General features: G+C 46.2%; 3 protein-coding genes across 7 annotated transcripts in view; 2 read left to right on the top strand and 1 right to left on the bottom strand.

Moving 5' to 3' along the window:
* zgc:112083 (uncharacterized protein LOC550461 homolog) overlaps nucleotides 1-4814 on the top strand; it is a 5722-nt gene extending 908 nt beyond the window's left edge. Inside the window, exons 3-10 of the mRNA XM_056283852.1 lie at nucleotides 170-390; nucleotides 558-669; nucleotides 1879-2031; nucleotides 2174-2248; nucleotides 2368-2488; nucleotides 2919-3057; nucleotides 3489-3613; nucleotides 3921-4814. Coding sequence (XP_056139827.1) covers nucleotides 170-390; nucleotides 558-669; nucleotides 1879-2031; nucleotides 2174-2248; nucleotides 2368-2488; nucleotides 2919-3057; nucleotides 3489-3613; nucleotides 3921-4353 — 1379 coding nt within the window. The 3' untranslated portion in view covers nucleotides 4354-4814. The remainder of the gene's footprint in view (nucleotides 1-169; nucleotides 391-557; nucleotides 670-1878; nucleotides 2032-2173; nucleotides 2249-2367; nucleotides 2489-2918; nucleotides 3058-3488; nucleotides 3614-3920) is intronic.
* Nucleotides 4815-30261: 25447 nt separating this feature from the next.
* LOC130115434 (mediator of RNA polymerase II transcription subunit 13-like) lies at nucleotides 30262-54431 on the bottom strand. 2 transcript variants are annotated; one of them, XM_056283089.1, is made up of 30 exons: nucleotides 53186-54431; nucleotides 52197-52431; nucleotides 50763-50931; nucleotides 47850-47995; nucleotides 46749-46946; nucleotides 44370-44564; nucleotides 43983-44142; nucleotides 43763-43870; nucleotides 42934-43644; nucleotides 42635-42851; nucleotides 41860-41890; nucleotides 41623-41741; nucleotides 41387-41477; nucleotides 41070-41278; nucleotides 39759-39958; nucleotides 38709-39601; nucleotides 38439-38606; nucleotides 38048-38271; nucleotides 37709-37904; nucleotides 37200-37575; nucleotides 36894-37110; nucleotides 34875-35066; nucleotides 34506-34729; nucleotides 34249-34391; nucleotides 33172-33330; nucleotides 32842-33024; nucleotides 32109-32254; nucleotides 31761-31925; nucleotides 31416-31516; nucleotides 30262-31278 (listed from the first exon to the last, which is right to left on the bottom strand). In XM_056283089.1, the coding sequence occupies exons 1-30, from the start codon at nucleotides 53249-53251 to the stop codon at nucleotides 31146-31148; spliced, it is 6375 nt and encodes a 2124-aa protein (XP_056139064.1). In that variant the 5' UTR covers nucleotides 53252-54431; the 3' UTR covers nucleotides 30262-31145. The 2 variants fall into 2 exon arrangements, with proteins under 2 accessions (XP_056139064.1, XP_056139065.1); XM_056283090.1 differs by having other exon boundaries at nucleotides 38439-38603.
* A 143-nt stretch (nucleotides 54432-54574) lies between these two features.
* On the top strand, nucleotides 54575-62796 carry c18h3orf33 (c18h3orf33 homolog (H. sapiens)). Of its 4 annotated transcripts, none has more exons than XM_056284004.1 (5): nucleotides 54578-54727; nucleotides 54984-55043; nucleotides 57415-57568; nucleotides 59948-60108; nucleotides 62183-62795. In XM_056284004.1, exons 1-5 carry the CDS (start codon nucleotides 54614-54616, stop codon nucleotides 62450-62452), a joined length of 759 nt encoding a protein of 252 aa, XP_056139979.1. In that variant the 5' UTR covers nucleotides 54578-54613; the 3' UTR covers nucleotides 62453-62795. The 4 variants fall into 4 exon arrangements, with proteins under 4 accessions (XP_056139980.1, XP_056139979.1, XP_056139976.1 ...); XM_056284001.1 differs by having other exon boundaries at nucleotides 54585-54736; nucleotides 62183-62792; XM_056284003.1 differs by having other exon boundaries at nucleotides 54585-54736; nucleotides 62186-62790.
* Nucleotides 62797-71071: the final 8275 nt, after the last annotated feature.

Below are 71071 nucleotides of genomic sequence, written 5' to 3'. Positions count from 1 at the left end.
TTGGAGCATGTCTAAATGTCAGTAGACCCAAGCTTTTAGTCTGGGATGTCAACTGTTATTAGCTAAACACAGCAATAACTCCTCTTTTTTTTTTTCCTTCACCCACTACATCATCTGATAACCTTCTTGTCTTCATTACAGTACATGTTCATTATTCCTCCTTGTTTAGATGATTATGCTTGTATCTGGAACGGCTGCGAGTTCTTGGCCATGGGTAACCGTCAGAAACTTGAAGTCCACGCTTACTTTCACACCTACCATGCAAAGCTGAAGTTCATTGGAACACAGCTGCTAACAGCCCATGCGAACCTCCCCAGCTGCAACCAGGACCCACACAACAACAACTTAGTTTCTGAAGGCCCACTTGCCTGCCACTGGGAGTACTGTGATGTGTGTATACATACACTGTCAAAATGAGTTTAAGTAGAGCACATTGGTAGCTACACAATCAATGATACAGACTTTTTAAATGAAATACACTCATGTAGATCTCAAAATAATTGTTGTTAGCACTCTGCTACCCATGTGAAATCGAAGATTTTTTTTTCTTTCAACAGAGTACATTTAACAATCCTGAGTGGTTCTACCGCCATGTAGACAACCATGTTCAGTGTACTGAACAGCAGCCTCTCTCACAACAGCAACAGGCTTTCTTTTGCCATTGGACAGGTATGACTGGACAAGGGGAGGTTAAATGAATAGTGTTTTACTAGCCATGTCTTGATGCATGCTCAATAATAATAATACTCATTACGTCTATATAGCACTTTTCTAGACACCCAGAGCGCTTCACATTGAAGGGGGTAACTCACTTCAACCACCACAAATGTGTAGCACCCACCTGGGTGATGCACGGCAGCCATTTTGCGCCAGAATGCTCACCACATATCAGCTTGAGGTGGAGAGGGAGGAATCATTGAGCCAATTACATGAGGAGAAGATTAGGTGGAGAGATAGAGAGAGTCAGATTGGGAATTTTTCCAAGACACTGGGGAACCCTTTACTCTTTGCGATAAGTGCTGTGGGATCTTTAATGACCACAGTGAGTCAGGACCTCGGTTTAACGTCTCATCCGAAGGACGGCATCGCCTACAGCACAATGTCCCCGTCACTGCACTGGGGCATTGGGATTTTGATATTTGTTGTTTTTATTAGGACCAGAGGGACGACTGCCCCCTACTGACCCACCAACACCACTTACGGCAGGAACTCATTTTTCCCGGGCGGTCTCCCATCAAAGTACTAGCCAAGCCCATATACCTGCCTAGCTTCTGTCATTTGGCAGAGCCAGGGCACATGTTGGTGTGGCTGTTGGCGAAACTGAAACTGATTGTTGGTTTCGGTCGTTACACAACTATGTTGTTTATAAGGGTGGGGATACCTGCAGTCAGTTTAGACTGAAGAGAATACTTAGATGAGTGATGAAACATATCTGTCAATAAACGTATCCAGGTGAACTGATTCAGCTTTCTTTGATATCCCAAGTATTGTAAAAATGTTGCTTATGTTTGCTTGAGGGCGATAAGTGATTTTTTTTTAATAATAGTTACATTCTTCAGTTAAATGTAGGATACAGCATTTTCATAAGGCTCTAATGGGAAGTAATTCTTGTCCACCATTCTTCATTTTTCTTTTCTTTTTTTTGATGTTGTAGCACTGAGCACATGGAGATTGTTTGATTGCTTAAAACAAGCTAATCAACATGCAACCAATTCACATATGAATTCTTTTCAATTTTCAGAACAGTTTTTTTTAAAATTGCTTGGCATTCAGATGGAAACGTTGATTATATTACCTACCACTTCATTGACATTGACATACACTGATGGTCTAAACTCAACTTTTTGCTCTGTTGCTGTCATCGTGTTTCCATCACAGGCTGTGATGCTTTCTTCAAGATCAAGTACCGTCTAAGAGAACATTTACGCAGCCACACCCAGGAGAGAGTTGTGGCCTGCCCCACGTGCGGCTGTATGTTCTCCAGCAACACAAAGTTTTTTGACCACCTCCACAGGCAGGCTACGCCAGAAGGTGAGAAACGGCTGGTTGAGTTGCAGCAGCTTGCTTAAGACTTTGCTGTGTGAAATGTTTTAATTAAAACCAGCATCTATTGTTATTTATATTTTTATTTACATTTTACTGTTTTTACTTTTTTTTAATTTCATTTCAACAGGATCCTTGAAATGTGAACATTGCGGTAAAGCTTTTGCCAACGAGAGGCTCTTGAGGGACCATGTGCGTCAGCATGGTAATATTTTTTTTATCAGCTATGTCTTTCAATATTTGATGCTTTTCTGTATGTTACAGTTTGTGTACAATTCATTATACCCTATATGTAACATACATAATCATCGTTGTCATTTCCAGTGAATCATATCAAGTGTCCCTTGTGTGACATGACTTGCACTACTTTGGCAACCCTGAAGATCCACGTGAAGTTCCGCCATTGTGATGAGCGACCTTTCCCGTGCGACTTCTGTGAGAGCAGGTAGGCCTCCGAGACAAGTGGTTTGCTGTAGTCAGCAGCTGTACCTTGGAGGAGTAGTTCAGAGTGTGGTGAAAGTAAGCCTAGGTAATAGCAGAGGTGGCTATTTGGTAGCGGAGGTGGTGGTGCTGCTGTTCAGTATCACTAGAGTAAGCAGGAAAAAAATTGGGGATTTTGATATTCAGTTACTTGAATTACCTTGCTTTTAAAACATTGTTTTCTTTTATTTTTTTGGCTTCATGTGTATGAAAGACCCAAAATTGTCTTTTTAAGTGGACTGTTTGATCACAATAATTCCATTGGTTTATGATTCCAATCTGGATTGGTTTTTGGGTTCCTTTGCTTTAAATTCTTCCTTTTTAATGCAATAATATAATTTGAGCATCTGGAAATAATGTAGCACGTTGCTGTCTCTATCTATGAACTATCACAGCTTCAAGAACCGGCATGACCTGCGGAAGCACATGGAGACTCACAACGAAGGGGCTGCCTACCACTGCACAGTAGAGGGATGTGATTATTCCTCTCGTATGGCGCACAGTATGAGCCAGCATTACAAGAGAGTACATGAGGTCTGACATGAACGCTGATTTTACCTATTTGGAGTTTTATTCCTGCTTTTTGCATTCTGTGTCATTCGCTTATTCCTCACTTCCTTGCCAATGGGATATCCAGAGATATTTCAGGAATCTAAGTTATGTAGATGGATATTGTCAGATGGAGGGCAAGTAGATGGATATTTATGTCCTTGTATCTTGATCTTGATGAGCATTCCACCATGACAAATTTCTAGTATGTGCAAATTTACTTTGTTGTCCGTTAAAGTTGAATTTGAAGTGTTGCCAGACAGTACTGAGGAGAGTCACTCTTGAGTTTACTCACAGCTTATTTCTTTCATAATTTACAGGCTCCAGTCATCTTGATTGTTTCTGGCTTGATGGTGATTGCTCTGTTTGTTTGTTTTTTGTTGTTTATAACATTATTATTTGATTATTACTGACAGGGTGGCATGGTCTCCAAATACAAATGCCATATTTGTGATAGGACGTTCTCCTGGTGTTACACACTCACCCTACACCTACGGAAGAAACACCAGCTGAAATGGCCATCTGGGCACTCACGCTTTAGGTAAGAATTCAGTGAATGCACCACTAATATGACCTTCAAATATGATATAATAGTGAATATACCACTAATATAGCCTTTTCTTCAGAAGACCTCATGAAGAATATACCAGCAGTCTGACTTTTTCTTTAGATATGGCTTCACAGAGGATTTACCAATAATATATTTTCTTCAGACATGACTTCACAGTGAATATGCTACCAGTATGCCCTTTTTTCTAGGATGCCCTTTTCCTTTCATGCATTCGCAAACAATGTTGTATAAGTATAATAAAAAAGGGACTTGTTTGTTTAATACGTTTATTGGACAGATACAAAGAGGATGAAGACGGCTATCTGAAATTGAACATGGTGCGGTATGAGACAGTGGAGGTGACCCAGGAGATCATGAAGAACATGGCCAAGAGGCGCCAGGTTTCCCGGAAGGGCCCCAGCACCAGTGGTCAGACCAAGAGAGCCACTGCCTCGGCAAAGAGTGGCCATGGTTCTCCTGCGGGCTCCTCTTCCCCCTCCTCTTGTTCCACGTCCAGCTCTTCTTCAGAGATATCTGGGGGAGAGGACATGTCGTCTCAACCCAGCCCACGTGGCAGTGATTCTCCTGTCTACTGCATCATGAATAGCATTCCTCACATTGAGGATGAGCCCAGTGGATTACCCCTGGAGGACTGTGACTCCAGTGGAACATTAGGAGCAGTCCAGGCCCTAACTGAGGTTGCTCGAGGCCTGGGCATGGATGTGGTGTGAATCCCTCAAATGACAATGATCCTCATGGCTTAAACCTTAGTTATACTTTGCATCCTCTGTACTCATTTTGTTGAAGTACAAGAGGTTATTTGGTTCGTCTCAGGTGTATTTTGCATCGTAGCTGAGGAGAGACAACAGTGGAATTGAAGCCAGCTATTGCTGCCACCAATGTTGCATAGATCAAAGAAGATTAAATCAGTTCATCTGGATACATTTATGACATACATTTAGAGTTTGTAATATATGTTCAGGTGGCAACATCCCTCCTGTTCATCCAGCCCATTTAACGAACAACTTCTTCTCTTTACAGCTGTGTTCATACTGCCGCTCTGTTGAATCTGGTGTATGGAGGTTGGTGTGTAATATAGGGCGTAGTGTCTGCGAGATACTTGAAAATTCTAACCACAAATGTTTTGAATGAAATATCATAATACAGCACTTTTATGAACTGTTGTCTCTTACAGTTACTAGTTTGTGTGTTTTCTTTTTTTTTTTTTTTTTAGGTTTAAAGCTACAGTATTGCAACCTTAGAAAATGTCTCCTTATACTGAACAAATTGATTTTCAGTGCAAAAAGTTCAGTTCTTAATATGTACCGTGTAAGTTCTGTGTGTTATTTTTGCATTGCGAACCTATTGGTTCTAACTCGTCACTTGTTAAAAGTTTTTATTTTGTAGATAGAATTGCTAACTGTGATTATATTTTGAAGCACTTTTTTGCATTTTCACATACATTGTTACCAGTTGACCAACCAGTTTGTGTTAAATTCTGTGCATAGTTGTGACAGTAAATTCTCCTTTTAATTTTTGTAAGATAATTCACCAATATTTAAGGCAGCCAAATTGAGCAGGGGAATAGTTACACTGCTGCTATTACTATTACTATTACTACTACTACTACTACTTTCGGCTGCTCCCGTTAGGGGGCGCCACAGGGGATCATCTGTTTCCATCTCTTCCTGTCCTCTGCATCTTCCTCTGTCGCACCAGCCACCTGCATGTCCTCCCTCACCACATCCATAAACCTCCTCTGTGACCTTCGTCTTTTCCTCTTCCCTGGCAGCTCCACATTCAGCAGGAATAGTTACACTGTTAAGTTTATTATATACTGCATAGGGAGGGAAAGTGAAAACCTACCCCCTCTAATGGTTGTGTTGCCATCGGAGCTGTAGCTTCATTCATTTCCCCATTGACAAATTTTCAAAAAAAAAAAAAAATTACAAATATATACCAACATATTTATTTGAATCACAAGCTTTGGGAATATATATGTTGACCAATATTTGAAAAAATAAAAATAAAAAATTACAAATATATACCAACATATTTATTTGAATCACAGGCTTTGGGAATATATGTATATGTTGACCAATTTTTGAAAAAAAAATAAAATAAAGCAAAAACAATTACAAATATTTATCAACATATTTATTTGAATCGCAGGCTTTGGGACTAGATATGTTGACCAATTTTCGAAAAAAGAAATTACAAATATATACCAACATATTTATTTGAACCGCAGGCTTTGGGAATATATGTATATGTTGATCAATTTTTGAGAAAAAAAAATTTTTTTTTCAAATATTTATCAACATATTTTTTTGAATCGCAGGCTTTGGGACTATATCTGTTGACCAATTAAAAAAAATTTTTTTTTTTTTTGAAAAATGTGCTAACCCATTCATTTGAATTGCAGGCTTTGGGACATGAACAATAAGATATGAAAAAAATGTCAAAATTGTAAAGTATATTTTGCATGTAAATGCACAAATATCAGAATCGATTAAGGTTTAGTCATGTCTAAGTGGTTTGCTGCCCTAATATTGTAGTGTAGCTTGATATTTTGTTATATAATCAGAATCAAAATACTTTATTTATCCCTGAGGGGAAATTGAGTTCTGTTACAGACACTCACGCTCTAATAACTAAAAACCAACAAGATCGAGATAAGAAAACAGAAACAGAAATAAAATATAGATAAGAAATAGAAACAAAATATATCAACAAGCATGGTGCACATAACACCCTATCTATACTGCACCCCCGCAGCGCACATAACACCCCTTGTTGAGAAGTCGAGACGTTTCACGTGACTCGACTCTCCTTCCCTGCTGTTGAAAATACACTGATGAATGCTGTTCAAGTCCAAAGGCCAGTTAATTTGGGGGGTATTTGACAGGTAAAGATTTTGGAAGTGTTCACTGCGGTATGAGGCGATGATGTCAAGTTCTTTTGAGCAAAGAACAAAGGAGTGATACATTTTCAGGTATGGTTTGTCCACATCCGGCAAATACTCTTGCTGAAGTTAATTAGTTCAATTTATACCATGGCGGCGGAGAATACTGGTTTATGTTTGGCTGGAGGGTGTGCATGAAACTTTATACCATGGTCACCGAGAATACTGGTTTCTAATTGGCTGGAGGGTGTGCAATGAAACTGTTTATACCATGGTCACCGAGAATACTGGTTTCTAATTGGCTGGAGGGTGTGCACTGAAACTATACCATGGTCACCGAGAATACTGGTTTCTAATTGGCTGGAGGGTGTGCATTGAACCTTTATACAATGGTCACCAAGAATGCTGGTTTCTGATTGGCTGGAGGGTGTGCATTGAAACTGTTTATACCATGGTCACCGAGAATACTGGTTTCTAATTGGCTGGAGGATGTGCATTGAAACTTTATACCATGGTCACCGAGTACTGGTTTCTAATTGGCTGGAGGGTGTGCATTGAAACTTTGTACCATGGTCACTGAGAATACTGGTTTCTAATTGGCTGGAGGGTGTGCATTGAAACTGTTTATACCATGGTCACCGAGAAGACTGGTTTCTAATTGGCTGGAGGGTGTGAACTGAAACTATACCATGGTCACCGAGAATACTGGTTTCTAATTGGCTGGAGGGTGTGAACTGAAACTATACCATGGTCACCGAGAATACTGGTTTCTAATTGGCTGGAGGGTGTGAACTGAAACTATACCATGGTCACCGAGAATACTGGTTTCTAATTGGCTGGAGGGTGTGCACTGAAACTGTTTATACCATGGTCACCCAGAATACTGGTTTCTAATTGGCTGGAGGGTGTGCACTGAAACTTTATACCATGGTCACTGAGAATACTGGTTTCTAATTGGCTGGAGGGTGTGCATTGAAACTTTTTATACCATGGTCACCGAGAATACTGGTTTCTAATTGGCTGGAGGGTGTGCACTGAAACTGTTTATACCATGGTCACCGAGAATACTGGTTTCTAATTGGCTGGAGGATGTGCATTGAAACTTTATACCATGGTCACCGAGTACTGGTTTCTAATTGGCTGGAGGGTGTGCATTGAAACTTTGTACCATGGTCACTGAGAATACTGGTTTCTAATTGGCTGGAGGGTGTGCATTGAAACTGTTTATACCATGGTCACCGAGAAGACTGGTTTCTAATTGGCTGGAGGGTGTGAACTGAAACTATACCATGGTCACCGAGAATACTGGTTTCTAATTGGCTGGAGGGTGTGAACTGAAACTATACCATGGTCACCGAGAATACTGGTTTCTAATTGGCTGGAGGGTGTGAACTGAAACTATACCATGGTCACCGAGAATACTGGTTTCTAATTGGCTGGAGGGTGTGCACTGAAACTGTTTATACCATGGTCACCCAGAATACTGGTTTCTAATTGGCTGGAGGGTGTGCACTGAAACTTTATACCATGGTCACTGAGAATACTGGTTTCTAATTGGCTGGAGGGTGTGCACTGAAACTGTTTATACCATGGTCACCGAGAATACTGGTTTCTAATTGGCTGGAGGATGTGCATTGAAACTTTATACCATGGTCACCGAGTACTGGTTTCTAATTGGCTGGAGGGTGTGCATTGAAACTTTGTACCATGGTCACTGAGAATACTGGTTTCTAATTGGCTGGAGGGTGTGCATTGAAACTGTTTATACCATGGTCACCGAGAAGACTGGTTTCTAATTGGCTGGAGGGTGTGAACTGAAACTATACCATGGTCACCGAGAATACTGGTTTCTAATTGGCTGGAGGGTGTGAACTGAAACTATACCATGGTCACCGAGAATACTGGTTTCTAATTGGCTGGAGGGTGTGAACTGAAACTATACCATGGTCACCGAGAATACTGGTTTCTAATTGGCTGGAGGGTGTGCACTGAAACTGTTTATACCATGGTCACCCAGAATACTGGTTTCTAATTGGCTGGAGGGTGTGCACTGAAACTTTATACCATGGTCACTGAGAATACTGGTTTCTAATTGGCTGGAGGGTGTGCATTGAAACTGTTTATACCATGGTCACCGAGAATACTGGTTTCTAATTGGCTGGAGGGTGTGCACTGAAACTGTTTATACCATGGTCACCGAGAATACTGGTTTCTAATTGGCTGGAGGGTGTGCACTGAAACTTTATACCATGGTCACTGAGAATACTGGTTTCTAATTGGCTGGAGGGTGTGCATTGAACCTGTTTATACCATGGTCACCGAGAATACTGGTTTCTAATTGGCTGGAGGGTGTGCACTGAAACTTTATACCATGGTTACCGAGAATACTGGTTTCTAATTGGTTGGACGGTGTGCGTTAAAACCGTTTATATACTGTACTCTGCTGCCGGTTTAGGCGTCTAGGTAGTGAATTTACGAATCCTACTATGCCAAGACCCCGAATCCTACTATGGCCAGGCGAAGGCCCGATGCCTCTGATTGGCTAGTGCTCGTTGCCTCCGTTGGTTAGGTTGGTTAAGGTTAGGGGTTAGGGCGGGGTTAGGGATGGGGTTAGCCAATCACAGACAGAGTAGGGCGGGTCTTGGCGTGGCCATAGTGGGATTCGTAAATTCGCGTCCGGGTAGCGTAGCGGTCTAGTCCGTTGCCTACCAACGCAGGATCGCCGGGTCGAATCCCCGTGTTACCTCCGGCCTGGTCGGGCGTCCCTACGGACACAATTGGCCGTGTCTGCGAGTGGGAAGTCGGATGTGGGTATTTATCCTGGTCGCTGCACTAGCGCCTCCTCTGGTCGGGTCGCCCCCCGGATCGGCAGAGAGGGGGGCGCGGGACGGCGCAAAAAAAGAAAACGGGAAAAAAACTAGTAGCGCCGGACGAAGGGGGCGACGACTACATTACCCATAATGCACTAACTCGGTGTAGCGGAAGTGGTTACGCTAACGGGCCCATGCGGTCTACCGCAAGAGTGTGTAGCTAGCAAGACGAAGTTAAACCAGCAGAAGACTCAAACTCCCAGACAACTGAGTGTACCTGGCGTTATTCTTTATTAGACAGGCAGCCACAGCACGGTGTCAGACTACGTAGTTAAACTACGGACCCACTTGAAAAAAACAAACCAACAAAAAACCGAAGAAGACGGAAGCTTCCGGTGTCCCTACCACGCGGATGTACTGGGAAGTCACGTTTACGGGGCCGCTCAAAATGAAAACGGAGGAGGACGTGCTGAGGGTCGCTGAGGGTCGGGGACCGAGGATGGGACATCATAAGTAATACACGGACATTAACGGAGGACGAGGCTGGAGTGTTAAAGACGTACTACGACGGGTTTTCAGCGTGCCTCTCGCCGGAAGCTCACCCCGTCTTCGCCAGGTGGATTCCAGGAGAGGACGCAGGGGAAGCGGTGAGTCATGCGAGCGCTTTGTAGCAGAGCTCAAACTGCTTGTTAAGGACTGCCACTATGATGGGGAAGAGATGGCGAGGAGATGGGAAGAGATGGTGAGGAGATGGTGCAGAGATGGTGAGGAGATGGTGAAGAGATGGGAAGGAGATGGTGAAGAGATAGTGAAGAGATGGTGAGGAGATGGTGAAGAGATGGTGAGGAGATGGGAAGAGATGGTGAGGAGATGGTGAAGAGATGGTGAAGAGATGGGAAGGAGATGGTGAAGAGATAGTGAAGAGATGGTGAAGAGATAGTGAAGAGATGGTGAAGAGATGGGAAGAGATGGTGAGATGGGAAGAGATGGTGAGGAGATGGGAAGAGATGGTGAGGAGATGGTGAAGAGATGGTGAGGAGATGGTGAAGAGATAGGGAAGAGATGGTGAAGAGGTGGTGAAGAGATAGTGAAGAGATGGTGCAGAGATGGTGAGGAGATGGTGAAGGTCTTGAGGTCAACCTTGGAGAATTACCATTTCTGAGTTTAATAGAATATTTAGAGTTACTTTAATAATGTTTTGGGCACAGTGGTTAGCGCAGATGCCTCACAGCAAGAAGGTCGTGGGTTCAAGCCCCTGGGTAGTCCAACCTTGGGGGTCGACCTGTGTGGAGTTTGTATGTTCTCCCCGTGTCTGTGTGGGTTTCCTCCGGTTGCTCCGGTTTCCTCCCACAGGCCAAAGACATGTAGGTCAGGTGAATCAGCCGTACTAAATTGTCCCTAGGTGTGTGTGTGTGTGTGTGTGTGTGTGTGTGTGTGTGTGTGTGTGTGTGTGTGTGTGTGTGTGTCTCGGCCCTGTGGTGGCCTGGCGGCCTGTCCAGGGCGTCTCCCCCGCCTGCCGCCCAGTGACTGCTGGGATAGGCAACAGCATCAAACTTTAAATAGAGATGGTATTACAGTCAGTATTTTAACAGCACCATTAACAGATCACAGAGCTGTAACCATTAGTATTAATTTTTTCTCTGGTGAGTATGGGTTAAAAAAATGGCTCCTACTGGAAAATGAACAGTTCCCTATTAATTCACAGCAGTGTGTAAAACAAAAGCTGGGAAATCTTATTACTCTCTACTGCAACAAAGCTGAAAGAGTAGGATTTTTTGGAACTAATTTGGAGCTCCTTAAATTTGACATTTGTAAATACTTGAGGAATTGTGGCAGCCTGCTAGCTAAATCTAGGCAAATGTCAGAAGAGGTTATTTCAGAAATCATATCCCTGTCTAATGCCCCACCAGAAAGTGTATCTGAAGAGGACAGATTAAAATTAGCTGGGTTACAAAGCAAATCAGATGACATGTATAAAATGAAAGCAGAGGGAGCTTTTGTAAGATATGGGCAGAAATGGCTAGAACAAGGCGAGCAGATGTCTGCATATTTCTTTACATTTAGAAAAATCACAAGCCAAGTATGATTCTGTCTTGCAGTTGAATATTGCAGGAACGGTTACTGATAAGAAGAAGAATATCTCAAAGTTTTGTTACGAATATTCTTCTTTATACAAATCTAAGTACAGTGGGGATGTTATGCCAACATTTTCTAAATATTTGGATGGTGTAAATTCAGTTAGCCAGAAGGATAAGTTAATTTGTGATTCTCCTATTACTATTGAAGAAGTTATAGATGCCATAAATAATCTAAAAAATAATAAGTCACCAGAGAATGATGGAATCAGCTCTGAATGTTATAAGCCTTTTTCTGAGTTGCTAGCACCATTCCTTTTGAATGTATTTTTAGAGTGTTGCAATATCTACACTTCCTACCAGCATGACACAGGGTGTAATTTGTCTAATACCTAAACCGAAAAAAGATTTGCTTATAATTGACAACTGGAGGCCCATTAGTTTACTGAATAATGATTATAAACTGTTTGCTATTGTGTTTGCTACGAGGTTTAAAAGTGTTCTGGACTCAATTATAGATGAAAATCAATCTGGATTTATGAGTAACAGACACATTTCCATTAACATAAGACTGGTTTTTGATCTTACTGAGTATTCTGAACTGATTACTGATGATAGTTTTGTATTTTTTCTTGACTTTTACAAAGCCTTTGACATAGTTGAACACCCCTTCATTTTTTATTGTCTTGAAAAATGTGGATTTGGTACATACTTTTGCAATGCAGTGAAAACCCTCTATGCAAATGGGAACTGATCTGTGAAATTAAGTGACGGTGCTACTCAAAGATTCTGTCTAGAAAGAGGCATACGCCAAGGCTGTCCGGTCTCTGGTTACCGCTTCCTTATTGTTGCACAAGCCTTTTGTCACTATATACAATCAAGTAACTTAGAAGGGTCTCTATTGCAGGTAGAAATATTTTATCAAGCCAACTGCAGATGATACAGCTTTGTTCTTGAAAAATGCTCTGCAGGAAAAGCCTGCAGTCAAAGTTATTGATGCATTTTCAAAAGCTTCAGGTCTCTGTCTGAATTTAAACAAATGTGAGTTATTTGCTTTAAGCTGTGACGTAACCTCTATTGATGATATACCTGTCAGGGAAAAGGTTAGTTATTTAGGAATTCTTGTAACCAAGGATCAACAAGACAGATGCACTCTTAATTTTAGTCCAATGATTAAAAAAGCGGAAAATAAATTTAATCGCTGGTTACAAAGAGATCTGTCTTTGAAGGGATGTGTCCTCCTATCAAAAGCTGAAGGTATTTCTAGGCTTGTTCATGTTGCATCCTCTCTTTTCCTTGATAACAAAAATGCCAAAAAACAAAAAACTGACCAGTTGCTGTTTGATTTTTTTGTGGAAAAATCATATGCATGGCAACAGAAAATCTGTAGTTATCAATTCTTGCAAAAATGGTGGTCTTGAATTTTTGGACTTCTCTTCCTTGAGTAACGTGTTTAAGATTAACTGGTTATCACGGTCAGAGCATCCACGGGGTCAGGCATTCATTAGGCCACCCTTATCCGAGGGATAGTGGGTGTAGATCGGTGTAGTGTTCAGGGACTCGTCGTTCTCCAGCGACCCCTCTGGCCCATCCGGGCGCCTGCAGCCAAGCAACCGAAAGCATTCTCCCTACGCCTCCTTCGCGGCCTGAAGGTGATGCAATCCATGCGAGGAGGCTTCAGCGTGTTAAGTAGCGAGAGCAGCCAACACAAGTTGGAAGGAAGTTGGTGTTACGACTATCTCCTTCCTGTGGAAACGTGAGCCAGGGGAGTTATTCGACAAGAGTTCCGGCCATATGCCATTGGGTTAATCGGGTGGGATAAGGGGAAAAACTAGAAATACATTTTTATATATATATAAAAAAAGATTAACTGGTTGAAGCATTTTTTAAAAATGACTCCTCCATGTGGAACATCATTCCCAAATTTGTTTTTAACCAAATCGGAAGGCTCCACTTCCCGTTGGTATGTAATTATAAAATAAACAAAATACCAGTTAAACTGTCAGATTTTCACAAACAGGCTTTATTGGCGTGGGAATTAATTTACAAGCACAATTTCTCACCACAACGTTACTATATCTGGAATAATGGAGATATCTTATATCAAAATAGGAGTATATTTCTGAAGAATTGGTTTGACAGAAACATCTTTTTCGTGAGTCAACTGATTACCCCTGAAGGCCATGTTATGAACTACAATAATGTCATCTCTCATTTCAGTTTTCCTGTCACAATTAAGGGATTTGCTCTGATAATGGGGACTATTCCTAATGGTTCTGTAATTTTGTGCAAGGGTTTGGTTCAAGAAGATGTTGCTTTGGTTAATCCTGCTGATTCCCTCGTGGGAAAACGTGTTTCTCACCATCCTGCAAGAACAATAGCAAAGCTATTCGCTCTTTGTTTCAGAGTGAGGTTGTCACGAAGCCTTATGTCAGTACTTATTGGAGCAACTATGCTATGAATATTCCTTGGTCAGAAGTGTGGTCATTGACTCACAAATACTTTATTACTAATATAAGAGAGGTTTCCTTTGAAATTTTATGTAAAATTTACCCTGCAAAGCATTTTCTCTAGAAATTTAAGGCCAATATAAATACAAATTGTTCTTTTTGCTTAGCTCATCCAGAAATGGTGCCCCATCTTTTTTGGCATTGTTAATATTCTAGGACTCAATGGAAAGATGTTTCAAAATTTATTAGTGACACCTTATACATGGATTTTGCATTGTTATATGAGTATATCATTTTCGGATTCTTTGCCTATGACAGTAGATTTGAGGAAAGAGCATATATCATACATCTATTGATTATTCTAGATAAATTCTATATACATAAGTGCATGTTTACAGATGGCCTAGCGGCCTGTTCAGGGTGTCTCCCCGCCTGCCGCCCGGTGACTGCTGGGATAGGCTCCAGTATCCCCGCAACCCTGAGAGCAGGATGCGCGGTTCAGATAATGTTTGGACCCCTTTTATTGTTTCTTATAAAGGTTTTGAACAGTACATAAAAAGCATTAATTGTAGTGCCAATAAAAAGGCCCAAAAACTGTAATGGCATGTGTTCACTGTAAAATATGTATGTAAATGAATTGTGATCTTAGCTGTTGTGTCTTAAATGTTTTTGTTTTCTTTTTATTATTTTTATTTTTAATTTGGCCTACCCCCCTGGCATGTCTGTTTGTACTGCAGTCACTGATGCTGTAACAATGTGACATGTGTACAACTTGTTGTCAATCAGTCAGTAAAGAAGAAAAATCGTAGTTTCAAATTCATGCGCTGGTCACAAAGTTGCTGTGTGACCACAGAGTAACAAGCGCACTGAACGTTCAGCGTTAGCTTAGCAGCTCAAAGCAAAGCCTAGCAGCCAACTATGGCTTCATAGCTTTTCTGAGTCCAAAACGTATGGCGGGATGTTAATTTTCTCCTTCTTATCAATCTGATATTCTTAACAGATATACTGATCAATAAAGAGCCTGACATGATTTGTGAAATATGCGCTGCTTGGTGCGACAAAGTTTGACTGCATTCAGGAAGTAGTAAAATGTCTCACCCTTAAAAGCTGAGATCCGCGATTTTTCTCCATTATTAAGTAGTTGCTTTTTCCATTCTGGACCATGGAGCCGGGTTAAATAATACTAACCAGCATCTTTACCATGATTGGTACAGTCCACGTACGTATACCGCTGTTAAACGTTCAACTGACTAGGACGAACACTGGTACAACAGCAAACGCGTTCCTACTGAAACAGGTAAAGGGAATGAAACATGATGATGATATGGTGATGCTTCTGTTAAAAGCTATTCTACAAATTCGACAATCAATATTACAGTACAACAGTGTTTCAATATAGTTTTACACAATTTGTTACGCAGTAGTAATATCTGTATTAGCTTCGAACCGAGGATGCCATTTTTACAAGGGTGGGAACTGTTAACCGCTGGGCTGACGGCCCACAATGGCTGCTACACCTTGTTTGTAGTCCTGCCTGTCAGACGAAGGCACAGATTTGGGAAATCACAGATTTCAGCTTTAATTTGCTCTGTGCATGACTGTAGTCCACTGACTTCCGGTTTCTACTGCAGCGGTCATACCAGTTTCCTGTTTGTTGGCTGCGCTGTTGACAATGGCATATTTTTCACGACGCCTGCAAGATTTACCGTGGATAAATGTCAACTGCATGCACAGAATTGTCGACAAACTTTCACCTGCACCAACCAGCAAACAGGTGAAAAGTTTCAAGTTGTACATATAAAGTTACGTCCATAATTATGAGGAATTGTGTGTGCGTGTGCGTGTGTGTCCGACCCCTTAGCCAAGCGACTAGCAAGTCTACTCATGATCGTTACACTACCCCCCCCCCCTCCTTTGGGAAGCACGTCCCCGCGCTTCAGCATATCAGCTCCCTCATGCCTCTGGGCGCATGCACTGCTGATGGCCTCACGGTCTCACCATCCCATTTCTGACACCAATGTAGCGAATTCAGGGGGCAGCCGGGAACTGACACAGTCGGGATGCCAACCCGTGTCTCCTGCACCATGGGCGACTACATTAACCAGCTGACTAAAGGATCCGACCCAGGTCGGTTAACTGGTTAATGACTAAAGGGTCCGACCCGGGCCAACGAAGTTGCCTGTGGTGCGGGAGACACAGGTTCACATCCCGACTGTGGCGGTTCCCAGCTGCCCCCAGAATTCACTACATTGGTGTCAGAAATGGGATGGTGAGCCCATGAGGCCATCGGAAGCGCGTGCGCCCAGCGGCGTGAGGGAACTGATATGCTGAAGCGCGGGGACGCACTTCCCGAAGGAGGGGGGTAGTGTAACGTGCACGGATAAATAGACTTGCTAGCCCTTGGCTAATGGGTCAGACCCTTTAGTCGACTGGTTAACGTTGTCGCCCGTGGTGCGGGAGATCCAGGTTTGTGTCCTGGCTGCGGCGGTTCCCGGGCTGCCCCGCGAATTCGCTACACTGGTATGACCACTGCAGTAGAAACCAGAAGTCAGTGGACTACAGTTATGCACAGAGTCAACTGAACTGAATTCGCCTCTCTATGACATTCTGACAAGTCGGTTCACTTTTTTTGTACCTAGGTGTGTGTGTGATAGTCAGGGGTACCATCACAACCCAGAATGCATCAAAACCAAAACGACTCCAGTTCTTATGGTCACGGACTGGTGAATCTTGCAGAAGTATCCAATCTCTGCTGCACAAATCTGTCCCTGGAGACATGAGGCGGGCAGACGTCGGTGGGCAGGAAGCCGGACTGATGCAGGGATTCCGTGGTAGCAGAATGGCAGTGTTGAACTTGGCCATAGTGTGGATAATACTTCTCATAAAGTGAGTGAGGAAACTCTTTCTCCCTGAAATGGGAAACCTCCATATGTGGGAGGTGAATTGGCTGTGGCAGGAGGCCATGAAAAGACTCCCTCTCTTTGTGCCACCATTCTGCATCCTGCATCTTGGTCGCTTCCCATCTGTTCATGGACTTGCTGTTTATAAAAAGGTTCTGGTGAGAGGGGAAGTCATTATTGCTTGGCACATCCAGCAGTGGCCCCCATAGAGAACCTGGGTAAAGGTACTTTTCAGCCTCTTGGTGTGAGATGAGCTTCAGAAGTGTGGTTTTGTATTGTCTGGCCGTATTATATCCATTACTGATGGGACACAGAGAGGGGATCACACCCCTTATAGTGTTTTGTTGCACTGACACAGCATGTATGCACAGATCTAGAGGTGGATTGTGAGTCCCGTTGCATGAAGGTTTCGTTAACGGGTGATGAGGCATCTGGTTCTCATATAAATCCCAGTGTCCGTCTTCCTCTATCTCCTGCTTCACCCTCTTGACTTGGACATGGCTTTCGTGTTCAAACCTTCTTTTCCTGGAGACTGGCTCCTGACTCAGACTGCCAACATGTTCTTCATCAGGTTCAGGAGTCCCGGTTTGCTGCAAAGCCTTTTCTGTAAGAGCTCGAGCCTCGGCAGAGGAAGCCAAGTGGGGGCCTCCGTGATTCTCCTTTTCATCCATCCTCTCCTCCTTTCCGTCCCTTGGCAGGTACAGGATTTTCACCCAGTCCTCCATCTTGATGAGGTTTGTTTGATGGTCATGGTTTGGCTCTGATGGTAATCTTAAGAGCTGGTGTGGAGATTGACTTTTGTCGAGGCAGTTTGTGTTTTCTGCCTTTATTGATCTTCCACTCGTGTCTGCCATGTTCCTCTCTGAACTTCCATTGGGAGGTTGTTCACCCACAAATTCTACAAAGTGAGAGGCAGGTTAGTTCGATTAACGTCACAGTCCTCAATCTGTGATGTGTGGTATTTATAACATGGTTTTGCAAGAACTCACCAGGTTTTGAGTTTCGCTGCATTGAGTCAGCGAGACTGGTGGGAGAGGAAAATGCAGGCGCCATTTCTGAATGGAAGATGTCAGATTTTATCTGCATCCTCTGTGTTGCATGAAAAGCAAATGAGAAGCAAGATTTATATAATTTTTGTACATAGATACCAAACTGTACAAGCCACAGGTACTGATTGTGCTGTGACAGTGACAGGATATATACTATATATATATATATATATATATATATATATATATATATACACTACCGTTCAAAAGTTTGGGATCACCCAAACAATTTTGTGTTTTCCATGAAAAGTCACACTTATTCACCACCATATGTTGTGAAATGAATAGAAAATAGAGTCAAGACATTGACAAGGTTAGAAATAATGATTTGTATTTGAAATAAGATTTTTTTACATCAAACTTTGCTTTCGTCAAAGAATCCTCCATTTGCAGCAATTACAGCATTGCAGACCTTTGGCATTCTAGCTGTTAATTTGTTGAGGTAATCTGGAGAAATTGCACCCCACGCTTCCAGAAGCAGCTCCCACAAGTTGGATTGGTTGGATGGGCACTTCTTTGAGCAGATTGAGTTTCTGGAGCATCACATTTGTGGGGTCAATTAAACGCTCAAAATGGCCAGAAAAAGAGAACTTTCATCTGAAACTCGACAGTCTATTCTTGTTCTTAGAAATGAAGGCTATTCCATGCGAGAAATTGCTAAGAAATTGAAGATTTCCTACACCGGTGTGTACTACTCCCTTCAGAGGACAGCACAAACAGGCTCTAACCAGAGTAGAAAAAGAAGTGGGAGGCCGCGTTGCACAACTGAGCAAGAAGATAAGTACATTAGAGTCTCTAGTTTGAGAAACAGACGCCTCACAGGTCCCCAACTGGCATCTTCATTAAATAGTACCTGTTAGAGCCTGTTTGTGCTGTCCTCTGAAGGGAGTAGTACACACCGGTGTAGGAAATCTTCAATTTCTTAGCAATTTCTCGCATGGAATAGCCTTCATTTCTAAGAACAAGAATAGACTGTCGAGTTTCAGATGAAAGTTCTCTTTTTCTGGCCATTTTGAGCGTTTAATTGACCCCACAAATGTGATGCTCCAGAAACTCAATCTGCTCAAAGAAGTGCCCATCCAACCAATCCAACTTGTGGGAGCTGCTTCTGGAAGCGTGGGGTGCAATTTCTCCAGATTACCTCAACAAATTAACAGCTAGAATGCCAAAGGTCTGCAATGCTGTAATTGCTGCAAATGGAGGATTCTTTGACGAAAGCAAAGTTTGATGTAAAAAAAATCTTATTTCAAATACAAATCATTATTTCTAACCTTGTCAATGTCTTGACTCTATTTTCTATTCATTTCACAACATATGGTGGTGAATAAGTGTGACTTTTCATGGAAAACACAAAATTGTTTGGGTGATCCCAAACTTTTGAACGGTAGTGTATATATAATTTATTTATTTATTTACCTTAACTCTCTGCTTGTGGTCATAGATCTTCCATGCAATGCAGACGTGCATTGCACCCCACCTCCCCGGTTTCTAAGACAAAAATAAATGGATCACACTGTCACAGATTATTCATTAAAGGTCTTAAAATGGGTCAAAACTACTTTATTTTCCATGATTGAAGAAATATGGTGTGGTAAAGGAGAAAGAGAGGATAACATGCAGCACAGGCCCACTGTTAAATTGTTATGCCATGTTAAATTCTAATACATCATGGATCCATGGACAGACCTTTAGCCGGAGCGCCCCCTGTGGGTGTCTGTGGAAAGCTGTGAAAGGGATGAAGGACGACGGCATGGGCATCTCTCTCGATAGATGCCGGAGAAGCTGTGGGATGAAGTGAAGTGGGATGAACGTTTGGGAATTGGCTAAACAACAACAACAAATGGGCAATTTCTGAACGGAAATCCACGAAACCCATGACAAGTTTTCAAACCCTGCGATATCCGTTCAGTTGAGTGGATTTCATTTCTTTCTTTTGTCTCACTGACTGACATGAATTTACATGGACATGACAACAAATTAAACATGGACAGCACAGTCCAAAGACATGTAGGTCAGGTGAATCGGCCATACTAAATTGTCCCTAGCTGTAAATGTGTCGGCCCTGTGACGGACTGGCGGCCTGTCCAGGGTGTCCCCCCCCGCCTGGCACCCAATGACTGCTGGGATAGGCTCCAGCATCCCACGACCCTGATTGGGATAAGTGGCTTGGACGATGGATGGATGGATGGATGGATGGAGGGATTAAACATGAACAGCATTTGAGTTCAAGTCGAAGATCTATTGATTGCCAAGTACGAGCAGGGGCAAAAATCTGATATCAACTTTGGAGGGGACAATTACATGACATTTTCTCAAGCGCAATTCCTGAGGGGGACACCAAGCATAGTGCTGTAACCAGGGGCGAAATATTGGGAGGATACACTACCGTTCAAAAGTTTGGGATCACCCAAACAATTTCGTGTTTTCCATGAAAAGTCACACTTATTCACCACCATATGTTCTGAAATGAATAGAAAATAGAGTCAAGACATTGACAAGGTTAGAAATAATGATTTGTATTTGAAATAAGATTTTTTTTACATCAAACTTTGCTTTCGTCAAAGAATCCTCCATTTGCAGCAATTACAGCATTGCAGACCTTTGGCATTCTAGCTGTTAATTTGTTGAGGTAATCTGGAGAAATTGCACCCCACGCTTCCAGAAGCAGCTCCCACAAGTTGGATTGGTTGGATGGGCACTTCTTTGAGCAGATTGAGTTTCTGGAGCATCACATTTGTGGGGTCAATTAAACGCTCAAAATGGCCAGAAAAAGAGAACTTTCATCTTAAACTCGACAGTCTATTCTTGTTCTTAGAAATGAAGGCTATTCCATGCGAGAAATTGCTAAGAAATTGAAGATTTCCTACACCGGTGTGTACTACTCCCTTCAGAGGACAGCACAAACAGGCTCTAACAGGTACTATTTAATGAAGATGCCAGTTGGGGACCTGTGAGGCGTCTGTTTCTCAAACTAGAGACTCTAATGTGCTTATCTTCTTGCTCAGTTGTGCAACGCAGCCTCCCACTTCTTTTTCTACTCTGGTTAGAGCCTGTTTGTGCTGTCCTCTGAAGGGAGTAGTACACACCGGTGTAGGAAATCTTCAATTTCTTAGCAATTTCTCGCATGGAATAGCCTTCATTTCTAAGAACAAGAATAGACTGTCGAGTTTCAGATGAAAGTTCTCTTTTTCTGGCCATTTTGAGCGTTTAATTGACCCCACAAATGTGATGCTCCAGAAACTCAATCTGCTCAAAGAAGTGCCCATCCAACCAATCCAACTTGTGGGAGCTGCTTCTGGAAGCGTGGGGTGCAATTTCTCCAGATTACCTCAACAAATTAACAGCTAGAATGCCAAAGGTCTGCAATGCTGTAATTGCTGCAAATGGAGGATTCTTTGACGAAAGCAAAGTTTGATGTAAAAAAAATCTTATTTCAAATACAAATCATTATTTCTAACCTTGTCAATGTCTTGACTCTATTTTCTATTCATTTCACAACATATGGTGGTGAATAAGTGTGACTTTTCATGGAAAACACAAAATTGTTTGGGTGATCCCAAACTTTTGAACGGTAGTGTATATCATATTTTTCTCAGGATGGGGGGGTCGTGTCCCCCCCCCCCCCCGGGATTTACGCCTATGAGTACGAGGGAATTTAACTCACACGTGTCACAAAGATGCAACCGTCCAAAGTAGGAAGACCAAAAAAAAAAAAAATGTCTGAAAGTATTTAGAATAGTGTCTTAATTATCAAAGAGTATCTACAAGAATATCCACAAGGAAGGAAAATCAAGAGCGATGATAACATTACAGCACACATCTCGCAAAGAGCAAAATAAGAAGAAAAGTCGAACGAAAGAAAAACGAGCGTTTTCTTTAATAAAACATCGGAACATCTGCCGCTCTATTCTAACCACAACACACCACAACACAGCCGCTTACATTACTGTCCTGGGTTCCCATCGCGGGAGAAGACGGGAAGTGGGCTTCCAGTTCTCGGTGGGGGTGTAGCCTGGAAGACACGACCGCAAAGCCACGCTTAGCACAACACGTGCTCAGTAGCCCTCGCCTCTTGATTTTTACAGTCAGATAGTTGTTGTAACTCTGATATGACATTAAGACAAGGTCAACATTAACGGTAGGATGTGATTATGTACACTGCCCGTCAAAAGTTTGGGGACACCTCGCTTTGTCAGTAAGACTGACCCGACCAATGTGTTTCGATAGAAAGCTGTTTTTCCAACCATTTTCTTTGCAAACACTACAAAACTGCAGGAATAACTTGACAAAAGTGCTACCGCTGGAGAAGTGGTAGCACTTTTGGGTTTGGGTTAGGGGGGTTAGGGTTAAGAAAGAGAGAAGTAAGAAAGGCACATTATTCGACATTGGATTCTTACAAAGAATGTGTTCTCTGCATGTAACCCATCCTATTGTATAGGAGGCAGCACGGTGGCGCAGTGGTTGGCACGGTCGCCTCACAGCAAGAAGGTCCTGGGTTCGAGCCCCGGGGTAGTCCAACCTTGGGGGTCGTCCCGGGTTGTCCTCTGTGTGAAGTTTGCATGTTCTCTCCGTGTCTGCGTGGGTTTCCTCCGGGGGCTCCGGTTTCCTCCCACAGTCCAAAGACATGTAGGTCAGCTGAGTCGGCCGTACTGAATTGTCCCTAGGTGTGAATATGTGTTTGTGTGTGTGTGTGTGTGTGTGTGTGTGGGGGGGGTCCTGTGTGATGGCCTGGCAGCCTGTCCAGGGTGTCTCCCCGCCTGCCCCCCAATGACTGCTGGGATAGGCTGCAGCATCCCCGCGACCCTGAGAGCAGGATAAGCAGTTCAGACAATGGATGGATATTGTATAGGAGCAGTGGGCAGCTGGAGCGCCCGGGGACCAACTCCACTTCTTCTATCCATTGCCTTGCTCAGGGGCACAGGCAGGAGTATTAACCCTAACATGCATGTGTTTTTGATGGTGGGAGGAAACCGGAGCACCCGGAGGAAACCCACGCAGACACGGGGAGAACATGCAAACTCCACACAAGAAAGGGCCTGGGACGGCCTGGGGTTCGAACCCTGGGCCTTCTTGCCTTGAGGCAACAGTGCTGACCACTGGGCCTCCGTGCCGCCCACAGAAGGTGAGGTGCTGCAGATGGAGGTCAGGCTTTTCCAGGGCATCCCAAAGGAGACCTTTGCACTTTTAACACTAAACAATTCATATTCACAGGAAGATGTTTACAAGTTCAGGTAATTTCCGGCAACCATGTTTGATTTGATAGCCATTACATAAATACTGTAGACAGCAGCATGCTAGCAAGATCTATATCCAACATACTTCCGACATCCATATTCACTGAGCCTTGACTTGAGTTTGGGGCCAAACTGGTGAGAATTTGTGTTTAAAAAAATCTGCCTGTAAACTTCATCAGTTGTCAACCTGAAGCGATTGAGGTTTGCTGTTTCTTGACATGTGATTATCAAACTCGTCCTTTCCAGTCTTTTCGTCTTACATCGCCTGGACCCTGTTAAGTATAGCGATAGTCTGGGGGCACGATGGCAGCAAATGCAGCTACTTGCTAACAAACAAAAAAAACACAATTTTTTTTTTAATCTTGGGCCTCTGGCATTTTAGAGGACCGTTTTCTCAAATGCACCCTGCGTGACCATGCCGGTGTCATTCACCCTATCCGTAAACCAGGCCACATGAAGCTCTCTCTCTCTCCCTCTCTCTCTCTCTCTCTCTCTCTCTCTCTCTTATTTATTTATTTATTTTTTACATTTATTTCTGATTTTTCCCTTTTTTCTCCCAATTTAGCGGCCAATTGATCCCTATTTTAATTCAAACACCCACCCTCGCACTGTATGCGTTCGCCAACTGCATCTCTCCGGCCGGCAGTCTCGAAGGAAAGCGCCTCCCCACTTTGGTGACAAGGCGAATCCAAGCCGAACCACTGTTTTTCCGACACACACAGAGACGCATTCACACGACGAACACAAGCCGACTCCGCCCCCCTCCCGAAGACAGCGTTGCCAATGATCGCTGCTTCATCGAGTCCGGCCGTAGTCGGATCTGACGAGACCGGGGCGCGAACCCCCGGTCCCCAGTGGGCCACTGCATCGACACCAAGCCGATGCTTAGACCGCTACGCCACCGCGGACTACTCTGTCTCTTTTATTAAGGGGGGGGGGCATTGTTTGGCCAACAAAAACATTTTAAGCGCGCATTTACCTCAGCCTCCTCAGATTACATCATGCAAACAACATGCATTTCTGTTTTTATGGAGAAGGACATGGGGACGGGCATACGGGCAAGGCACAGCGAGGGGCGGGCGGAGACGAGGAAGACGGAAGAAGCGATGGCTAAGTAACATCACCTTGACTTTGCCAGCTTACAGAAGGCAGCTGAGGACAGACAGAGATAGCGAGGACCGGTTGCGGATTCAACAGCGGCGCCCCAACGACCTCTGGAGAGGTTACGGGATAGGGGAGGCGAGGGGATACGGGGAAGTTTGGCTATCATGAGTTTTCAGCAGTCAGATGTTTTTAGGGGCGTATTGTTGTGGTTGGTCTGCAGATAGGGTCCTAGTTTACACCTGGCCAGTAAAAGCCTCTCGTCTGGACTCTAATCTGGGCAGTTTGAATGCTCCTGCATGGTGTAGAATAGATCAGTACCAAACGAGACTGACATCTTCTCGGCTTTGGCCTTCCACGTGCCGGTGTCCACGGCTTTCTCAGGACCAAAGCGACGCCAAGTCGCTGTCCCCTCATTTAGGTAATCGTGCAGAAATTCAGCTGCAAAGGCCCGTTCCTGGAACGACTCTAAGTTTAGATGCACCGAGGGTTTTTTTTTTTTTTTTGGAGACGTGTCACCTAGAATATGCAGTCTAAAAATGACCATCGTGTTAGATTATCATTGGGAATAATCCAATTGAGCGCCGTCTGTGAGCCAATCCATTTAATTAATTTGGGATCCGGCCGTTCCAAGGACACATGATTGGTAATGCTGTTAGGGGAACGCTGAACAGTGTGGCGGATGTGCTGCGCATGTGTCGTACGCAATAGAAACACGATCCTCAAAACAGGTCTCGCATGTTCACAGGGTGTCGTACCATGGTTGACATCAGGGTGTGTTGTCACGTCTGCCTCTGTGCAAAAGGCATACGCACACATAACGTAACGGAAACTTGGCGGAGAGGCGACGTTGATGGATCAGAATTTCCCCTCTTTTCGGAAACCCCACAGGTGTAGTGTGCATACAGATCACAAGAAGCTTGCTTGCGTAACCCCTCTCCCATCAGGGTTTCTATGAAAGGAGAGGTTTGAGCCCTTGGCGGTGTACTAAATCTCTCCTGAGCAGTGGGGTTAGTATGGGGCTGTAAGCACTTTTAGGAATTCAGTCCCTGAATACACTCAAGCCCTGTACATATCCGCAGACTGTATGTTAATGTTGTGTACCATCTGATGGCATTGATAAAAAAACAGAATAACAAATTCGCATCTCTGCACCCTATGTATTGCCTTTGAATTAAAAATAAGTAAAAATAATCAAAATCAAATAAGTATGAATAAAAAATAAAGAAAGGCAAAATAAAAGAAAGGAAGAAAAGCAGTGGCTCTAGTAATGTGTTGCTGCAAAGCCTCTCGGGGCAAATTAGTAATTTGTGATATTGGGCTGTACAAATAAAATCGACGCCTTTGTGCGCTGCCTGCTGACACCTAGTATGTCCTGTCGGACTTGAACCTAGCCTTTGGGCACTTAGTTGCGTTGTCGCCTCGCCGACTACATCCTGGCTCGTGCTGTGTTGGCTCTCAGATGTACGGCGCTCCGGATAAACACGTCTGTGTTCACTCAGGAGGTGTCGGTTACAGAAAGAGGAATTCACGAGTCGAGCCTGTCGCTCCTAAAACCGGTCATGACGCGGGCCAAGGGCAATGAAAATGTGTCCTCGGTTCAACTTTCCCAGAGAGCATCCGGAGGTGGGCCACTTCAGGCACTGATGGTTTTCTTCTGGGCCTGACAAAATGGATGAGAGCCTGAAGTGGCCCACATGTATAATAGCAAATATGGCCCAAATATGCCAAATCAAATGTGGGCCTTTTTTGGCAAAGATGCGGTGCTCTGGGCAACATGTGATCTGGATGTGACCCTGAAGTGGCCCGTGTGGTAAATGGTGAATATGGCCCAAATAAAATCTCACTCTTGCACTTTTACTTTAGCACTGGTTTTGCTCTTAGATGCTTGTTTAGATGCACTTATGACCTCTGATGACGAGCAGTGCTCCTGATTTCCTACGTTAAATGCACTTATTGTAAGTCGCTTTGGATACAAGCGTCGGCTAAATGACTGTAATGTAAATGTAAATATCACAAAACAAATACGGGCCACTTTTGGCAAATATGTGGCACAGGCGGCATTGCTATGGCTTGGTTCTGGCCCAGATCGGGCAAACAGGAGCGGACCAGTGCCATCATTCCACGCGGTATGTGGGCCGGATGAAAGTGTCGGGTGTGAGACGGGTCCGGACCACAGCGGTTTTGCCATCTGGCGATGTTTACGACCCTGCCGGTGAACTATGTTATATCCAGACGCCGGCAGGCTGACTTTGACCAGGCCCGTTCAGATGACATCAGGGGTATTTTACACTGTGGGGAGTCTGGCGGCGGAGGACTCGTGTCGGCGCCCCGTTGACCTCTCTGGCATGCAAGCGCGCCCGAGGCCAGATCCTTCCTTTCTCTCAGCGACGAGATTAGCTGCAGGTTAAACACCCTCTGTTCTCTAAATTTCGCTCCTGTCAGCGGGCCAAAGAAATCTCTTAATCTCGTAAAGGAGGTGGTTGTTAGGAGCTTTGCCCGCGCGCGGAAACAGAAGAAAGGCGGTGCTAGAAACAACCCGCTGTGTCATTTGAGTCCACGCAGGACCCCGGTGCCCGAGTCAGAGATAAACTACTGCCCGTCAGTTTATCAAAAGTACGTTTTGATTTTTATTTCCTTCTTTTTTGTGAAATAGATCTCCCTATAAAGTTTTGGTGGGGTTTTTTTTTCCCCCCCGCCCTTTTGACAAAACCTGGTAGAAGAAGTCGTCACTTTGCAGATAATAACGCACATTCGGAGGCCGTTGGCCGGCTGCAGCCCACACATGGTGCTGTGCTGCTTTGCAGACGAATCGCACAACTCACGACGGTGATGGAATTGTTCTGGCAGATCAGGTCTGATAGAGTCCATCAGTGTTAGGTTTGGCAGAGCTGCTGTTAAGCACCCTCGTCTATCAGTTTATAATCAGCACGTCATCAGAATGGGAAACGCGTGAAGCGCCGAACACCCTGAACGCTTTGCAGGTTTGACAAGTTGTGTTTGGTTTGTCTCTAAGCCACGATGCAAAGCCGGTGTGCTCGTTAGTATTCCCCGTGAAAACAAATCAGCACTGACAGCATTTCATCGTACTTACCGTGAGTGAAGAGGTGAAAAGTAAAGGCCTTCTTAGTTCTGGAAGTTGTGGGCTGTTTATTTATCCAGTGAGTCGCGTCCAGCTCCTCCTGCATGCAGCCAGCTATCACAGTGGCAATGGATGCTTCTTACATGCCCATCCTCTTCTCTCCCCCCCCCTTGCTCTCTCTCGCTCGCTCCCCCCCCCCCTCCCCTCCATCATTCTTTGGCAGGCTTAGGCACACACACAAACGTACACACAAAGCGGAGAATTTTTGAATATAAACCAAAATGTAATCAAAATAACTGAACGACTGGGATGGACTGGCGGCCTGTCCAGGGTGTCTCCCCGCCTGCCACCCAGTGACTGCTATGGGCGCCAGCATCCCCACGACCCCAATTGGGATAGGCGGCTTGGATAATGGATGGATAATTGAAAGAAAATATAGCACTGGTCAATTTGCCACAGCGGACAACTAATTCAGCGTAGAATGAGCCGGAAACACGTATCTTATCTAGAAACCACGAGACGGTGAAAGTGAGGCCATTTACTACAGACTCATCGAGTGTCTTGAGAGGGCCGGACACCTTTGTTCTGGACTATGCACGGTCCAGTTACAGGTTTTCATGTATGTGTGTGTTGTAATGGACGCTTTCATATTTAACGTGTTGATCCTGTGATCAGCTGACGGGGGAGCCGGTCGTCCGTGGTGCGGTCGTCCGTGGTGCCGGTCATCCGTGGTGCCGGTCATCCGTGGTGCCGGTCGTCCGTGGTGCCGGTCGTCCGTGGTGCCGGTCGTCCGTGGTGTCCGTCACTTCCTGAGACAGTCAGCAGGAGCTTTGTACAGCTGAAGACCACCTGTTGATGTAAGTAAGTGTCAGCTGTCTGTTGGCCCTGCTTAGTCAATGTTACTTACAACTACGAGGAAAGACCATTAACCACTCCTAACGGCTTATCCCGATCCCATCAGGCCCTGAGCCCTGCTGATTCGATTTGGGTGGCAGCTGAAGGTTTTACAAATGCAGCGACTTGGAAATAAATAAAGAGCAGAAAGCGGAGAATTCAGAGCAGACATCTGAAAAAGGGGCGGTTGGGGTTTTGGCCTTGGCACTAGAGGTGGGGAAACGCTCCGATACTGGAATATATCGTAATACTTCCCGTCGCGAAATGTCATTTTTATCAATACTTTTTATTTTCCGCATCTTTTTTTCCCAACTTTGTTGATAAAAGTCAAGCAACAGTAAGTTTAAAGAACAAATGTTTTACATTGGAGTGATGGCACACGTGGACGAGTTGCAGTCAGTGTGCAAGTGTTAAAAGAGTCACTAAGCTAAGACTCTATGCACTTTGTTGGACATGGTTTCATCTCAGCTGTCAAATTCTGTGAAACTGACACCGCAGTACAGTGAATAAATATATATATATATATCCTGCTTTTTGCCTCTTTAGGGGCATTTTCTTCTTCTTGGGTTACACATACTACGATGTATCGTACATCACTGCCTCGCCACGTATCGAGTATCGCGATACCATCGTTATCGCGGGCGGCGTATCGCGGTAGTATCGTATCGAGAGTCACTGAGATTCCCGCCCCTGACTGGCGTATGCATAACGGTGGGCGGTTTTGTTAAAACGCACCCTGCATGGCCACGGCAGGGCCACACAGACTCCACCCGAGACAAGCCACATGCGTTGATTTTGCTTCTCCTTTTTAGGGCGAGGTGTTTGGGCAGCATGCCATCGTTTCCCCTCGGGGATGAATAAATGAATAATAAAGTGTTCTGCTTCTGAGTTACCTTCATAGATTTACACATCAGCCAAAGAACAAACCAACACGACATTAGAAGTTGAACCCAACCCGTTTGTGATGCTTCTCTGTTGTGACAGGGAGGCACACGGGAAGTTTAGCTGCTACTTTTTCAGTAATCGGACGTGTTATTGATAAATCACAAGGATAATGTTTGAGTCTGACGTAAAAGACGGAGGGGGTGGTTAACACGGAGGACAAAAAGACGGTGATGGATTTATACATGCGGACTGTTGCAGGAACAAATCTCTGTGATGCAGTGATGGGGAGGGATGAGGAAGATGGATATTAAATAAGACGTGAGCTACCGACCAGCTCCTGACCGCATCTGCAGTATCAACGTGACCACATTAACTTGGCACTACTGACGAATTTGTGAATTCTTCGTTTAGGTCATTTTAACCCTGGAAACCTTGTCATCACGAAAACCTTTATTTCGACCACAGCAGAGGAAACGGTGGAGTGAAGGCCTGACGTCAAACAGTATTCTGTAATGAAGCATGTTGGATGAAATATGCTGACATGTAACTAATACAGAAACTTTTTTTTCCCTTCCCATTAACGATGCCCTCCTGTAGTCTTCCGACAGTTGAGCTTTGATCTGTGAGGCAAAAATCCTGAATCCTCCCTGAAACCGAACATACTGAATCCACCTGGGCAGGATGCTGTTGTCAAAACCAACTTGATATTTCGGATAAAAAGCTTCGGTACAAGCTCCGTAGAGGGAATCCATCATGACGGCGGTGCATTTACCGTTGTAATGTTTCTAACTGCTGAAGCCCGTCTCTAAACGATGGATTCTTTGGATTCTGGGCTTTGGCACGAGGTTTCCGTCCTGAATGGCCTCAGGCAAATCGGGCTAACCTTCAATTAGACTTCATTAAGCAGAACGTAAGACCGTGATTGGATGAAGCTTTGGGATGACATGTTCTCCTCGATTAGCTAATTCCATTCTCACCACGCAGCCAAATCCTTTTAGTATTGCCAGGGTTAACCCCTGCTCAGTCGAGGCCCGGCCTTCATTCAGCCGTGACCCATTGGCCCTCAGAACGTATAGTTCATCGATTTGCCACGGCCAAGTACAGGAGCATCCTCACAAAGACACTGCTCTGGAAATAATTTTAACTGTTAGTTCCAGTTGAATTAGTAAAATGTGATATGTTAATGTTCCCTCCATTTTTTAACGTGTGCGGTGTCGATGGAAAAAACAAAAATAAAAAAAAAACAAGTTAATAGGTGGACGCACTTTATTTCTAAAACAGAAGCTGCACCATCAGTAGCGGCACACAATTATATGTACACATATACACACACGGTTACCTAAATCTGTTATATAAAATATATAATCTGACAATGTACCTTTTATTTCGTCTTCTTCAGAGCTCATTGAGTTACTGTGCGAGAGACTCTGGCATCGAAAGCAGACGGAGAGGTAAGTCTCATCCACTCGTTGGGTGGGACACAAATGCCCAGGCCAGCCCACTTCATTTTTACAGCATGGCAATAAAAAGGTCTGTACCCTTTGAAAAAATAATACTCTAGAAGCAATCTACAGCAAATTCACTTCGAACGGGTTTTCCGTATTGTAATTGAGAAAATTACATCACTTTTTAAACCAATTCCTTTACAGTGAGATGGCAATATACACACCCTCTAGGATTTTGTAATATATAAAAGATATTAAGCATTAAAAATTCCACATTTAAAAACTTACAATAAATAATATTTGCAGGCATTTCATTAGGATAAAATTTCATAGATTGCAATCTACAGTCATTAAAAAGACAATTTGTTTTCCTTTATGAATAAAAAGTCTTTTAAATCATCATCCAAAATTGTTAAAATGGATTCTTGGCATTTGCTTGACTTAAATGTTGATTGGAAGCTTCCAGTCAGTCAAGTGTTGTGTGTTGTGATACAACTGGGAGGGGGGAGTGCATCATTATCATAATCGTCGTCATCATTATCATCATCATCATGGTGCATGCTCCATCTCTGCCTTGATGGAGCAAGCGGTCCATCGAATCATGGGGATCCTTTTTAAAGCAAAAAAATAAAATAAAATCCATGTTTATACTGAGTGGTCGCTTACAGCTCAGTTGTCGGATCCCTTTAGAGTTCAGAGCATGTTCATGATAAAGTTGTACATCTGGTTGAGCACCACAAAGTGAACTGGCAGACACGAGCGCCGGTCCTGGGTGGCAGGGTCGCAAGTCAGCCAGGAGAGGGCGTTGTATTGCTCCAGCACAAATCTGTCACACAGGGCAGACAGTAAGATTATTAAACATGTCAACAATAGTGTAAAAAAGAATCCATTTATAATGACGGTCTTTTTTGTTTTGTTTTTTTTACTTCAAAACTCAAATTCCTGCCATCTAAAACAGCGCACCTGAGCACATCAGAGGTGTGGTTAGAGTCCAAGGGGTGGGAGTGTTTACTGTGCAGCAGCTCATCTGATTGAACAGAGGACACGTGCAGGTGCAAGGACGCCTAGGAGAGAGTCAAGCATTACTTGTTTGTTTTTTCACCATCATACCACTTCTTAGTACCAGGTTAAGAGGACAGAAGGTTTTTAACGATCATTTGTGATTGACAACTAAATTGGTAATAAACACTGCTCATGCAAAGCTTGGGCAGTAAAGAAAAACATAAACAAGCATGAGCAAAGACTTGGCATTACAAACTTTAAATACAGTCTGTAATCCTGGACTGTAGAGGATTCCTGTTGGTCTACCTTGAGGAAGAGTGGACACTGGTTCTGGGCTTGAGGGCAGGCCGACCAGAACCAGTCGGGGAGAGGTCCAGCCTTGGCCGTGGAGATGAAGTATCCCAGTGCCATTGGCTGTTGTAGGATGTTCAGGGCTTCCTCATGGGACTCTATTCGATCTGTGTTAGGACCCTGTGACAAAACAGCAACTCGAATCATGACAAAGTTGTTGCCTCTTAACTGGGTTGGAGTTTAATCCACCATTTATTTAGCTATATTAGATCAATGATACCAAGTTTCATGGTAGTAATGAGGGCAGCTAAAATGTTCATATTGTAGTGTTGACAAAAACAAAACAAACAAAAGCAGACTAACCTTGCTGCCATCTCCCCCGTGTTGGGAGTGTGAGCCAGGGGAGTGTCCAGGGGGAGTGGTGGGAGAGTTGGGCAGGATGTTGATCAGGTCAGGATCCACCATGTCATTGTCGAACAGGTCAAAGATACCCATCCCGTCAGATCCATCTGCAAAGGGGGGACGGGGGGGACGGGTGATATCAAATATCCTTTATTTGACAAAACCACTGGTAACACAGTGTGCCTTAGAGAGAGCAGTCTGCAGTGCCAATTACTCAATAACTCCTGTACAGATGTTAAAGAAGACACTATTTTGTCATTGTACAGTTGTACGGATACAATGAAATGTTTCTGCATTTCACCCATCCCATTGTATAGGAGCAGTGGGCAGCTGTGGTGCAGCACCCGGGGACCAATTCCAGTTCTTTTTCTTATTGCCTTGGTCAGGCACAGGCAGGAGTATTAACCCTATCATGCATGTCTTTCTGATGGTCGGAGGAAACTGGATTACCCGGGGGAAACCCACGCAGACATGGGGAGAACATGCAAACTCCACACAGAAAGGACCTGCAATGGCCTGGGGTTCGAACCCAGGACCTTCTTGCCGTGAGGCAACAGTGCTAACCACTGGGCCACTGTGCCGCCCTACAGTTGTTCAAATTCTAGCTGATCAAGGATATTGAGGGAGAAAAAGAGATGTTATCAATTATATGTTATATAGATGTCTTTCTGCTTTCATGCACTGCGTTATGTACCTGGATTGATGGGATTGAAGTTGATTTCAATAGGCTCGGTAGTGTTCGTGTTGACCTGCACCATGGCAGAAGTGGGGAACACCAGGATGTGTGTGCACGAAGTGTCCTGAGGAGTGCTCAGCTGGGACGTCTGCATGTTGAGCGTAGTGCTGCGACCAAACACTGAGCCTGTCGACACCGAATCTATAAGGGGTTGGGAGAAGGGAAGCAAGATAAGAGCCGGATGGGAGAGACAGTTTGAGTATAACTTAACTGAGAGAACTGACAAACTTTTGACATCCCTCTCAAACACAATGCCAACATTAGTTTGCTTTCTCATTGGCTCATTACCAGGCATGATGACAAATGAGCCCTGGGGCTCCATGGCAACCAGGCAGGCACTGAGGATGCTGGGGGTGTCAGCGGCCGAGATGCCGCACATCTTGCAGGTCTCCTTTAGCCGCTTACTGAGGGACTGTAGGTTCCTTCTACTTAGTAGAATACTCCAGTCTGGAACACAGGAGAGTTCAGGGCCATGTAAGTGTGTGTATACTCAGGGCTTGGCTACTTGGGCTATGGGTGCACTCGTTTTGCCTTGACATTGACTCAAAAATGTGGGATTTCATGATATGATGCAGCTGTGCTGCCACACTCGGCCTTCAGATGGCTGTTGATCGTCTCCTGTGGCTGTTTACGCATATCTGTGTATTTGCAGAAAAAAAATCCTCTCTCCCTTTTTTCATCAGCTATGTGGCAGACTTGAGACTTACATTACCATCGATACAATCGGGGGGAAAAATGTTTTCTGCAATGAATATGCTGGCATAGCTGGCTGCGATATGCTGGGCGAGAAGCTGAAAGCCAGCGATATAATTAGCTTTATTGCTGCTAACGCTTAAAATAAACATAATAACAGGATATGGATACTATCTGCTCTGGTTTCCCGTGACACAGCAAACAATACAGCCTCTTTTTAGCAGTTTATTCTGTAATTTGCCAAATTAAAATGGTAAAATACCGGATGGTGTGAGATCACGAGAATGATGGATTCACCCATGTTTGATTTTCAGCATAGAGTTCACAGTGACATTTAACACGTCTATTGGTCAAGCATGTTTATGTCACAGGAATCTGCTGGTCAAAGTTCACCCAGCTTTAACTGAGCCAGAGCAAAGAGATGAAAATTCTTTGCAGACAGATGCAGGTACCTTTTCCTGCTCTCCATGTGTTTGAATTGTCGTTGACAGAACACAAAAGTGCAGCGTGACCAAACTAAGAAGAATTCCTGATTTGTGAATCAAAACCTACAGTTACACACATCCTAGTTTAAAAAAAAATGCTCAAAGGTAAAGCATAATGTGCTCAATATAGCAGATCCCTTTGTCAACCGCTGACTGTAAATGAAATGCTGAATATGCGTGTACGTACCTCTCAGTTCGCCATAGCCCATTCTGCCAAGCCGTCCAATCACTACCCTCCAGGGCAGAGATGTCACCTGCACCAGGCCAAGGCACCATTCCCACAGCTTCTGCAGACCCAACCGCCTGGCAGAGCCCTTTTTCCTGCGAGCTCTGTCCCAAACACAAAACATACACAACTGTTACATCATTGTACATTAACATCACTGAGACAACTGTCTGTGCAAAAAGACATGTCTATCAACTAAGTGTCTAAATCCAAGTTACCTGTTTGGTACGTCGATGCTGATGATGCAAGTCTCCAGTAGTTCTCCGTGTTGGTCAGTGCAAGAGGCCAACAGCCATCGCTGGTCATGAGAAAGGCAGTAGCCCACAAACAGGACATTGTACTTCTGGGAGGCCTCACCAAATGTCTCCCCAAGCTCCGTCTGCTTGTCTTTCACCGGTGCCAGGATGAAGGGGGGCGTGTACAGGCGAAGACACTCAGGTCTCTGTACAAACAACGCAAAGAATGATTAGATGAGAAAAAAACAAACAAAAAAGCATGATTGGAGCAAACAACTGATTGCTCAACAACAACTTGCTCCTTCAACACGAGTCAGATGAGTTTAATATGCACTGGTAGAAAGCTATTACCTCTGGGCTCTTGAGTGCCATATCAATGGCGAGACCGGGGCCAAAGCCAGTCAGAGCCTTGAAATTGGTGGAATTAGGCAGAGGCCGGCGACACTGGGTGAAGACGGAGAAGGCAAGGGACTTCAGGTGCTGGCTGTAAAGGTGGCGTTCTCCGCTGTGCACTGGCTGCAATAAGTACTGGCAAGGAACAATCTGTCAAAAATAAAAAAATAATATATGAGCAAACCAATATGAGCAATACCAATACACAAATATCAACCAATATCAATACCAATATGAGCAAGCTGGGATAGGCTCCAGCATCGCCATGACCCTGAGTAAGGATAAGCGGTTTGGATAATGAATGAACAAACCACTAGCTTCAGCTGACTTCTGATATAATTGTATCTAATTTACATTTTCCATGATGCTAATCCATTCCAGAGGCCAGTTCACATCAGCAATAATTTTCAGCACGTTTTTATGTCATCCAGGCAGAGATGCCTCTGTAGATTTAAAAAAAGAAGAAGAGATAAACCCAATGTTTCTCAATTTTTAGACATCTTTTCAGCTCCAAGATAGCTGGGACAGTGACTCTCAATAAACTAGGATTTAGAGAAGCTAAGCACTTGTGTCCAAGACACCACATTCCATAGTTGTAAATCTAGATCGAATTAAGTCTTACAGACTTGTCCGCATACTGGAACTTAGTTTTATTTTGCAACTTGGTAGACAAGTTTGGACATAAGCGACAGGATATCCACTTCACACAGTGGCCTACTCTGAAACTAAAAAAGTCAAAACGCTCTGCCAAGTCTTCCTGCCATTAATGAGGCTTCCTGCCAAAGGTAAATGTTTTATTGAGGCCTGTTTCAACACATCAGACTTTAGGCTGAACCGTTTCACCAAACCCCTCTTAATATTTAGACACAAGGGCGTATTTTTCTAGACAACAGATCTCAAAGCTATGGTATTCACTTCTGATCTAGTCTACTAACAAGCCGGTTGGACGCACACCTGCATCTTTCAAACCAGTGATAAACAGGAAGGACAGCAAAAACCGAGGGCAGGGACACTTACAATGCATCTAAATGATTATTTTTTTCTAGAGACATCCTGATCCGGTCAGAGATCATATTTAACTGATCAGTATCGGAATTTATCTTAATAAACTCCGATATTTTGTTTACTTTTACACCCTTGGACTCAGTCTGTGGCAGCTCTCATACAGGTGTTGTCAACGCACCGCTGGGCTTCATCTTGGTTTTTTAAATTGACATTATCCATGACTTGCGGCAGCGAGGCACGTTTTAAAAAAGCCAACAAGTAGCTGAAATGTCTCCAGGATGGCTCATCTTTAAGTAACACCAGTGTTTCACAAAGCAGCAGTTATCAAACCACTTCCAACGTGACTTATATAAGCCACTGGAAAAGGAACAATTTTAAGGAATAGATTTCATGTTGCTGTTTTGAGTGTCCTTTCTTTTCGGTGTTTGTTTTATACCTTAAAGAGTTATTGTACAGCAGAAACCGCCTATAGTGATCAACCGCTCATAGTGATCAAAAGTCACTGCATGGAACAGTACAGTCGCCAGTTGTACGCTAGTCTTTCAGTCAACTGAATCCAGTAAAATAGAGGTTCTCCGTTTCATTTTAAGAACTGTAAACAATGGAATCAGATGGTCATCCCTAAAGTGATTATATGAACCTGGAGGGATGAGATTACTATAAATGGTTTCCCCTGTATTTATTATTTTTATGGTTTCTCCTGTATTTATTATTCTTATATCTATGGTTGTTGTATGGTTATAGTTTTTATTTTGTAAAAAAAAATTTTTTTGGATTGTTTGTAGTAACATACTTTAAGTGTGCACCGTACAGCTGTATTACACAGGACAATATAAATCTGGAATCGGTATCGACAGATACTCAATATTAAATGACTTGGATTAGAAAAGAGAGAGAATGAGGGGAGAAAAAAATTATTGGGACATTCCTAACTTTTTTCCACAGAAGTACTGACATTGCGGAGCTCCATACCTGCACTGAGACAGCGTTTCTGATGTGAGGCGGCAGGAACTGTAGCATTTCCAGGTAGCAGCGCAGTAGACCCAGAGTGTAGACACTGGAGTGGACTTCTCGGTCTGTGTCTTCGTAGCTGAAGGGGTCTACAATGTACACCACGATGGCTGGGGGGTAGGAGACTGCGTGAGACTCCCCATCTGTTGGCTTACCAACCTTGTCCCGCTCCATTGTGCTGTTGAAGAGAGTGGATTATTTGAAGTTTTAATGGAGAATTCATCACTTCCAGCTGACAAGCAAATAAGCTTGGTGGTGGTACCCTACCTCTCTGGTGTCTCGGCGGGGCCCTGAGGCTGGTTGGCCGCAGGGCCATTTTCTCCAAGTCCCCCTGGTCCTTGGGTATTTGACTGCGGCCCGTTTTGGGACGTGCTGCCTTGCAGGTTTGCTGCCCCAAAGGGGGTGTAGGAGCTGGGCTTGGCCGAGGCCATTCCCCCAACAGTCTGGGGGCCTGAGGAGGACGAGGGAGGGGTGCTGTTGACCTGGGCAGGCTGGGCAGAGCTGGTGCTGGAGCTGGTAGTGTTGGTGCTCTGGGGTCCTGAGGAGGTGCTGGAGGAGCTAGAGGTCTGGGAGGAGGAGACCACGGCGGGGCTCCGCTGGGACAACAGAGAGCTGTCTAGAGACTGGCCTGACAAGTATGGGGCTACGAGGGTAAGAGAGAAAGAGATGAGAGAGAAAAAAAAAAACCCAAATATCAGTTTCACAGTTTTAAAGGTACATAATGTTGTGAGTCATGGCTTTGGATTTGGAACAGTGAGAATAAAAAGGTGTTTTACCCAGGTTGTAGCGGCACACTTGAGCAAAGAGTTTGAGCTTGTTAAAGGCTTCATTGTTTCCATCTCTGGCAGTCATCTTGAGGAACCAGTCACTAAGTGGCTGCTCCATCATGCTCCTACCCTCTATGGTGCCAACCTTCAAAATACCCTCGGGGTATGTCTTACAGATGGGCCTGTGCTGGCCGAGCTGGCACGCCTGCCAAGAAAAGCAAGCAAATGAGAATGCGAAATCCTTTCAGCTGTTATGTTTTTTTTTTTTTTTTTTAGAAAATTAAAACTGCTTTTCTGTGGGTATATGGACACAAGAAAGGGGACTTTTACAGCCTGCCTACTGCGTACCTCATACACGGCAGTCAGATCCTTAAAGAAGGTCTTGGCTCCTCGGAACAGAGCCTCATTCTCTGGGCATACAACCACGTATCCCACGTCCCTCTGGGAGCCAAAAGGATCGAGGAGAAGCTTCTCCCAGTAGGGCAAGCCAAAGGGAGAAAGCACCACGAAGTCGTACTCGTATCCCACCAGGAAGGTAGGGATGGGTAAGGGCTCCGGGGATTCATCTGTGCCTGGTGCGTGAGAAAGTATGTTTTAAGTTTAGCCTTGGCTCTCATGATAACTCAACATAATTTAAGCAATATATGCTATGACAATTTGCACACCGAGTTGACATAACAATCTATAACCAGTCTCTTAAGTGGTAGAGACCAGTTGGATTAAACAAGCAATTTCTTACCATAGGATCCCCTGCCAGCCATTTTGTGAAACTGCTGCCAGGTGAGAGGTCCCTGCACGCCCCAGGAGCGAACACTCCTCTTCTTCTGAATGGTATCCTGCAACACCGGCTGGAGGGACAACAGCACCCGTAGCACATCCTGAGAGAACAGCTTGCTCATATCTGCTGCTTCAGGGGACAAATAAATACATTTTTTTTTTTAATTGTCAGCATGGGACATACACAAACCAACATAGAGAATAAAGGGGCCATTAATATAATCTTGCTTACATTTGCGTTTTGGCCACTGATGCAGACAAGTGCTTTTGACCAGCGTTTCATCTACCTTGCCCCCGGACATATTGTCCATGAACTGCCGGCCATGCTCCAGTGCCATGTAACAGTCGTTATAACAGTCTCTCTCCTCCACTCGCAGGAAGGATCTGGGGGCAGGGCTCACAGGCATGGGATAATCCACACCTGCCATGGGGGCGAAAGGGTTGGTGCACTGGTCCTGCAGGAGCAGAATGAGCTCATCTGGAGGCTTCTCCTTCAGGTTACCAGCTGTGTGCACGGAGGCAGCCCGCAGCTCTTCAAAGCACCTCTCTGTGTCCCGGCTGGCGTCTGAGCCCCGCCCCACCACGTCCAGCTCATCCTCCAGGAAGAGCCCGGCGGACTGGCCGAAACGCCGGTTTGTGACTGCACTGAAGCCACAGGTGCAGGGGTACTGGGCTTCCCCGTTGTCATTGAGGTACACACCCACGTCAGCTCCCCGGATGTTCATGTTGCACACGCACACGCAGCAGCTGTCGAAGTTGCAGTCCTTGAAGAGGTTCATGACCGACTCGGAAAGGATCAGGGTGACGTAGAGACTGTGTGCCTCCGGGATAGAGGGCACGGTGGCCGGCTCGACCGAGCTGAGTGGTCGACAGGTGGAGGGCGTAGAGGCGGGCGAGTAGAGGTCCGAGTTGTCGTACTTGAGCGAGCCTGTGACACTGGATGGGCCGCGGGGTGTCCGGGGGGTGCGTGGGGTGCGAGGAGTTGGGACGGAGAAGCGTGGTGTGGCTGGGGAGGGGAGGATACCCGCACCGCTGTTGCTGGGTGGAGCACTGTTAGACATGAACGGTGTGTGGGTCTGTGGTGTATAGCTCTGGCTGTACTCTGGCTCCACACTGGGGATGTTACTGATGTGAGAGCAAACACATTGATCAGACCAGGTTCCTACTACATAGCAATGCATATATAAATATAGAGAATAGAATGTAACTTCATTGGTTTATCTTGCAATGTTATTCTTTCACTGGCCAATCCTTACCTAAAACTAAAGTGAAACTAATTTACCTGTCTTTGGTTAGGAGACTCATGGCCGGGACAGGAGGTATGAGCTCCATTTTGCCCATCGTCCAGCTGGGTGTGTACACACAGTCTTCTGGAAGCTTGATGGGCATAAGACACTGGCTGGGCAGCGTCTTCAGGGGAGCATACATCGAGCAGCCTATGAATGACTGACATGCTTCCGGCTTGTACACAAAGGAGTAGTCCTGAAAACAGAGGGATGTGAGGGGACATTATTCACCAATAGCAAAGTCCATCTTAAAAAAAAAAGAAGAGAGAATAGAATTGACTAAACCTTCCCAAAATTCTTCCCATGAGTTGAGTAAACTTAATAGAACGGCAGTATACTTTTTTCCCCACTGTATACAATTAAGTTTACAAATACGTACAGAATGCGACTCGACAAGACGCACAACATAAAGGACAGCAAAGGAAAAAAACTCTCAAGTAGCGTATCCAATATCCATTTGTGTGCCTACATCCTGATTTATGCTTCAATCAATATCTGTGTATCTGTGACCCTGACATGTGCTGAAGTGCTTGCCGACATACTTGTCTGTGGCACTTACGTATACCCTAGAGCACAGCGTTGTGTTTACAGAACCAATTTATACAGGAATACTCAAAGAAAAGTGGACAGCAAAAACAAAAAAGGAAAACAAAAATTAAACGGAGCGTTAAAATCCTGAGTATACATCCAGCTTTATTTTTGTCTTTCTCTGTTTTGTGACCGTCTGTAAACAGTGTCAGCTTCTACGTCCCCTCGAATTATTTTGGTTTCTTATTGACGCTTGCGCTGCCAGAAATCCCTCCTTGTTCAACAAATCACCACTGGTACGATGTGTAGCCTACAGATTAGGTTGGTGCACTGTTAAGTTTTTAGGAAGCGTGGATGTCTGCATCGCTACAAGCCTTTGGGTACCCAGAAACCCTGTCTGCACCACAACGAGGAGACGTTTGCGTGCACCTACATAGAGGTATGTTTAGGCCTTTAGAGTAGTCTATTTAGGTTTGCAAGTCAGCAAAGGAGTTTGGGAATGATTTGTGTACATGATGTATCATCAAAGCTCAGTGTTTTCGGTTTTTATTTTTCAAAGTCATCCAGCATGCCGAATTTCGCCACAGGAGGACATTGTTACATAACCTCATACGAACAGGAACAACTTTTGGATCCGTGGAAGCATAAAATCCGAGTGAAAATCAGTTTAAAAATCTGGGTATTTTTCGGTGAAAATCTGTAAAAACCGAAAACGATGAGCCATGTGTATCATGTACACAATACATTAATAGGGGGTGGGGTACATTTAACTGTAGTACCTTGATTTCAAAAGGCTTCGGGCTGCAGAAACCCTCCTCCACCTCCATCTTATAGTGGCTGCTTAGCTGGCTGCCATCCAACAGGGTGAGGCCTGCTCCAGCCTCCACACTACCATACTCCTTACCCCCAGTGTTCATGGGGGAGTAGCCTATGATGTGCTGCTCCAGAGAGGGAGGGGTGGGAAACATCTGGTGCAGGTCTGCTGAGCCTGAAGAAGGAGAAGGGGGGGGGGGCAAAAAAAGAAAACATTACTCCTTGGGGGTAAAGTTAATGTGCTGGTTTTAAGTGTGACCTGACACTTAAAAGGACTTCTTACTTATGCAAGACAGGGGATCTAGGGTTGCTGGTTTGTTTTCCTTGCAACCAAACTTGTCCTCTGTGCTAACACCAGCTCTTCTAGACCCAGGCTGTGAGGACAGGGAAAGATGACATTAAAAAAGCAAGTCTGGACAAATCAGTTGTCCAACTGGTGGACAACCACAGCTATCTATTTGGACAAACATTACAAATACTGCACATTTCAGGCTGACTATCCCGAAATGATGAGCTCACCGCAAGCTCATCTTCGTCAGAGTTGAAGATTTTATCAAGGTCACTGAAAGACACGGCCAGGTCATTCTCATGAATGAGACTGGTGGAGGCTGAAGGTTTGCTGCCTGACCCTTGGCCATCTGTGGTAAAACAGAGAGGGAAAAGCTTTAAAAAATAAAGAAGAGACATACAACCTGAACAAAATTGATTCTAAACTGCAAAACTTAGTAAATGTTAGGATAAGGAGGGCACGTTTACCATCAGCTGAAGTTCCAATTGCATCATCCCCCTGGGATCAAACAAGAGAATGGAGCAAAAGAATTAATCTTTATATGCTGGGATCTGTGTTATTTTTCTATTAGCCAAAGCAGATGTTGGATCAGGTGAGGCGGAACAAAAGCACACAATGTTCTGGTTATCATCCTTATCTTGAAGGGATAATATGCCATGCTGCTCAAATAATATGCAAAAACACATTTCATGAATATACAATTTACATTTTGTAACTCTGCAGATAAATGTAAAAGCCTCAAGTTTAACACTACATCACTTAGCAGAAAATATCTGTCCCTACAGAGAAAAACCCAGCAGAAAAATCAACAGTGGGTTTACCCTCAGTGACATCTTTTTGACAGTTTTTTTCTCCACAACTGAAACACTTGGACAATTTCCTACACATACGCAAACAGATTGCTAGCACCACTGTATGAGTTGTGAAGTGGTGAGAGGAATGCAGGAAGGTACATGACAAAACTGCTCTCACACACCCACAACTCTGATGTTTGAACCTTTCTGTTTGAATTAAAGTCTGTTACTCAGACTGAGGCCTAAATCACAGTAAGATAACTGGAATGCATTAATTTAATGGAGACAATTTTATTCAGTAATATTTGCCTGCAAACTCAGACTTTTATTAGCCTAAAACAAGTGAAGTGTTAACATATATACAGAAAAATGCCCCCCCAAAAAATTATCCAACAGTGCATAAACAGGACTCATAGGTTCTCTGCATAGAGGATGATAAGCAGCCCACCTTGTGTTTCTTGCTAGCCTCTCTCTCCGCCCCAGGCTTTTCCTTCTTCTCTGTGAAGCTAAATTCCTCATCTCCTTCCACAAAGGCGTAAGGGTCCGGCTCTTCACTGTGCTCGCTGTCCCCCGTGGCGGAGACTAAATGGCTATTTCTCCGTTGGGCATACGTCTTAACCAGCTCCTGAGATACCTTCAGGGGCCGTGTGGAGCTCGACATCAACCTGAAAGGGAGAGGCAAAGAGTTATACAGACAGATTCAAATATATCAGAGTAGACTGTGAACGTGAGGCCTGAAATACTCACTCAGTGACAGACACCACACTCTCTGATCCAGCCCCTCCTCCTACGTCGTCTCGTATTCTGTCCATAGGCAGTTGAGGTGTGAAGAAATCTGATCCCTTCTTTCTGGGCAGGTTGAAATACTTCCAGGGGTTGTGGGTGGAATCTTCATTGGGGTTGATGGCTGAACCCACAAAAACGGTGGGTTCCAGGGCCTCAGTGTAGGCTGGGGGGAAGGGCAGAGACACAGGCATGGGCTCCAGGTGGGGCTCCTCGGAGGAGGCCTTCTGAGGCAGCAGGCAGGGCTCCACCGATGGGGGGTAAAAAGGCTGGTGAATGGGCGTGGAAGAGCTTTTCAGGGCACCTGGCTCAGTCTCTACCTGGTCACAGGGATGGGGACTGAGAGGAGGGGGCTGGGGAGAGCCGGCCAGGTCAGCTGGGGGCCCATGGGTGTGCAGTGTTGGAGCTTTGGAGGGGGCCATGTCCACATGGTGCAGGCTGGGGTAGGAGCCCTCCTCCTGCGTTCGCAGACAGAGCCTCTGGGCCTGAGGCTCTAAGGAGAGCTCCTCGCTCACAGAGCTGCGGTGATGAAATGGTGTCTGGGGTCTCTTCTGCTGCTTTTCCCCCTTCTCTAGCTTCTCTCCCAGCTTGTGCTTGGGGGCTGGCTGAGGGGGCTGGCCTGATGAAGGGGGGTGTCCTGAGATGCTGCAAGATCGTTGCTTCTGATTCTTATACCTGAGATCACGACAACAAAACAGGTGTTAAAAAGTCTATCTTCGAGTGATTCTAATGGTCATCAAGTATATCTACAAGTCACGTAGATAAGTAGTCCACTAATAGAATACTAGAATACCTTGAGCAATTACAATGTGCCCTGTGAGTGGGCTCCACAAAGTCCCAAAGACCTGATTTTTCTGCCTGCTCTTCACAGGTCCCATTTGTTAAGGTAGAAAATTTTCTCCTATGAAAAGAGACGGATACTTCATCATTCAAGATTGAGGCACTACTACAGCTGTTGTTGTTGTTACATGTGACAATAATTATATGACAAACAAAGAATCCTCTTAAATTACTTGTTCTCAGCACGGTTGATGTTGTACTCCTGCCATACAGACTCCACCACCTGGCTGGCCAGTCTGTGAGGGATCTTGCCTCCATGGAGACCACCACTGTTGGAGCTGTAGCCATCAGATGCAGATGACAGTTTCAACCACCTCTGGGCAGGCTGACAATCTATAGGAGGGGGGGGAATAATACAGACCCACAAAGGTATTCATTTAAGTTTTTTTTTCCCCCAATTGCCAAGTTAGGGTTGCACACAGGCATTAGACTCCGTGTGATATTTGTACACCAGTTAATACAATAGCTACACTGATTCATACAGAAGACAGATGTGAAAACAGGTTCACATCTTGATATTCATATTTGGGGATCAGGCACAGCAAGGTCATGAGTCTTACCGGTCTGAGCTTCTTCTGGCGATGTCGGAGGAGTAAGAGTGACAGAGGACATGGCGGGGTCTCTGTGAGCAGCCTGGCCTTGCTGGGTTCCACAAAGGTTGCCTGAGGTGTTGGCTGAGCCCTGAGGAACCACAGCAGGGAGGTCTGACAGAGGGATAAGCACCAGGCAGGCTGGGTACACCATCCTCACTCCCGCTGCAACAGAGAAATCACAACCTGTTAACAACAATTCAACAACTTCTCTAAGAGAAGCGCATAAATGGCAACACCTAGCATTATCCAATTAACAAACTTGGACAAGAAGCAAAGGAAATCCATTCTTTTTAATAGCTACACTACCGTTCAAAAGTTTGGGATCACATTGAAATGTCCATATTTTTGAAGGAAAAGCACTGTACTTTTCAATGAAGATAACTTTAAACTAGTCTTAACTTTAAAGAAATACACTCTATACATTGCTAATGTGGTAAATGACTATTCTAGCTGCAAATGTCTGGTTTTTGGTGCAATATCTACATAGGTGTATAGAGGCCCATTTCAAGCAACTATCACTCCAGTGTTCTAATGGTACAATGTGTTTGCTCATTGGCTCAGAAGGCTAATTGATGATTAGAAAACCCTTGTGCAATCATATTCACACAACCTAAAACAGTTTAGCTCGTTACAGAAGCTACAAAACTGACCTTCCTTTGAGCAGATTGAGTTTCTGGAGCATCACATTTGTGGGGTCAATTAAACGCTCAAAATGGCCAGAAAAAGAGAACTTTCATCTGAAATTCGACAGTCTATTCTTGTTCTTAGAAATGAAGGCTATTCCATGCGAGAAATTGCTAAGAAATTGAAGATTTCCTACACCGGTGTGTACTACTCCCTTCAGAGGACAGCACAAACAGGGTAGAAAAAGAAGTGGGAGGCCGCGTTGCACAACTGAGCAAGAAGATAAGTACATTAGAGTCTCTAGTTTGAGAAACAGACGCCTCACAGGTCCCCAACTGGCATCTTCATTAAATAGTACCCGCAAAACACCAGTGTCAACATCTACAGTGAAGAGGCGGCTGCGGGATTCTGGGCTTCAGGGCAGAGTGGCAAAGAAAAAGCCATATCTGAGACTGACCAATAAAAGAAAAAGATTAAGATGGGCAAAAGAACACAGATATTGGACAGAGGAAGACTGGAAAAAAGTGTTGTGGACGGATGAATCCAAGTTTGAGGTGTTTGGATCACAAAGAAGAACGTTTGTGAGACGCAGAACAAATGAAAAGATGCTGGAAGAATGCCTGACGCCATCTGTTAAGCATGGTGGAGGTAATGTGATGGTCTGGGGTTGCTTTGGTGCTGGTAAGGTGGGAGATTTGTACAGGGTAAAAGGGATTCTGAATAAGGAAGGCTATCACTCCATTTTGCAACGCCATGCCATACCCAGTGGACAGCGCTTGATTGGAGCCAATTTCATCCTACAACAGGATAATGACCCTAAACACACCTCCAAATTGTGCAAGAACTATTTAGAGCAGAAGCAGGCAGCTGGTATTCTATCGGTAATGGAGTGGCCAGCGCAGTCACCAGATCTGAACCCCATTGAGCTGTTGTGGGAGCAGCTTGACCGTATGGTACGCAAGAAGTGCCCATCCAACCAATCCAACTTGTGGGAGCTGCTTCTGGAAGCGTGGGGTGCAATTTCTCCAGATTACCTCAACAAATTAACAGCTAGAATGCCAAAGGTCTGCAATGCTGTAATTGCTGCAAATGGAGGATTCTTTGACGAAAGCAAAGTTTGATGTAAAAAAAAATCTTATTTCAAATACAAATCATTATTTCTAACCTTGTCAATGTCTTGACTCTATTTTCTATTCATTTCACAACATATGGTGGTGAATAAGTGTGACTTTTCATGGAAAACACAAAATTGTTTGGGTGATCCCAAACTTTTGAACGGTAGTGTATAACTGATCAAATTATATCTTTATGCATGGTCAATAATCCAGGTAAGAAAATCAAATAAAGTTGAATCAGTTCCTCTGGACATTTATTGAGAGAGAAACGTTTCAACATTCATCTAAGTGACCTCTTCAGTCTCAACTGGTTGCAGGTATCCCCACCCTTATAAACAACACAGTGGCATTACGACCGAAAACAAAGATCGATTTGCATATGAACCGGATCATTGTTTTCATTTTGTGTTCAATTTTTACATGATACTACAGGACAGTGTACCCAGAGGTATGGGTTGGATAGGGAATGAAATGAAGTAAAGCGAGTCCTCCAAACCCAGAAAGATGCATTTAAATGTGAGATGAAAAAGTATGTTCTTATCTGACTGAGCCATTGGGACATCTTGTGAGAAATCTGCTCTAACATGGACCACACAATGGGTCTTACCCACGAGGACTTCCACGGCAGCCAATGAGTCGTCCTCCCAGTCCACATCATCCATCTTGTCCTCTTGGACTTCCCTGGGGCTGGGGCTGATGGGATAAAACTGTCTCCATTCCTCTATGAGCTTCTGCGTGGGATGGTCCGACATCTTAAAGGCCTGTCCCGTCAGAGTCCCATTCAAACCATAGGGGCTCAGGATGACTGGAGTGGAGAGAAGGGCAGAATAAGTTGTTAACCATCATTGAGCAGAAATACTAACTTTAATTGTAATGTGATTACAATAAATCTGAATTGCAAGCAGTCATGTCTGCTACACTCAGATAAAAATTCATTCTACAAATATGTCGTTTTCATGTAAGTTATTGTTAGGGGCATTGTGGTGAGAAAACTTTTCTGCAGTGGTTGGGCGACTTACCGCAGCGATGAGCAGTACTACCACCACTAGGCCTTTTCTTAATTTTTTGCTCTTATTCATCAATAGCAGCCCTCGGCAAGATTTTATTTTATGAGTCATTGTGCCCGTCGCCCTGCTATGGCTTCTGCCATGTATTTAGAAAGATACATATTCCTAGAAACATTTTAAAGTATGTAAACTTGCATGAGATGAAGATTCACTGTTTTGTAAGCTTAGAAAAAGTTACCTTACTTTATTGAACAATATATAGTGTGGGTCTCGCCAGGGGTGCCACCATGATGACCAAAAGGCATTTTGCCACAGAAGATGTAATAGAGATTTGCACTCGGTAATGGCGGCACCCAAGGGGCACCTGCTTTATGTATCATAAAATAACTCACTCTAAGCCTACAAAACAACAGGAATCTTCCTAAAGTGTGCATACTTTTCATATAAAATGTTCATATATTTCTATATGCCTGTGTTCTCAGTGTGGCTGTGCATCATTTTTGATAAGCTGGTTTCAGTTTAATGGTAGGCTACATTGAGTTTGGCTACTTTTGTACCCTGTGTCACAAGCACCATGCCATTCCAAGAAAAGGCAGTTATGACTGTGGCATGCTTAACCCTGCTGTCTGTATGCTACCACCGTGACGCGGTAATTAGTTTCTAGTACGTAATGCTGTGGTGCAGGACTGGGGAGTCCCTACCTTGCAAGGGGCTGGAGCTCTGCTGGGCTAGACTAAGGTGCTCTTCACTCAGTCGCTGGACAGGCTGATGTTGGGCAATCTCCACGCTGGTGCACACATTGCTGTCGCCGTGCACGAAGAAGGTGAAGGCACATGACAGATGCTCACTGCGAGGTGATTAAAAGAGGACAAGTTTCATTGTGACGGTTGGGAGGGATCAAATGACGACCTTAGTGATTTGAACGCAGGGTTGTTGTTTATTCCCCCCTTATTAGCATAAGACATTGGGTCATCAAATTGACAATCAGCACAGCTCTCACCTCTCGGTCAACAACAGCGAGCTTAAATTAACCCTGCAGGCTATTTGCATTATCAGTGTATTCCCCAACAAATTCAAATCTATTGGCTCAGAAGTAACAGAGTGTGGTAGGGGAGAAGTTGAAAAGAAGGGTAAGAGAAAGACAGGAAGTGAGAGGCCCAATTCCAGGCATATTTGGCTGTGCACTTTGATCCATGTCATTGCAGAGTGCCTCCAGGTGACAATGGCTGCTTACACAGACAAGGGGGCAAATGGTCAGACAGGCCCGCTAAGACCCTCGATCAGACGGTGCAGATAATCAGACAGGACATTGTCAGCTTCAGCACACTTTGGCCCTGAATCTAGCCAATATCCAGTAAACAGGCCAACATGCAAGTTATAAATAAACTTCTGGGGGATTATTACAGCCTTGAAATGTACAAACAACATCCATCTTTATTCTCCAGCTTATTCTGGAAGGCCTGGCAAGTAAATGCACTGAAATAGTTCTTGTTGACATGGTTGCTGTAAAACCACAATGCAGACTCAGCATTTCCCAAAGACTGCCTTGTTTACCAGCCAGGGAGGGCAGGCGACAGTGAGACTACTGGGTCTCTCTGACTGGGGGACTGCACTCCTGCTTCAACACCTTCTTATAGACGGCTTTATCCAAAACAGAGGGTGTTGGGACCAATTCTCTCACTCTCAGATACACACATTACAGCCTGTAAACTACAGGACAACAGTGAACAAGCACTGCAACCATCTCAATTATATAACACCACTGATACAGCCAATTGCAAAACTCCATAGCAAAGCTGATAAAGGTAAGTGACAAAGAGGGCTGCTTTAATTACTAACGCAAAACAGCCAAGGCTCAAATGAACCTGTCATGGAACAGTAGTGCTTCCTAGCCTCTCTCCACCCAACCTCCAACAAACAAACAATCCACCACTAAAGTGTGCAGGGTAAAGTCAAAACTCATTGTGTTAACGTTCAAGAGGTGAGGAGACAAAGTAAGTGATACAAAACAGATCTTAATACTATTATATACGTATAACGGATACGTTTCATCACTCAAATAAGTGACTTTCACTCTTTAGACTGAAGATGTCACTTAGTTGAGTGATGAAACGCATTTGTCAATACACGTCGTATCCAAATGAACTGATTCAACCTTCTTTGTATGTATCCATGTTATAGTAAATAGCTTACATCTGCAAAATGGCAATGTACTAGACAAACTTCCTCTTTTAGACAGCTGACAACCATGACTTTGTGCATTACACATGAGCAACAGACTAAAAAAAATACTAAATACATATGGTACATGATTACAATGATGTATTGCGCAATCGGTAATATTCTTTCATATTCCCTTTACTGGAGTGACGCTCTAAATATTCTGGAAAATCTGACTCATGAGAGCGAGGAATAATACGGTGTGGACATTCTGGCTCTAAATGCACCATCAACTCAAATTTAGATGAACTGAGTCTCAACTACTGTTCATGTATAATGTACATAGAACATAACTCATAATATTACTGTAGAGACCACTGGACGAATCGGTGAGAGGGAAACGGTGTCACAGACTGTCTACTTTCTTCTGTGGTGTCACTGTTGCACTATTTTAGGAAACCCCCAGTATTTTCTTTTTGAATTTTTTCCCTCTTAGAACAGAGGATGTTTCATCCCTGGGAAACAATCAACTGCCAGCTTGTAACATTACTGTGGAGGCGATACAGCTGCAAGCAGCAACTCTAAATTTCAATCTCAAGCGGCTATTTTAAAAGATAAAAAGACTTGTCAGGAGAGACTCTCGGCAACTTTCATAACAAAAAGGACATCTGCCCAGAAAGGTTGTTGTATTTTACAAAGAAGTGCGCATCCATCTTCAGTATCTCTTTAGTAAGTTTCTCCAGCTGGCCTCTTGGACGGATTTGCATGAATTTTTTATAGATGCTGGAAACACTTGTCCCGTCAATACACTGAGTTTCTTGAGGCACTACATATCAAATACTACATAGCAAAAGAACTAAGTTCCACAATGCTGAATGCTGCCGATGTTAATCTATAGCAATTTTGCCTTCTAAGGGTTGCCTGGAAAACAGCTTTTCCCTTACAGAAGGGCATCAAAGTGGACAGTTTTCTCAATTATTGGATGCCTAGATAGGAGTTATCTGACAATTTTGACGAAGACTCAAAATTTACAAGTTCATGGTGACCAAATAAATTTCCCAATTCAACTGTAAAATGAAACTTTGTTTGTTACAGGCAGGATAAACCGTTCGTATGAACTGCAGAAAAGCCTATGCAAAAAGTTTTTTTCCCCTCCAAAAGGATACTGACTTACAGCAGAAAGACATTTAAAATGAAGACTAAAACAAAAACCGTTTCAAACCCTACAAGGATTAAATACTTCATAAATGGAGAAAAAAAAAAAACGCCACACAACTGAAGCGATGTATAGACCCGAGAATTACAGTCCCAGACTATAACTCAAATATGAAATATGAACAATGCCCAGATAGATCAAACATCAAGGTAAAAAATGCTAATCATGGGACTAGGCTGCTCTTCAACAAACAACAGATTTTAGGTATCACAATCTGATATTAGAGAACAGGACTTACCTCTTATTGATGGGCTTCTCCTCCTTCTCGTGGGGTTTAACGAACCACTTGCCGATGCGGACAAAGCCACGGTTCATGAGACAGCGTTCCAAGAGGTTATGGATGGCTTTGAACAGGAGGGTGCGGCATTCATATGACAGCCCGCTTTCCCACTCGCCATCCTCCTCACCTGAAACAAGGCAGAAATATTTACCAAGATCTTTTTTTTTTGACAAACAAAACACTTCCTTGGGTCTTAAGATAAACCACCTGCTATTGTGCTTAGGCATACATGGGTTTGACATCTAAAGAAATCCATAGTGTGAATCTGTAGAAAGCTGGATACCTGTAATCCAAGCTGTAATGGCTGTGATAAATCAGTTGCAGATATACCAATAGCCTTAATGGCTTTGAGAAATCAGTTGCAGATATACCAATTTCTTTGTTCAGTTAACTGGATACCACGCAGAAACTTTATATGCATCTTTTGTAAACACTTAGGTGCCAAAGCTATTACTCATTAGATTGAGAATGAAATTTCAATCGGTCTAGAACAAAACAGAACAATTCTATCTCTTGTGAAAAGTTCTGAACGCGTTCTCCAATGAAGACCTGCTAATTTCTCACAAGCCAACAAAACCAATGTTTTAAAAAATGTGCACATCTAATTCATGGCTTAAAACAGATTCCACTTAAACTGTCCTCATGATCTTGACAGTTAAGTCGAGGTTGAAAATTGTGTCATTGCTAGCAACAAGAGAGTAAATATAACTTAGAGTGGTCATTAAGTTTCGTAAGTTTTGTGGCAAACAACAGCTGGGAGATTTTTAGGACTGTGTGATAATACGCAATGGCATTTTCTTGAAATGAGGAAACTAAAGAAATGTGAAAGGGATTCTTATATACATACTCAAATTGTGTGATGTCACTGAATCATGAAAGCCTTATAGATTTTTCTTCTATCACTTTATCCAATATGCAATAATTTTTTTTTTCCTTTTCAAGTAAGCTAAAAGTCATATCGGCCATCACAACAAATTAAATCAAGACACAATAGAACTGGTACAACCGCAGAACTCAGTGCTACAGTTAAGCTGTTAGCACCACCAGCTCATTTGGATGTAAAATTGGTGAAACCACTAGTACATAAACTTGGTGACCACCAATTTTGCCTGTAGTTTCCTGTCAATAATGAAACTCCAGAGAGCATCTATAAAGGACAGTGTAAAACGTGGTCTGATCTCTGTGGAGTCCATGTCATGTGAAAATTGCTTGAAAATAACGAGAACTGGTGAGGTTATGACAGCAACAGACAGGTGATTTTACTTACGCACAGTGAATCATTAACAAAACTTTTAGACTAAATGAAGATTTTTAATGCAAAACCCCCTCCCCCCCAAAAGTAACTATCAAACTTAGACTTCTGAAAACACCCAGAATGCAACTTGCACTTACTTGAGAGCTCATTATGGATGAGTTCTGCAAAACTGGGGTCATCCCCCCACCAGAAGAGCCAGAGTTCTCTGCGCCCCGGCGTGTGATGCCTCCTCCACACACTCAGCACATCTGCCGCCAAGCATCGGCTGAAGCTACATAAGATAGGGTCCTCCTCAGTCACAGGGAAAAGGATGGGCGAGGAGGTGGGCCCCTGCCACACGAAACGTCGCCATTTAATGCCAGTCAAGTCGGCCTTGGGAGCAGAAAAGACATGCAGTTATAAACACGGACGAGTAGTGAGCAGTGAGTGCATGGTGGGCAGCACATGAACACAATTATTTGTTGACGAACACACAGCTCGGCGATTCCTTCTCCTCCATCACCCGCACAAACAGTTTGCACCCCCTCCCCCCAACTACTTTTCTGTGAGGGAGAAAAAGCAGTTATTGCCTGCCACACTGCTGACGAGTAAAGTTCTTCCAACGTGGTGTATGTGCAATATCACAATCGGGCCTGAAATCATAACCACCTGGCAGATATTTACTCATTAGCTAGGCTGCTGGCAACAGCTGACGACCCCTTAGAAGTATGTCAACAGGCGCAACCGCTCGCCTGACGTCAAACAACAACCATTCGCTTTTGCGGTTGTTCCCCCAAACCGTGTGAACGGATGCAATCAGTGTCGCATTGACAGCCAATTAAGCAGCACCAAGAAGTGCATGGAAGGTTTAGTGCCATTAGCCAATCGGCCTGACCGGCTACGAGCTGGTAGTAAACGTTGTCTAAATATCATACGGGCAGCAGTGCAACATCATGCAACGTGATGTTGCATTTCAACGCCGCGTTCAAGTTGCATGCCGACCCCCCTGCAAGTACGCAGGGGCCCGACGCCTCCGCCTCCGGTGTGCAACTTGACGTTGGAAAAGCTCCGTCGCCCGATTAGCCAAAATGGCTTTCCGGCCTCGCTCGGTGCGAGGGAGCTAACGCGAGCTAGCAAAGCGTCTCACCAAGCAAAACAGGTTGGAGTGGCAGTCCTCCAAACTGGCCCCGTTGGGTACGCAGCACGAACTCATCCTCTTCACTGCGTGGCAGCCGCGGCGCGTCCCATTGTCTCAGTCGCCGCGACGGGCGACAAACTAATGTTGGCGAAGCTCTGCGCTCTTTCACGAGATGCACCCCCACCCCCCCAACACCACCACCCAACCGAAACTCAGACGCTGGCGACTCGCTAGCCGCGGCTAGCGCGCGTCGGCCTGAACACGGGATCGACTTCCGACCGGCGCTAGCCGACGCTAGCTCGACGGCTAGGCTAGCATCGGGGCAAGACCGCCGTCAATCGCGAAGCCTATCGCTGTTCCGATTCCGGTGGAAGCGTGTTGTCCGGCGTCGCTGGGTTAACCTATCGACAGGCTCGACGCTACATGTCCTTAACTTCGGACGGGCGACGTCGGCGTTGACGCCAGCCAGCCGCTCTTAGCGTCGGCGAGACAACAATGGCGCTGTGCGCGAGATGGAAATAACAGGAGGTCGCTAGCCAAGGGGGGGGGGGGGGAAACTTCACCTCGCTAGCGAGCTAACGCTAACGCTAGCCAGTCGATCTGAAGCGATTTCGGAGCGGAGGAACTCTCCCCTCCCCCTGGTGTGTGTGTGTGTGTGTGTGTGTCTCTCTCTCTCTCTCCCCCTCTCTCTCTCTGCTAGCCTGCTAGCGCGCAAGCTAACATACCAGCGACCCCAGCGTTTAGCTAGCCAGCTAAATAGAACAATTAGCTACGCCGCCCCCCCCCCGATCGCCCAAACCGACGCAACGCTCTGACGTAATAAAAACTGTCCCCCCCAAAAAAAAGCCGTAAACTCGCGGAATTGGATCATCGGCTACTCCTTTCTCGCCGATCCATGGCTCCCGCAGATTTCCATTATTTCAATTCATGGATTGGATTCTTTAATGGCGGCCAGGAGGACAACTCTGCCTCTCGGCTGCTATTGGCCAGTTTGCGGCGAGGGGGGCGTCGTCGGGCTTCAAGTGGCTCCACGACTTCACGGGTTTCCACGAGATGAGCGAAGAAGAGAAACACACACACGCGCGCGCGCGCACACACACACGCACACACTCCTAAACGCAGGTCGTTTCTTAACAACCGCGCCGATCTCGGCGTACTCCCGAGGAGCGCGCGGGCGGCTCAAACGCCGAACAATCGCGTAATTCTATTGTCTTGCGCGAGCCCCGTGTGCGGTATGCCACGCGCACGCGCACGCGGCGCCGACAAGATGGGGGGGGGTGGCGGCTAACGTGTCTCTTCTCATTCCGCTGGATCCCAGCGCCATCTCCTCTCGCCTGTCATATCTAGACCACAGGAGGACCGGGGGGGGGGGGCATTGCGATATGCCATAGGTCCCTCCCACGTGGGCGGTGCGAGAGTTGGTAGAATGTCAACAACATGCCGGGTGGTCAGGCGAATGGAGGAGAGGTGGTGGAGGAGGAGAGGGACGCCAGGAACCCGGCTCGGGACTTCGTGACTTTGGTATCCCGGCTCGCCGACGACAATCTGATGGTTGTGCGGGTAGGGGGCGTATCTGTGTGCAGTTTTAATGGATCCGATACATTGTAACGTGCGTGCGTTCTGTTGTGCAATTTTAATGGATCCGATACATTGTAACGTGCGTGCGTTCTGTTGTGCAATTTCAATGGATCCGATACATTGTAACGTGCATGCGTTCTGTTGTGCAGTTTTAATGGATCCGAAACATTGTAACAATACGGAATCCGTCCACTGTAACGTGCGTGCTGTTTTCCTGTTTCTGACGCAGAACTTGAGTACCGGCGTGGCAGTGCTCGGCGTTATTGCGATAGCGAGGAGTATCAGACTGGTAAGCCTTCTCGGATCATGTTGTACGGCTTCTCTTTATTAGCGTGTAGAGACGACGGCCACAGGGGCGGTTCTCGAACATTTTCGGACCAAACGCCACCTCGGATCAAACCCAAGCACACGTCCTACAAGCCACCCCCTAGTGGTCCGTGGCGTAATTGCAAGGGGTCCGTGAAAATAAAATATCTTTAAAAAAAAGATCCTGTGACATTTATAGGAATAGGATTATTTTACTCACATGTGACTGAGACCTTTATCTACCTAAACTATAAAGGGTAACAGGACTTTTTTCTCTAATTACATCTGTTTCACGAGTGTAATTTATTGTATTTTAATAAGAGATCTCGCTCCCGTTTGCATTGTTAAAAGTTACTGCATAAAAATTCTGTTTTGTTACATATATCTGAAAGTTACTGCATAAGAATTCTGTTTTGTTACATATATCTGAAAGTTACTGAATACATATTCTGTGTTGTTACATATATCTGAAAGTTACTGCATAAGAATTCTGTTTTGTTACATATATCTGAAAGTTACTGCATACATATTCTGTTTTGTTACATACATCTGAAAGTTACTGCATAAGAATTCTGTTTTGTTACCTATATCTAAGTTACAACTGAAAGCTCTTATTTTTGCCCCAAAGAGTGAATAAATGCTATAATGCAATTTAAAATGCAGTTTCTATCAAATTGCAACCCCCCTCCCCCAAGATCAGGTGGAGGGGTCCTCAGGGTAGATCAAAAATACGTAGGGGGGTCAAGGACCCCAAAAAGGTTGTGAACCACTGCTACAAGCCACCAATTTACTGAACGTCAGAGGAACGTGGCTGCGCACGCGCGCGCGCACGCGCACACACACACACCAGACAATAATCTCTCATCATGACAAAAGTTAAAGAACCCACGATGGTGGATTTCTTTGCTGACAAATACAACCACGTGATAAAAGGATTACGCCATGATTTTACTGGTTAAAGCTGTTACAAGGAGCTTTTTACTCAGTGGCGGCTGGTGTTGACGCATTTTTTTGGGGAGGGTGCAATTTATCTTTGCCCCCCCCCCCCCCCAAAAAAATTGTTAGACCAGCCGCCACTTCTCTTGATTACCCACCTGTCTCACAGTGGCGCCCCCAGAAATGTTTCATAGGGGCGGGGGGCAAATGGGGCCACTGAAAATCTTGGGGGTGACACACCAAAACCTAAAGCCATGACTGAATTTTGGGAATTCTATGCTGCTGTTGTAGTATACTGTATAGGCTAGTGGAAAACTGTCAATATGAGAGTTAAGAAAAATATACATTATTGATTTAAATGAACAGCACCTAATGTAAAATATCAGATAGAAGCATATTATGCATAATCAGAAGCATATTCTGCATATGCGACTCGTGGCTGGGGAGGGGGGCAGGGATAGTATCAGGGTGGCCGTGGCCACCCCTGGCCACCCCTTGGGGGCGCCACTGCTGTCTCAGTTTAATTGTTATGCCTCTGTATGACCGACATAAGCAAGTGAAACAATCTGCAGGAAGATTGAGATATTGGTAACAATTCCAAATGCTGGTGTATGTTGTAGACTCCCAGCAAAATTTGATGAAATTATTTACGGCACCCAGAGAGGCTATATAGTCACAATCAGAGATAAGCTTTCCCCAGCGCTCTATATCTTGCCAGCAGCTGTTTTTCCAGTGTGCTACAACATCTCTCTTCTCTTCAGAACGAATGCAATGTAGATCTTTGCGACAAGAGGCAGTGCTTATGTGAAAGGAAGTCTTTTGTGAAACACTACCACTTTTGTCCACAAGGGTGCGCAAAGTCGGCACAAAAAAAATCCAAACCTCCGCGTAGTAGCTTTACGTAAATCACTTGTTAGTCAAGTCGAGTCAAATGTTCAAATGTTTTAATGAATTTTCCAGTTTCTCAGTGCATACAGTAAATTTCCAGGATCGTTTGGTGCACCACTAGGGGGCTCTCTGCGTAATATCGGCGGTATGCTTGCTTACCACAGTTTGAGAACCGCTGGGCTAGAAGATCTTTATGAAGTGTGTATTAGTCCTTATAAGAGGAATTTCACTTGGCGGCTCGCTCACATGATTTATGAATTCATTTCTGCATGTTAAACTCTCAACTTGATATCCAAACCAGAGGTCCCCGCCCGTTCATGCCGAATCTGAGACTCAGTTACAGCTTCTTCTTTTTTTTTTTATACTTTGGTTCAACACATGACCCTTCGTAACGACAACGGAATTCATAAAGATCCCGGTTTGTTGCAAATGCCCCTTAAACTTGAAAGACGATAAGTGGAATTCAATATTTGACCAGAGGGAGCTCAAGTGATTCTTCACCACCCAATTATCTCACTCCTCCTCCTCAGGTCACTAAGTTCGGAGCTGTATCTGAGATCCCTGCACACTTCATCGAGAAGAACGTCAGTCTTCGAGGGAGGATACGCAAGATAACAGAAAACGGACTGGAGGCGGAGCATATCCCAATTTACGTCCCTGTCCTTTCTCCGCTGCTTTCAAGGCGTAAGGAAAAACTTGGTTGTCTTTTAGGTTAACTCGCAGATACATCGACACATACGTGGGAAGAAAATGTACGCTATTCAGAACCAGATTTAAAACCAACAAGGCTTCCTGGGGAGTGCAGCCGGTCTTACGCCGCACAGATCTTTTTTTCACTCGCAGAAAGTTGAATCGGTTCATCTGGACACAACTTCGATTGAGAGAAATGTTTCATCGCTCACCGAAGTGACGCCTGCAGTCTCGGCTGAGCGCAGGTATCCCCACCCTAGACGATACCGTGGCATAACGGCCCGAAAACAATGATCGGTTTCATATGTAAATTGCCATGAGCGTTAACTAGAGTTAAAATGGCCATGTGTACTGTTCACAGAGGATTTGGCAATGGTTGCAATCACAACATTGTAAGATGGCAACAGATGTACTCTTTGCCCCCCCCCCCAGTTCAGGGATGGTCGTTCCCTCCTCACATAGAAGGCCTCTTCTACTCCCTGTTCATCAAGGATGTGCACACCCTCATCCTTGAAAGAGTGGACACTATAGCCTGTGGATGGGTGTAGACTGCGGAGTCCTGAGGTCTGTTTGCCCCCCTGGCACAAACAGCAATATAGTGCACGCTGCTAAGTGCCGGGGGGGGGATTGCCGTGACTTGTGCATCAGGGGAACTAAGCAGAGGATGGCCAAGAGGACGGCACAACACAGGAGAGCTAACACGTAAGGCCAGGACTCCGCAGTCTACACCAGGGGTTCTCCACCCAGTCCTCAAGGAACCCCTATCCTGCAGATTTTCATTGTAACCCTGCATAGGTAGCCCTGCTTGTACTTACTCGACCACTCATCTCGCAGCACTTAATTATGCAAGGTGTGCAACATCTGACATAATTCATTGCTGATTGGTTGAATAACTACAAACAGGTACCTATTCAGGGTTGCAAAGAAAATATGCAGGATAGGGGGTCCTTGAGGACTGGGTTGAGAACCACTGGTCTACACCATCTACAGGCCAGTGGCCACTCTTTCAGGGATGAGGATGTGCACATCCTTGACAGGGAGGCACGCTGGTTTGAACGGGGAGTCAAAGAGGCCGTCTATGTGAAGAGGGAACGACCATCCCCGAACTGGGCGGGGGGGGGGGGGGGCTAAGAATACATCTGTCATCATCTTACAACGCTGTGATTGCAACCGTTCCCAAATCCTCTGTGAAGCCATTGTAACTCTAATTAACGCTCACGGCAATTTGCACATGAAACCGGTCATTGTTTTCGGTCATTATGCCGCTGTGTTGTTTATAAGGGCGGGGATACCTGCGGTCAGTAGAGACTGGAGAGGTCGCTCAGACGGGCGACGAAGCGTTTCTCTCCCAATAAACGTTGTGTCCCGATGAAGCGATTCGGCTTTCTTTGATTGGCAATCAAACATTTTCAATTTCAACAAGTTTTAGCATCTGTGTCAATAACACAAATCCCAGCAGCTATTTCTCCGGTCCGTTAAACCCCCCCCCTGCAGGATTTACCTTTTCTCACACATTTCAACGTTTACCTTGTCTGTTTTTGAAATAGAGGGGTCACCACGTGTGGCCTCTCAACCATTTGATTTGTTAGATTTTCTATCGCCGTAATCTGATGGAGCTCAATTTGGATGTCTCGGCGCTCACCGAAGGTGACTGTGGCTAAAAGGATCCGCGGCTGTGTTGCGTAGTCAGTTTATTCCTTCGGTGTCCGACATTTGCAGTATTTAATTACGGCCCCCGCTCATGACCGAGATTGCCCAGTAAGCTTGTTAGTCACAAGAAGCCTGTCCCGTTATCAAATTATAGCGCTGGCCGTAAAGTGAAATACTACCAGAGAGTGCCCAGTCAGCGGATTTACACGAAGGGCTCTCTTTTATCAGTCCGCCTTGACCTCTTACATTTGAAGGTATACCAAGGTCTAATACAAGGGACCGTGTCTTTGACATATAAACAAATTCCGAAGATTCATCCGCTATCCGAACCGCTTATCCTGCTCTCAGGGTCGCGGGGATGCTGGAGCCTATCCCAGCAGCCATTGGGCGGCGGGCGGGGGGGAGACACCCTGGACAGGCCGCCAGGCCATCACGGGGCCAAATTACACAGATGCACCCTGTTATCATTTAGCTCATAGTTTTGCTCGGTCAAGACGTAGCCTTTGTCGAGTTTGCCCGTGTAGAGTTTGCCAAAATTTGTGCCTCACAGAACCGCGTCGCCGTGAGGCATAAGCGCCGATGTGCCTCACAAAGGCGCCGTGTTTAAAACCTCCTCTCGTGCTTGAGAACACGGCGCTCGGCCTGCTGGCCTGCGTTTTAGCCACACTTCAGAGAGACAACGTCCACCACAGCTTTTGAACAGGCCTCCTCTGCCCTCCCCAGGTGCGCGTACTTCCTCATTAGCGGTGCATCTGGCAGGAGTGGAGCTGACGCCAGAGGGGAGGATGTGGCTGGGGAAGCAGCTGGCCCCCACCCAAACAGTCTGGCTGAAACTGATCAGCAGAGAGGAGAATATACTACACTGTCTGGTGTCCCACAGCAAGGTCAGGCAGCTCGTGGTCCGTGTCAGACGCAGGGAAACTGTCGGCAGCCCTGCAGATGTGTGAATGGGAAGGGAAAAAGTCACACAGATCCAGTCCAGTGATTTTAATCTAGTCAGGGAAGTTTAATTGTGGAATATTATTGTTAAAAGTTTCCCGGGCGTCCCTGCAGACACAACCGGCCGTGTCTGCAGGTGGGGAGCCAGACGTGGGTGTGTGTGTCCTGGTCGCTGCACTAGCGCCTCCTCTGGTTGGTCGGGGCTCCTGTTTGGGGGGGGGGACTACGTCCCCCTGGTGAAACTCCTCACTGTCAGGTGAAAAGAAGCGGCTGGCGACTCCACGCGTATGGGAGGAGGCGTGTGGTAGTCTGCAGCCCTCCCCGGCTCGGCAGAGGGGGCGGAGCAGAGACCGGGACGGCTCGGAAGATTCGGGTGTTTGGCTGAATACAATTGGGGAGAAAAAAAGGGGGGGAAAAAATCCACAAAAAAAAATAATTAAAGTTTAATTTTTCCACTTCAGACGCATCATTCGATTTGTTATAACCCCTTTAGTGCCCCCTGTCCGACCCCAGTCAGTTCCCAGGAGGTTGGGAGGGGGCAGGACTCCATATTGACAGCTTGTTAACTTGCAGGCTGTTGCTAGGCAATGATTTGAAAACAGACCAACTGACAGACTGATGATGACAACTCTTTGATTGTCCAATCAAATCAGGGTATTACAGTGATGCGATGTATTACCAGAAGCAGATTGGTTTAACTTCTGAGGTTTAATTATTGTAGTAACCAAGGTGATAGTTTCTTAAGGGGATTTATTCATCATTACGCAACAACAGCAGTTCTAACATTTCGGGTGACATCAACAAATATGTTGAAAAAATAGATTGGAAATCGATAGATTTCTTATCTTCTAATTTTTTTTCATGCAATTGTCGTTGGACTGGATCTTCAGCATTATTTCCTCGTATATTTCACCGTTTCCAAAGATATTGTTTTCTCGTGAGCAGTACGCACCACCAGAGTTAACAGATCTCTGCTACAATGATAATGAGGTTTTTTTACCCCAAAATGGTCATTTGATTTCAGTACACAAAAATATAGCTTGGCAGCCCGTTAGCGCAGTGGTTAGTTGTGCTCGCCTCACAGCTAGAAGGTCCTGGGTACGAGCCCCGGGGTCGTCCAACCTTGAGGGTCGTCCTCTGTGTGGAGTTTGCATGTTCTCCCCGTGTCTGCGTGGGTTTCCTCCGGGGGCTCCGGTTTCCTCCCACAGTCCAAAAACATGTAGGTCAGGTGAACTGGCCGTACTAAACTGCCCCTAGGTGTAAATGTGTGGGTGTATGTCGGCCCTGTGTGGTGGCCTGGCGGCCTGTCCAGGGTGTCTCCCGCCTGCCACGCATCGACTGCTGGGATAGGCTCCAGCATCCCGGCGACCCTGGGAGCAGGATAAGCAGTTTGGGTAATGGATGGAAAAATATAGTTGAGTGTACATTCAAACCTAAGGAGGGTAGGTGCTGGATAAAAGAATATACAGCAGTTATCTGCACACCGGAATAAGAACTCCCTCATTTTATTTGGTTTCACTTAGCGAGGTTTCAGCCAATATGGTCGTGCCGCTTAGACCATCCATCCATCCTTTATCCGAACCGCTTATCCTGCCCTCGGGGTCGCGGGGATGCTGGAGCCTATCCCAGCAGTCGTTGGGCAGCAGGCGGGGAGACACCCTGGACAGGCTGCCAGGCCATCACACACACACACACACTCATACCTAGGGTCAATTTAGTACGGCTGAGTCACCTGACCTACATGTCTTTGGACTGTGGGAGGAAACCCACGCAGACACGGGGAGAACATGCAAACTCCACACAGAGGACAACCTGGGACGACCCCCCCCCCCCCAAGGTTGGACTACCCCGGGGCTCGAACCCAGGACCTTCTTGCTGTGAGGCGACCATGTTAACCACTGTGCCACCGTGCCACCCTGCTTAGACCAGTTTAAGCCCCCCCCCCCCAAAAAAAAGAGTGGTCATTTGATTTCAGTAGCCATTTCCTTCACACACCAACATCTGCCTTGTCTTTTCCAGCAGGGGTCAGTGTGGCGCTACAGCGTGAATGAGGAGGCGCTCCGGCTCGGTCTGGCGCGCACCGTGCCCATCTGCGGACTCCCCCCTGGCTCTCGTCCCTATTGGCGTCTCCACAAACGGTTGGCGCAGGCGGAGTTTAAAGCCGAGAAGAAAGGGCGTGGCCTGTGGAAGGAGGACTCGGTATGGGAGAGGGCCTCAAGGAGTATTCGGGACAACGCGCTGTTCAGAATTCTGAGGAGGCTCTTCAAGAGGGCCAAAGCCACTAAATGACTGATCAGTATGATGGTGGGAAGTTTGTCGGTTCAGAGTTCAGGCCAAAATGACTTGGACCCAAATGACCCAATGTGTTGTGTTAATAAATGGAAACACGTCTACTGCATGAGCGGCCCAGGTCTGGTTCTGAACATCCCTAATTGGGAAAGTGCGGTCTTGAACATTGTTATAATCTGTGTGATGTTTGTCGGTGACATTTTCAACCTCTGTGAAGACACTTATCCAGTGGGATACACGTCGGAAGACAAAGCTAAAAAGAAATTGCACACATGTACAGTACAGAGTATGAACACACACACACAGTACACACATACAGACACACACACACACATATTCTACAACAGCTAAACCTACACACGTATACACTCAAACTGCTCTGTAGTCTTTTCCTACTTTCCTTCTCGTGTGTATTAAACTCAGGTTTCTGTCTCCTCTCAGCCCTCAGCGGCGGCTGCTCCGATAAGCCGCTCTTGCTTTTGCTTTCGGCTAAATTCATTCAAACTGATAAAAACGTTGTGGGCAAACTTTCAAATCCTGATACTAATCCTGTGTCTCTTACTCGCCCTGTTGAACCACAACCTCAAAGCCCCCGTTCCTTAGCCCCGCCCCCTCTGTCAGCCCCTGTATCTGTGTGTGTGTGTGTGTGTGTGTGTGTGTGAGAGAGAGAGAGACATGCAACCCCCTTTGCCCCCCCCCCCCAAAAAAGCAGAGGGGGTGTTTTTTAATGGTGCTCTAAAAAAGAGGGTGGGGGTGCACTTGTCCCTGTCTGAGATCACTGTTGCCATAGAAACGCCAAATCTGAGAGACAAAGCGTGTCAAGGGCTAAACTTTGCCCCCCCATCCCCCCCCCCAAAAAACACACAGGAATCCCATGTGTGCATTTGTGTGTGTGTGTGTGTGTGTGTGTGGAGGAGGAGCATTTAGAAAAAGGGACCCACAGACTTAAATTGACTAAGACATTAGAGCAATTAACCACCAGGAATCAAGCGAGAGAGCGGAGTGGCCATGAGCTGGGCCTGCCAGTGCTTTTCTGGACCCGGTGTCCCTCTCTGGACCCGGTCACCCTCTCTGGACCCGGTGTCCCTCTCTGGACCCGGTGTCCCTCTCTGGACCCAGTATCACTCTCTGGACCCGGTGTCCCTCTCTGGACCCGGTGTCACTCTCTGGACCCGGTGTCCCTCTCTGGACCCCGGGTCCCTCTCTGGACCCAGTATCCCTCTCTGGACCCGGTATCCCTCTCTGGACCCGGTGTCCCTCTCTGGACCCGGTCACCCTCTCTGGACCCGGATCCCTCTCTGGACCCGGTGTCCCTCTCTGGACCCAGTGTCCCTCTCTGGACCCGGTGTCACCGTCTTGGAAAAGCAAATACAGAAATTCGGTCACAACACTGCAGCTTACGCGCCAGTGTGCTTGTTTGGTTGAGCTCCGTGGCCCAGCAAGAGGTGGCGGAGCGGCTTTGGAAAGGGGGGCTGTGTGTGTGTGTGTGTGTGTGTGTGTGTTGTGTATGTGTTGTGTATGTGTGTGTGTTTGTGTGTGTGTGTCTCAGGGTTTCGGGGGAACTTGGGCTCCGAAAGGTCGTGCTTCGTCAATCTAATGAGCGCATGGAGATTAGAGCAGAAGAGAGGAGAGTTTAAGAGGGGTACAAGGGGGGGTTTTGGGTCCATGCACAAAGGCTGAAGGGGAGGAGTCCCGGTGCAAGGAAAGGAGGGGGTGAGGGGGTGGGGGTGAGGGGGCGGTGATGAATCAGCCAGTCTCGCTTTTGTTGTGCAAATGTTACTAGCGGCTGTTACTGCTGTAGTGGCCTGTGATTGGTGGGCTGGTTTAAATTGTAAGGTGCGTCTCGGCCTGACGGCTGGCACCGCCAGACTTTGGACTGTCACCGGGAGAGGAGGTGTGGGAGGGAAACCACGGCTGAGGGAGTAAACAAGGCCGATGAACAAGTGGTTTGGAGCTGACGAGCAAAAGGAAAGTTTTCCTGCAACTTGGGGCATTGTTGGGGTGTAGAAGTTTTGTTTTTCCCGTGTTGTCTCGATTGTGATTACATCCTTGAAGTGGTGCGGGTCAGATGAAAAGTGTGTTAGCCCCCCCACACACACACACACATACACACCAAGCACACTACAGTTTTACACATCTAAAATAATAACCAAAATCTTGTTTAAGCGGTAAAGGCTACAGCGGTTTAAAGGAGTTTGGTTCGGTGTTGTTGTCTGTGGACACCTGAATGGACAAAAAGACCAAATATGTCAAGTGGAATGAAAGACAGTTGAAGGGGTTCATCTGGACACCACGGTTACTGAGGGAGAAACGTTTCAGCACTCATCTAAGCGGAGATCCCCACCCTTAATAAACAGTGCAGTTGCGTAACGACCGAAACCAGCGATCGGTTTCGCATGCAAATAGGCGAGACCGTTTGCTTTCAAACCCCAAAACGCTGCGCCAGAAACGGTTCCACCCCAAGGACGGGGTCCCCCGGCACCAACAGGGCGATGTAGTGTACCTTACGTGCCGGGAGGATTTCCGTGACTTGTACGCTGGGGAAACTGAACAAGACTCCGCAGTCTGCACCATCTACAGGCCAGGGCGCCGCAGTCTGCACCATCTACAGGCCAGGACTCCGCAGTCTGCACCATCTACAAGCCAGGACTCTGCAGTCTGCACCATCTACAAGCCAGGACTCCGCAGTCTACACCATCTACAGGCCAAGACTCCACAGTCTACACCATCTACAGGCCAGGACTCCGCAGTCTGCACCATCTACAGGCCAGGACTCCGCAGTCTACACCATCTAAAGGCCAGGCCTCGCAGTCTACACCATCTACAGGCCAGGACTCCACAGTCTACACCATCTACAGGCCAGGGCGCCGCAGTCTACACCATCTACAAGCCAGGACTCCGCAGTCTGCACCATCTACAGGCCAGGACTCCGCAGTCTGCACCATCTACAAGCCAGGACTCTGCAGTCTGCACCATCTACAAGCCAGGACTCCGCAGTCTACACCATCTACAGGCCAGGACTCCGCAGTCTGCACCATCTACAGGCCAGGACTCCGCAGTCTACACCATCTACAGGCCAGGACTCTGCAGTCTGCACCATCTACAAGCCAGGACTCCGCAGTCTACACCATCTACAGGCCAGGACTCCGCAGTCTGCACCATCTACAGGCCAGGACTCTGCAGTCTACTCCATCTACAGGCCAGGACTCCACAGTCCACACCATCTACAGGCCAGGACTCCGCAGTCTACACCATCTACAGGCCAGGATTCAGCAGTCTACACCATCTACAGGCCAGGACTCCGCAGTCTACACCATCTACAGGCCAGGACTCCACAGTCTACACCATCTACAGGCCAGGACTCCGCAGTCTGCACCATCTACAGGCCAGGACTCCGCAGTCTACACCATCTGAAGGCCAGGACTCCACAGTCTACACCATCTACAGGCCAGGACTCCGCAGTCTACACCATCTACAGGCCAGGACTCTGCAGTCTGCACCATCTACAAGCCAGGACTCCGCAGTCTACACCATCTACAGGCCAGGACTCCGCAGTCTGCACCATCTACAGGCCAGGACTCCGCAGTCTACACCATCTACAGGCCAGGTCTTGCAGTCTGCACCATCTACAGGCCAGGACTCCACAGTCTACACCATCTACAGGCCAGGACTCCGCAGTCTGCACCATCTACAGGCCAGGACTCCGCAGTCTACACCATCTACAGGCCAGGTCTTGCAGTCTACACCATCTACAGGCCAGGACTCCGCAGTCTGCACCATCTACAGGCCAGGTCTTGCAGTCTACACCATCTACAGGCCAGGACTCCGCAGTCTACACCATCTACAGACCAGGACTCCGCAGTCTGCACCATCTACAGGCCAGGACTCCGCAGTCTGCACCATCTACAAGCCAGGACTCAGCAGTCTACACCATCTACAGGCCAGGTCTTGCAGTCTACACCATCTACAGGCCAGGACTCCGCAGTCTACACCATCTACAGACCAGGACTCCGCAGTCTGCACCATCTACAGGCCAGGACTCCGCAGTCTGCACCATCTACAAGCCAGGACTCAGCAGTCTACACCATCTACAGGCCAGGATGCCGCAGTCTGCACCATCTACAGGCCAGGACTCCGCAGTCTACACCATCTACAGGCCAGGACTCCGCAGTCTACACCATCTACAGGCCAGGACGCCGCAGTCTGCACCATCTACAGGCCAGGACTCCGCAGTCTACACCATCTACAGGCCAGGACTCAGCAGTCTACACCATCTACAGGCCAGGACTCCGCAGTCTGCACCATCTACAGGCCAGGGCTCCGCAGTCTACACCATCTACAGGCCAGGACTCCGCAGTCTGCACCATCTACAGACCAGGACTCCGCAGTCTACACCATCTACAGACCAGGACTCTGCAGTCTGCACCCTCTACAGACCAGGACTCCGCAGTCTACACCATCTACAGGCCAGGGCTCTGCAGTCTACACCATCTACAGGCCAGGACTCAGCAGTCTGCACCATCAACAGGCCAGGACTCCGCAGTCTACAGCATCTACAGGCCAGGACTCCGCAGTCTACACCATCTACAGGCCAGGACTCCGCAGTCTGCACCATCTACAGGCCAGGGCTCTGCAGTCTACACCATCTACAGACCAGGACTCCACAGTCTGCACCATCTACAGGCCAGGACTCCGCAGTCTGCACCATCTACAGGCCAGGACTCCGCAGTCTACACCATCTACAGGCCAGGACTCTGCAGTCTACACCATCTACAGACCAGGACTCAGCAGTCTACACCATCTACAGACCAGGACTCAGCAGTCTACACCATCTACAGACCAGGACTCTGCAGTCTGCACCCTCTACAGACCAGGACTCCGCAGTCTGCACCATCTACAGGCCAGGACTCCGCAGTCTACACCATCTGAAGGCCAGGACTCCACAGTCTACACCATCTACAGGCCAGGACTCCGCAGTCTACACCATCTACAGGCCAGGACTCTGCAGTCTGCACCATCTACAAGCCAGGACTCCGCAGTCTACACCATCTACAGGCCAGGACTCCGCAGTCTGCACCATCTACAGGCCAGGACTCCGCAGTCTACACCATCTACAGGCCAGGTCTTGCAGTCTGCACCATCTACAGGCCAGGACTCCACAGTCTACACCATCTACAGGCCAGGACTCCGCAGTCTGCACCATCTACAGGCCAGGACTCCGCAGTCTACACCATCTACAGGCCAGGTCTTGCAGTCTACACCATCTACAGGCCAGGACTCCGCAGTCTGCACCATCTACAGGCCAGGTCTTGCAGTCTACACCATCTACAGGCCAGGACTCCGCAGTCTACACCATCTACAGACCAGGACTCCGCAGTCTGCACCATCTACAGGCCAGGACTCCGCAGTCTGCACCATCTACAAGCCAGGACTCAGCAGTCTACACCATCTACAGGCCAGGACTCCGCAGTCTACACCATCTACAGACCAGGACTCCGCAGTCTACACCATCTACAAGCCAGGACTCCGCAGTCTACACCATCTACAGGCCAGGACGCCGCAGTCTACACCATCTACAGGCCAGGATGCCGCAGTCTGCACCATCTACAGGCCAGGACTCCGCAGTCTACACCATCTACAGGCCAGGACTCCGCAGTCTACACCATCTACAGGCCAGGACGCCGCAGTCTGCACCATCTACAGGCCAGGACTCCGCAGTCTACACCATCTACAGGCCAGGACTCAGCAGTCTACACCATCTACAGGCCAGGACTCCGCAGTCTGCACCATCTACAGGCCAGGGCTCCGCAGTCTACACCATCTACAGGCCAGGACTCCGCAGTCTGCACCATCTACAGACCAGGACTCCGCAGTCTACACCATCTACAGACCAGGACTCTGCAGTCTGCACCCTCTACAGACCAGGACTCCGCAGTCTACACCATCTACAGGCCAGGGCTCTGCAGTCTACACCATCTACAGGCCAGGACTCAGCAGTCTGCACCATCAACAGGCCAGGACTCCGCAGTCTACAGCATCTACAGGCCAGGACTCCGCAGTCTACACCATCTACAGGCCAGGACTCCGCAGTCTGCACCATCTACAGGCCAGGGCTCTGCAGTCTACACCATCTACAGACCAGGACTCCACAGTCTGCACCATCTACAGGCCAGGACTCCGCAGTCTGCACCATCTACAGGCCAGGACTCCGCAGTCTACACCATCTACAGGCCAGGACTCTGCAGTCTACACCATCTACAGACCAGGACTCAGCAGTCTACACCATCTACAGACCAGGACTCAGCAGTCTACACCATCTACAGACCAGGACTCCACAGTCTACACCATCTATAGGCCAGGACTCCACAGTCTACACCATCTACAGGCCAGTGGCCACTCTTTCAGCACATCCTGACAGGGAGGAACGCTGGTTTGAACGGGGAGTGAAGGACGCCATCTGCCCCTTGTCCGCTACACGGTACCGGCTCAACTCGACTGGGCTCGCTTCTGGGTCGTTTTCCATTACCGTAACAGCACCCCCCCCCCCTTCAGTGTAGCCGGATTGTCGGCTCTCCATTTTTTTTTCCAATTTAAAAATGCCGGGCGATCATCCTCTGCGCGCATTGATGACGCAAGATGACGCGTTTCTCTGACCAATCAGAGGTCTGCATTAATTCTGGCACCCGCTCCAGCTTTGTTTTTGGAACCTCGACAAAATGGCGGCACTTCCCAGTTACGGAAGACGGAAGACGGGCGAGTCTTGAGCCGGTACCATGCGGTGGGAACGGGGCACACGTTAAGAGGTCCCTGAACCGAAGGGGGGGGGGGTAGTAGTAGTAGTAGAAGTAGTAGTAGTAGTAGTAGTAGTAGTAGTAGTAGTACATCGCTTGCCGTCCTCCAGTGCTGTGATTGCGCCTCACATTTCTAGATTTGGACAAAAATCCACAAATAAATAGGAGGGAAGTCCCAAATATCACACGAATGACCCACACACTCGCAGGGAGCGGTCCGGAAACGTGTAAAACCCGTTCCATCCATTATCCGAACCGCTTACCTACCCTGCTCCCAGGGTCGCGGGGGTGCTGGAGCCTATCCCAGCAGGCACCGGGCGAGGATGCCGAAACGGTTGTGGGTCATGGTACATACTTGTGGCTTGTCTTCTGCGGGTCACAAATAATGAAGCCCAGAAAAACTTCCATATAATCGCAACCCTTCCCCAATCCTCTGACCAGTGTAACGGGGGCAGTCCTATGCTGTTCTATGCTGGTCAGCCTGCTGCACGCCCGTCACTCTCATCAGTAGCTCTGCGTTGTGTTCTATTTTGGGTGGGGCCCCAGGTGTTGTGGGGGGCCCTCAGTCTCTCATCACCATCATCACCATCATGATCAAGGAAGGAGGGGGGACACACAGGACTCTATTTGGCCCACCTTGCCATTTATTTTGGTTTCAAACCCTTCGACGAACGTCCAGTCCTCCAGCGGGAGCGGTGTTTCTTACGGACGTGGGGGTCGAAGCTCAACCACTGCCCGGACTTCACTCGTGTGCGTTAGAAGGAGAAACCTTCCACGGGACTCCGATGTAAGGAAGGATAAACAAGTATTTTATCCCACAGCTTGCAGTATCTTCTTACAGGGATACTCAAGGTTACGTTCTCCTCAACCAGCAAACCTGTGCTACGGTAAGAAACACGCGTGGCTCGGCTCGATCGCTGCTTGAGACTCCTCCCACAAAACAAAAATGGCCTCTCCCGCGTTCCCTCTTCCGTGTACCCACAAGACCTCTCTCTTAAAGCGACAGTACAAGTATATGACGGTCGTTATAAAACATACATAAAAGTAAATAATGACATGAAATAAAATGTAGTAAACACAAATAACAGCACACAGACAGGATTTGGTGATATTTCATACTCAAACAAAATAAAATAAAAACATTAATTTTAACCTGGTTACACTAGCACACGTGCCCATTGTAGCTCTAGTTAATGATCACGGCTATTTGCATATGAAACCGATGATTGCTTTGGGTCGTCATGCCCCTGTATTGCATATAAGGGTGCGGGACCTGCAGCCAGCCGAGACTGGAGAGGTCACGGACGACGAAACCGTCCCTGGACGTTGTGCGCAGATGCGCTGAGCCATGCGTAAAGACGCGTCAGACGCAAGTAGCCACGCTCTCGTTTGCAGCGACCCGCGGCTTTAAAACGAGGGATCGCGGGAGATGAGCCTGCCGGGGCTACGTTGCTCCGAATCCGTTCCAGGTTTTCGTCACAGCCGCCGGCCCCACGCTTGCAGCACTCGTTTGAAAAGGGAGCGTGCTTGTGGCGGCAGTAGGTGCGCTTCTCGCCTGCGTCGGGAAAGTTGCACGGAAATTCTGCGTCCCCCGCCAGCCGGGGCGCCGACTGTCCCACGTGTCCCGTGGCTCAGGGGGGGGGGACAGCACCAGCGGGGACAGCGTTTGGGTCGGAAGTTCCTCCGGGAGAGCTCACCAACGTGGCTCCAGATCCGGAGCAGAACCGAGCGGAGTAGGTAAGCTCGAGAGGGGTTTTCTTTTGTGTGACGTGTGCAAGGCTGACAACCGATAAGCGATTTTTTAAAATTATTTTTATGCAAACAGCCG

Source organism: Lampris incognitus, chromosome 7, assembly GCF_029633865.1.
Source record: "Lampris incognitus isolate fLamInc1 chromosome 7, fLamInc1.hap2, whole genome shotgun sequence".
In the NCBI taxonomy this organism is placed as follows: Eukaryota; Metazoa; Chordata; class Actinopteri; order Lampriformes; family Lampridae; genus Lampris; species Lampris incognitus.
Note: the sequence above shows the minus strand (reverse complement) of the source record. Positions and strands in the feature narration are given on the sequence as shown.

Coding starts and splice junctions, on each gene's coding strand:
- LOC130115434 (XM_056283089.1), bottom strand. CDS start 53,251: ATGAGTTCGTGCTGCGTACCCAACGGGGCCAGTTTGGAGGACTGCCAC. Junction 44,143..44,369: donor GCCAGAAGAAGCTCAGACCG/GTAAGACTCATG, acceptor CCCCTCCTATAG/ATTGTCAGCCTGCCCAGAGG. Junction 42,852..42,933: donor AGTGTGGTGTCTGTCACTGA/GTGAGTATTTCA, acceptor TCTCCCTTTCAG/GTTGATGTCGAGCTCCACAC.
- c18h3orf33 (XM_056284001.1), top strand. CDS start 54,614: ATGCCGGGTGGTCAGGCGAATGGAGGAGAGGTGGTGGAGGAGGAGAGG. Junction 54,737..54,983: donor ACAATCTGATGGTTGTGCGG/GTAGGGGGCGTA, acceptor TTTCTGACGCAG/AACTTGAGTACCGGCGTGGC. Junction 55,044..57,414: donor TAGCGAGGAGTATCAGACTG/GTAAGCCTTCTC, acceptor CCTCCTCCTCAG/GTCACTAAGTTCGGAGCTGT.